The sequence below is a fragment of the Dermacentor albipictus genome, chromosome 8 (genome assembly GCF_038994185.2).
Source record: "Dermacentor albipictus isolate Rhodes 1998 colony chromosome 8, USDA_Dalb.pri_finalv2, whole genome shotgun sequence".
Lineage (NCBI taxonomy): Eukaryota > Metazoa > Arthropoda > Arachnida > Ixodida > Ixodidae > Dermacentor > Dermacentor albipictus.
In genome coordinates this window covers 81,269,006-81,325,590 of record NC_091828.1, presented here as the reverse complement: position 1 = coordinate 81,325,590, position 56,585 = coordinate 81,269,006, and the positions used below count along the sequence as shown (strand labels likewise).

At 47.2% G+C, this 56,585-nt stretch overlaps 2 protein-coding genes across 4 annotated transcripts in view; both read left to right on the top strand.

The window, feature by feature from the left end:
* Positions 1-6,881, top strand: part of LOC135898602 (uncharacterized) — a 14,551-nt gene extending 7,670 nt beyond the window's left edge. Inside the window, exons 2-3 of the mRNA XM_065427648.1 lie at positions 3,341-3,564; positions 6,364-6,881. Of these exons, the coding sequence (XP_065283720.1) occupies positions 3,341-3,564; positions 6,364-6,787 (648 nt within the window). The 3' untranslated portion in view covers positions 6,788-6,881. The remainder of the gene's footprint in view (positions 1-3,340; positions 3,565-6,363) is intronic.
* Positions 6,882-22,837: 15,956 nt separating this feature from the next.
* LOC135898653 (uncharacterized) lies at positions 22,838-56,026 on the top strand. 3 transcript variants are annotated; one of them, XM_065427725.2, is made up of 5 exons: positions 22,838-23,051; positions 27,314-27,517; positions 38,019-38,214; positions 47,768-47,991; positions 55,358-56,024. In XM_065427725.2, exons 1-5 carry the CDS (start codon positions 22,966-22,968, stop codon positions 55,578-55,580), a joined length of 933 nt encoding a protein of 310 aa, XP_065283797.1. In that variant the 5' UTR covers positions 22,838-22,965; the 3' UTR covers positions 55,581-56,024. The 3 variants fall into 3 exon arrangements, with proteins under 3 accessions (XP_065283797.1, XP_065283798.1, XP_070379742.1); XM_065427726.2 differs by lacking the exon at positions 55,358-56,024 and adding an exon at positions 48,823-49,278; XM_070523641.1 differs by lacking the exon at positions 22,838-23,051 and adding an exon at positions 24,145-24,230 and having other exon boundaries at positions 55,358-56,026.
* The last annotated feature ends 559 nt before the right edge of the window (positions 56,027-56,585 follow it).

Genomic DNA, 56,585 nt, shown 5'->3' with positions numbered 1-56,585 from the left:
AGACAGCCGCACAGCCACGATAGGGCTAGGATCCACCCGCTCAGATGTTCTACAGACCCCCAAAAGAGGAACGCCGCAAGGTTCAATTCTTTCACCGCTACTCCTTAATATAGGGATGAAAGGACTAGCGGTGAAACAACAACGGATCCCAAACTTAGGACATGCGATTTACGCGGATGACGTAACTCTCTGGACCGCAAAGAGATCTTTGGCGGAACGTCAGGAAACCCCCCAGAAGGCAATTAGCATTGTTGAGGATTATGTAACAAAAGCTGGCATGAATTGCGCCCTGGAGAAATCCGAACTAATCCGAGTCAGAGCGCCTTATACACGAAAGGACGATAGACTTCCGATAAAGCTTGCTCTGGAAGGTCAAACCATGCAAGAGGTATCTAAAGCTCGCATACTCGGACTATGGATACAGGAAAATGGAGCAGTAGGGCACACGATCGCAAATCTCCGGAAAACGGTTAACAGCGTGTCTAGGATGATAAACAGAGTAGCAAGAAACAGAAAAGGCTTCAAGGAGGAAGCGACGATAAAGCTCGTACAGGCATTTATCATAAGCCGTGTAACCTTTGGCCTTCCTCTCCAAAAAGTATCAAACTCAGAGGAAACTAAAATAAAAGCCCTTACACGCACAGCTTATAAGGCGGCGCTTGGTCTACCGATTTGCACTAGCACGACCCTTTTTAATACAATAGGCAAAAGCAACACATTTGAATAACTCGTGGCTGCAACACCGATTCCACAACGGGAAAGGCTCAATTCCACGGAGCATGGTCGAACATTTCTCCGTCGATTAGTGTATCCACTCAGACCGGTACATTGTAACGACCAATCAGAACTCCTCCCACCGAACATACGACCTCAGATCTCTGTGTCCCCAATCGCTAAAAACAAGAGCGAGAAATACCACAGACAACGGCGCCTTGCACGGGCCAGGACACTCGAACGCAGGTTTGGTAGAAATCCGGAGGTTTATTACGCGGACGCGTGAAAACAGGATAGCAAAACTTTCACTGTGGTAGCCACAAACGCACAAACTACTCTTTCCGCAACAGTCAGAACAGAGTCGGTGGCCACAGCAGAGACTACCGCGGTGGCTGTGGCTATACGTGTCGCTGAAAATAGAGCACGTTCTGCGTTAATACTAACTGACTTGCACTCGGCATGTCGCCTTTTCATGGCAGGCACCCTGCCCACACTCACCATCAAAATCCTAGGAAGACATCTCACGGAACACCACGCTATTACGTGGTGTCCGGCACACGCCGGAGTGAGAGGTAACGAGAGGGCAGACCGCCTCGCTCGAGAATATAGCATCCGAGTGACGGAACACATTCTCGTAGAATCTCCGATCACGGCAAAAGATATCTTGGAGGCACAGCGACGAGGAAGGCAACGGTATAGCTTTCCAGACACATGCTTGGACTCAGCGCAAAAGCGGTACTGGCGCCGACTACAAACCCGTACATAGCCACACCTACTCCTACTACACCACATACACCTCACCCGGTATCCCAAGACGTGCCCTTGGTGCGGAGGGCGGCCATCTCTTGACCATGTCACATGGTCGTGCCAGAGTCGGCCACAAGAAATCCAATCACCCCATTATGGGGCAAAACTCCAACAGTAGGCAGTGGGAGGTTTGGCTAGCCATCACGGTGCGGGAGGACCAACTGGCCCTTCTCGACCAAGCCCGGCGTGCCGCGATCGCCAGTGGGGCCCTGGACTGAGGGACCCACCCACTGGGCCTGAATGTGATTTTTAATGAAAGTTTTACACTACTACTACTACTGTCGAGTTCTTAGAATTATGTATATACATGCCTATTCAACAGTGAGCAAATAGCCTATATTGTCACGGGGTAGTGACGGTGAAGAAAGCAAGAATACGGTGGAACACAAAACTAGCTTTTATTGGGCGAACCTGTGCCCACAAAACAGGCTACACTTAAAGCACAACGATAGCGTCGAACACAGTCGGCGATCGTCGAAAATCTGATCAGCGGGTCAAGCGCGTCGGCTTTTATAGATCAGTCGTGGAATGTTCCAGATTAACCGATAGGACCCGCGTGCCTTCCACAAAGTTCTACACTATTCGCGTCGCGCATAGATGCAATCAGATTACACAAGTTGCGGTGAAAGACAGTGGAGGGAACCATCGATAACATTCCAGAAACGTCGGATGCGTCCCTCGCTGTGCGATTACAGTTGTTAAGCGGCGAAACGTGGTCGCCCGATAAAGATAAGTATACGTGTCAATATGTTAACGATTGTTGTGATGGTGATTCTCTTCCTTATTTATTTCCGTAGGCAGTTTTGTGTCATGTACTCAGTTACCTCGTAGGGGCGTATATAGGTGTAACGGAAGAAATGCTGGACTTCACGTCTACTTGCGTTCTTACGGCTGGACTTCTGTATTCGTATAGCGATTTCCTAGTACTGCAATTATATTTTCACGCAGTTGTGATGGTGAAAAAAGCAGCAAAACTGGGAATGATGTAACTAGCCTTTTATTAGGCTAATTTGTGCCTGCATGTAAACATGCAGGCTCAAGTTTGCCTAACATGCAGCCGCATCCAGCGAAGCGCGATACATTTTTTCAGACGGTGAAAAGAGCCCACCCATGAAAGATAAATAAGTTCACGTGTCAATATGGTGGGTGGAAAAGCGAAATGAACCTGTTGAGCTAAATGCGTCGCAGCCTGCGAGCAGATAAAAATGCGCCATTTAATAAAAAAAAAAGATTGCCTGTTGCTTCGCTGTGTGCCCGTCCAAGAGAAACCGAAAAATAGCTTCGACTCAATTGCCAGCCACAGAAAGCGAGAACTCGCGAGAACTCACCCTGAAATATGGGATAGATTAAAAGTGTCATTTCTGTTGTCGGTACATGCACCAGTGTCAATTGCAGAGACTGCGCAATGTAATTAACATTTAATGTAGGATAAATCGAAATGAAAGTGTCGCATTTTGAAATCGAGGAATCGAATAAATTGAGGAAGCGTATTGAAACCATGGTATCCAATATTGCAGAGACAGTCCAGTGCGTCTTTTTATAACCGAGGTATACTCACAAAATTATGGTTTAAAATTAACGTTTGTTTACAATTAGCTGACGAATGCGTTGATTTATAATTCTCTGTACGCGTCTGGCCAGGGTCCACAAACACTGCTGGGAGACTGCATTTGTCTTGATACATTCAGTTTTCCAAATGGGAACATGCAATTGACCGATGGATTGAAATTGAATATTGCGAACTGTGTGCGCATCTGGTAAAGAATATCGTGTGCGCGCATTCTGTTCATCACAACGCCGTTTTTTTTTTGTTTTCTAGCCAGAATGGTCCCACCACTCAACGGACATTGTGCGCATACGTGTCGTGATGCGTTACGGGGGCATCTACCTCGACGCGGACGTGTTCGTGGTGCAGTCTCTGCGACGATTTCTTCGTTACGAGGCCACCGTGGGTGGCGTAGAAGATGGAACTTTTGGCAATATGATAATGATCGCGCACAACAACTCCCGTGTCATGCGTCTGTTCATGGACACCTACCGCGAGTGAGTAGCGCGCAGATGCAGCAGTTGTGAAAACAAAGGTTTTGCGCGCTAGCGACAAAGTTCAGATCGCCAAATTACGAAAACCCGCAGAACCAACAAGTGACACTTTATAACAGGACAATTTTTACAGCTATCTGGTGCATAATGAAGTGTCCGGCCAGATTATTTTGATCTGGCGGGGCGTGAAATGTACTTTCTTTAGAATTTGTAGCGCCGGTTCGTGGGTTCTGCCTTTGGCAAAATTACGCACCGCCGTCTTGGAGTCGCAGAAAATTATTTTGGCTGCGGTATTTGTGATAGCTATTGCTATCGCGGTTTCTTCCGCTTCTTCCGCGTGCCTTCCAAAAATGGTAACCGCGGTGATTGGTTTGAGGCCGTTTCCTACTACCCTTGCGGAGAAAGCGTCGCGTTCTCCGAGTTCGGCTACGTCTACGTAGACCGCCTCCTCGTGGTTTGCGTAGTGTCTCTGGAGTGCTTTGGCTCGGGCCTGTCTCCGTTTGCTGTGATACTCCGGGTGCATGTTCTTTGGGATTAGGTCAACCCTGAGGCGATTGAAGATGTCAAGGCACTCTCGTTCCGTAATGGCATAGTTGCGCTCCGATGGTGCTAGGAGGCGGCTCGCATAGGCAATAACGCGATTCTTGCCACGCTGACGCTGGGCTAAGACGGCACCTATGTTAGGGGCCTCGAAGTGGGCGAGAATGGGTGATGAGGTTAGAAGAGTGACGAGACGAGAGAAGGTGGCTCCTTCTGCAGTGCACCACGAGAATTGTACGCCTTTCTTCAAAGGATTAGTTAGGGGCCTAGCAATTGTCGCAAAATCTGGAACAAATGACGAAAGTACGAGCACAGCCCAACAAAACTTCGAACGTCTGCGGCTGTCTTCAGAACCGGAAACTCTCGGACAGCGCGAGTTTTACCGGGATCAGGTTGTACTGATCAGATCGCCCAGAAGAGTAATTTGTCGGTGGCCGAAACGACATGAGGACGAGTTAAGTTGCAGTTTCATCTTTCGGAATACATCAAGTATAGTTGTGCGACGCTCAAGGTGAGTGTAGAACGTTGGCGAGAAGACGATGACGTCGTCAAGGTAGCACAGGCATATGGACCATTTGAAACCTTGGAGCAAGGAGTCCATCATACGCTCAAAGGTGACTGGGGCGTTGCATAATTCAAACAGCATTACTTTAAATTGGCATAAGCCATCAGGTGTGACGAACGCGGTTTTTTCTCTGTCCATATCGCCGACCACTTCGGAGTTCCGTGGTGAGGACGGGGATCACTGACCTCCACCACAGATGTTACGTGTGGAAAAACACAGACGACAGATGCTATTTATAGGCAATTTACAATGGAGCCAGGCAGCCAGGCTGATACTCGCTCGTGCCAAGGCCACCAACCGACTTCTTCGTCATTCTCGCGGCAGCTCGTCTCTTGAGCATCCCTCGATGATATCGGAATTATATTTATTCAAGAATGTTTTTACTAATGAAAACAACGTATCATTATTTCGCCTTATTGGTGGCGCCTCCAGGACACCAAAGCGATAACGGGGAGATCAAAGCTAGAAGCCGGACTGGCCCGTGGGTTGGCACTCGCAGAGGCCTGCGCGGGCCAGGGGAGTATAAGATCGGCTGTCTGCGACAGCGGACAGCCAATTTTTTATGCGAACACGCCCTGGCACTATACGGACTCCGCGAGCCTCTTCCACGGGCCGCCCTGCTTCCAGCTTTGATCTCCCCGCTAACGCTTGCGTGCCCCGCAGATCCTGCGCCACCTGGTTTAATACAACTTCAACTGCTCTCTTGAGGTTTCCATTTGCCGGTTACATGTGCCCTTCTGGAGCAGTGTTTGTAAAAAATCCAATCTATCATCGCGACGAAAAAAGCGACCCGCGAAATATACAACACCATTCAGAACATTGCCCCCTTCATCACCAAACGGCGTCCGCGCCCGCTGCCTGACCCCGCGGGCAGCCAGCGGCGGAGTCTAATCAAAGTCGACCGCACTCCGCAATGCCGGCATGTCCAAGGGACAAAGGAAAACAGCGCACGCTCAGAAGCCTCCTCGGTAGTGCTTAGGCTGAGTCATATATTCAAGGAGCAAATCCCCGACATTTTCTCTCTCGCGCCCACTCTTACTCGCGCCTGCGCAGAAATGTCGAGCGCCGTAAAAAGCGCCACCTCCGCTGTATGTACTAGCAATTGTAAAAACGCTTCAGGGGAAACGTCCAGAGTGCGCCGCACGTAAGGCAAAGTTGCGCGCAAGCATTTAAATTTCTCCCAGTGAGCTAAAATCTTCAAATGGACGCACAAGTGCGCTTTCTGTCACGTTCAAATTTATCGCCACGTAGAGCAGTATAAGTCCTCCTCACAGCGATACTCTCGTCTGCAGCAGCATGATTAATAAGGCACTTTGGACAAACGACCAGTTCGTTCAATTACCAGCTGCCTTCAGTGAAAATCACCATGGGAGATTGCATTATACGTATCAAGGGCTGAGGAAAAACACGGAAAGAAGGAATTTCAAGGCCCTTAAAGTCCCATGTACACACCAATTATTTCAGACGCATAGGCAATAAATTGGCACAATAATGACTTTAAAATGTAGGCATGTTGACTGACCTACTGTTTTCTAGTTATCAGATAACCAGTGGCCACAGTGCCACATATCCAGTCTTCGTAGGATAGCATGCCAAGGGGCACATACTCAGTGGTCGCAGTTGTGCGTAGTACCCTTGGTGAGCTTTCTCTTTGTTTTGTTTTGTTTCGGCACCTTCAATTACCGCTCTGCTCGCAGGTTCAATGCATCACTGTGGACCTACAATTCCGCAGACGTGCCCACCACACAATTCGTTGACAAGCGGCCTCACCTGTTCCACCGCATGACCCACGGCCTCGAGACATACATGCTTCCAGCTATCTACTTGCCCCACTTCATCCCCGACTGGCGGAACGCCTACGCCATGCACACTTTAATTAACCACCGCCATCTTGCGAAAGAAGACCCACTGATTGGTCAAGAGCTCAACGAGACAACCATCAGAAACTACGATACAGCCTTGGGACAGATGGTTCGCTCAGTTCTTTTCGGCACGTCAGATTTTGTCGCTCCCGATGCTCGCTTGCTGAATGTTACTGAACTGGCTGCCATGAAGGACCGCGGCGATGACCTCACTCGAATGGATACTGGAAGTTCGAGACCATTCTATTATCCAAATTAGTTCCCGGGAATGGTGCCTGCGTTATCGGCAGCGCTGTTGACATATGTTTCTTTCGCGTCTGTGTATCCAGGAATAAAAGTTGATGGTTGAGAGAGTGAAATCTGCCTTAGTCAACGCCTAACGATGGTGGAAAACAGCTCGCACATTTAGGCAACTCCTGAAGTTACCTATTCTTTATAAATATCTTCACTCACCAACCAAGTTGCGCCATATCTGACGACTTTGTCCCTCTGATCTGAAGACCGAAATACAGTGAAATGTTTTTGTGTGGCTTTGAGCTGCTCCTACAATTTGTTGTCATGCTAGCAAGAAATTTCCCCATTTATGTTTTCTACATGACACTTACACGCTCTTCTTTAGGTAGGGTATTATTTGTTGTACGTAGAACGTTGTAAAATACAGCTTTTGCTAGAAGAGATAAATATCGCGTTTCAAAAAAAATGTTGCTCTCAGTCAATTTTATTGCATTGTGTGCAGTGGACCTGCTTTATTAAGTCAGAAACTATTCAAAGGCAAGAGCTAATTAGAATCGAGCACCGGTTATGTGCCCTACGCAATACGTGGTATGCCCAGCTCCGTTTGCTTGTCTTAATGTCAACGAAAATATCGGCTACTCACGTTTCCTTTTGATCCACGCCTCTCTTCCTGTCTCTTAAGTTGAGCCTAACATTTTAGAGCGCAAGCCTTAAGGCTCCTTCACACGCTGCGACTGGAACGATGAAAGTCGGTGCAGTCGCACGTGTCGCCGTGCGATTTTGATTGGGCTAATTTTACATGCATGCAATTTCAGCACTGCGAGTGGCGCGATGGGTTGCTTACTGCAAGGTTTCGTGGCACGAGCTGCATAATTCTTTCATTGTAATGAATAAAACGTCTACATTTTATTATTGGTGACCTTTCTTTTTCATGACCAAATTATATGCGTGTTATGTAATTTAGAAACGTGTTAAAGTTACAGTTTGTTTTGGAGCGCACAACGGCGTTTTCTGAAGTTCTATGCCTTGAGACAAGGCGCACGTCAATGGTTCGGCACTGCGTATTTTCTCACCTGCCTTCCATGACCGTTTCGTTCTACCTGTGCTACAACAATACACAAGATGACGCATCAAGGAATTCATACAGCTTCCTTCCACGCATATGCAGTATTTGGAATTCCGCTGCCACAATGAAGTCGTGTCAGCCCAACAAGATCCTCGCGCTACCCGTGCTCAGCGTCAGCTTCTATAGAAATGAGCTGTGTATATTGCTCGTAATTGCGCATATGGGGTGCGTGCTCATAGCCACATTCTTGCTCCAGAGGCAACAACAAGGACCAACCGTATAGCCCGCGTCTGCCCCTGAACGAAGCCACGAATGATCGCTGGGATTACTGAACGTGGAAGGGAAATTGTGTTGTGAAATTCAACCTTAGCGCTAGTTAGCTTGGTTCGTCCATAGCGGTGCATGTGCTGTGAAAATTTTAACACACAGTTGAGCGACTGTACTTTATTCGCTTTACATTGGGCGAAATTGTGCCAGACAAATACCTAAGCGAGAGCCTCCCTACACCGTCCACAGTATTTTCGCAAGAGTCCCGCACTCCTTTTTCCCTCGTGTCCTGCGCTGATGACACGTTGCTCCCATTGCGCGTGTCTTGTGAGCCCGTGTTGCCCACTTCACTGCCGCTATCTTTCGCAGGTAGCAGTAAACAACTGGAGGGACGGAGGTGGCGGCTGGCATGCGTAATTTAAAATCAGCTTGTATCAATATATATTGAAACGGGCCGGAGATATAAGAACTAATGGGACCGTGTTAACTCTGCAGAAGATATGGCCGGTACAACCAGTATGGCCGACCCTAAGATTAGCCCCACTACGTCGTATCTGTCATCTTGTTAGTTATCGTCATCTTTGTTCCTCTCGTGGCACTGTGAGATAACACTCCGCGGCGAAATCACTGACCCGGAGCCTTCTATGTGGCGGCCACGTGATTTATTATTTATTTATTTATTTATTTTGCATACCCTAAAGTTCCCGAAAGGCATTAACATCGGGGGGAGGGGAGGAGGGATACAGTTCACGCATGATATGTCAACGCAATAAAAAACGAGTTAAGAGAACAATCAAGCACAGATTTCGGTAAGAGATATAGTTTGTAAAAAAAAGAATAATAAAAATAACGAGAAGAAATCGGGGTGAAAGTACAGGGTACAATTCACATTTGCTATACATGGCACTTTTAAACAAGGCGCACGTGGCAGGTCGGTGTAGAAAAAGTGCACATTGACAAAATACATTCATATATGTATAACACAGGCCAAGCAAGAAGTGGCAGCTAAATATTTTTATACATTTAAAAATGTGCGCAGGGCAGATTGGAAGGCAGACGAGTCAGTGATTGTAACAATACCTTGGGGTAGGGCATTCCAATCTTTCACTGGTAACACCAAAGGGGAATTTTTGAAATTTGTGGTCCTAGCAAATATGGGAGACGCTTTGCATACATGATCATTGCGGGTGGACCGACAATGCGCGGATAAGATGGGAGCAGATGAAAAGATGCACCGCAATAGTAAAGGGAGCGAAAAAAAGACAGACGGAAATATTTCGATCGTGTGCCGAGATCCGGAAGATTAAGGGTCTGCGTTAACGCCGACACCCTTTGGTACGGAGAGTAGGAGCTCAAAATAAAGGGGGCAGCCTTATTTCTTATTGATTCGATGCAATCAGAAAGGTTAGCTGTGTGAGGGTTTCAAATAATTGAGGCGTAATTGAGGGTTGCTCTGACAAGGGAAATGTATGCACGAAGTCTTGTGTAACTGTTTGCAAGGTACAGGCGGCGCTCCAAAATGCTAAGTTTTTGATTGCCTTGTTAGTTATATGCTCAACATGCATGGCCCAGCTTATATCAGATGTAAGAATAACGCCCAGGTATTTTAAAGAAGAGGTTCGTTTGAGTACGCAATTGCGTACAGTGTATTCGTTGGACGGAAAGCTTAGCTTAGAAGAAAATGACATGTCCGTAGTTTTATCTGCATTAATTTGCACACCACTCAGCTAATGTGGTTAAATATTTTTGTAATATGGCAGCGTCATCAGGGGCGGTCATCTGTCTATAACTTACAGAATCATCGGCAAACAGCCGTATTGTTGAAGTTATATTTGTAGCTCTGTCACTAATATATATTAGGAATAATAATGGGCCTAACACTGACGCTTGAGGCACCCCTGACCTAACGCGGCAGACAGTAGATTGGTCGTTATTAATAGTATAATGTGGCTTGAGACGATCCATGTGGACTATATTAGTGAAGTGAACGACGGGGAAGCATCGGCGGGAGCTACTTCATAAGTCCCATCATTGAGCTGTCCGACGACGCGGTAAAGGCCAGAGTACCACGAGAGCAGTTTTTCCGATAGGCCCACCCACCGCGAAGGAGTCCAAAGGAGGACGAGGTCGCCGGCAGCGAATCGGATATAATGATGACGGTTGTCATTAAGAGACTTCTATCTTGCCTGCGGCTCAGAAAGGCGACGGTGGGCAATCCGACGTGCCTGAGCGGCTGTAGCTATAGCGTTGTGAGCGTACTCAGAAGGGGACTCGAGAGAAGTTGGCAGGAGCGTGTGGAAAAGCGATATCGGGTACCGACCAAAGAGGAGACAGAAAGGGGAGTAGAGAGCGCTCTCGTGACATGACGAGTTGTACGCGAACGTCACAAATGGAAGCGCGGCGTCCCAGTCACGATGAGCTGAGGAGACATACATCGAGAGAATATCTGTAAGTGTTCCGTTAAAGCATTCAGTGAGGCCGTTCGTTTGAGGATGGTATACTGCCGTGAACTTGTGTTTCGTAGCACAAGAGAGAAATAGATCTTCAAAATCTCGGGATAAAAAGTAGCGGCCCCTGTCTGTGAGAAGCTGGCGAGGAGCTCCATGGTGTAAGATGAAGTCTTGGATTAGGAAGTCCGCCATGTCGGTAGCACAACTGGTCTGGATGGCCCGTGTGATGGCATAGCGGGTTGAATAATCTGTTCCAACAGCGATGTTCCAGTTCTGGAGATAGGTAAAGGGCCAAACAGGTTGAGACCAACACGATAAAGCGGTTCGGTGGGTATATCAATTGGCTGGAGGGTTCCAGCTGGAAGCAGATCAGGCTTCTTACGACGTTGGCATAGTTCGCAAGCAGTGACATAACGTCGCTCGGTACGGTAGAGTCCAGGCCAGAAAAATCGTTGCCCGGCACGGTCGTTGCCCGGCACACCCAGGTGCCAGCGGTAGGGACATCATGGTGTCGCAGGAGTACTGTTGCCCAGAGATGAAAAGGAACGACTATGAGCAGTTCATGTCCTTCTGTGCGCAGATTTCGGTGGTAGAAGATGCCCTCCAAAACGAGGAACAAGCTAAGCGGGTCAGAACGGCGGCGGCTTATTAGGCCGCACAACGATTTATCACGTGCTTGCTCCTCACCGATGCGGTGGAAGGCGGAGAGCGCGAATATTCTAGCAGTTGCATCACTGGAGGCAGGAGCGTCGATGGGGTGCCGAGAGAGAGAGTTGGCGTTCTGCTGTAGCCTATCGGATTTGTACACACATTTGTGTAGGTGAATTCTTGGAGAAGTAGTGCCCAGCGGCCTAGACGACCCGTTGGATCCTTGAAGGTTGAGAGCCAACACAGAGTGCGATGGTCCGTGGTAACAGTGAAAGGTCGACCATATAAGTACGGCCACAATTCGCTCCCTGCCCATACGAGTGTGAGGCACTCGCGCTCTCTAATGCGGTAATTGCGTTCAACGTGTGAAAGCAGGCGACTTGCGTACGCAATAACTTTGTCACGCCCATGTTGATACTGTGCTAAAACCGCACCAATTCTGTAGCCACTAGCATCTGTACGGGTCTCAGTTTGGGCAGATGGGACGAAGCGAATAAGAATTGGCGGAGTAATGAGCAGGGTCATCAGAAGTCGGAAGGCAGCGGCTTGGTTAGGACCCCATGAAAAGGGGGCGCCTTTCTTCAGAAGTTCAGTCAGAGGTCACTCACTTCGAAAAGTAATTAGCTTCCCTTTGAGTTATCATAAACTCTTTCTTTCCTGATTTTGTTTTTACCTCTTAAGTAGTTACTCATGGCTGGTCTATTTTCCATTGCCACCACCCATGAGATTCTTTTGGCGTGTCTGATTTTACGCTTGACGTTTTTTGTTGCTTTGTCGCCCACCCTACAGGCTGCATACTTGCTGGTAAGCTTCCTAGTTCTCTTCCCCCACTGTGAATCAATATTTTTCCTGTACAGATACCTCAACATTCTCCCAGCCCATTTACTTTCTTCCATATTCCTCAGTCCTTCTTCATACTCAATTTTACTACGAGCTTCCCTCACTTCAAGATTAGTCCAGCCCATATTACCCTTCATTTGTAGTCTTCCCGTGAGCGCCCAATGCGAGGCGTGCCACTGACCTTTGGTTCATATCGAGTCCTGATTGTACCCCTGACTTAAAGCAAACAACCGCATTTCAAAAAGTAAGTCCTGGAACCATTACACCTTTCCAGATACCTCAGAGCAACTCGTACCTATTGCATCCCTGTAGAGCTGTGTGCTTCATTGTAGCTGCATTTCTTTACCATCGAGATCTTGTCTCAGCGCCGCATCGCGGGCCTGCTGGACGGTCCAGAGTTGGTCGCGAGGTCGGCGCTGCGCAGAGCGGCTGCCCACTTCTACGATAGGCTCTCCGAATTTAACTAGTTGTTGCGTTGGGCGTTATTTTCCCATAGTATACCCTTGAGTTTAGCTGTGTCCTGCTTACATATGTGGCATGCGTCCCCCCTCTTCTTTTGTTTAATTTTTATATTTATTCCATTCCAGGAATTTTTTTTTTCACGAGCACAGTTTTCTGCCTCTTCTTTTATTATCTCTGTCAGACAGACGATAGCATATCGACCTCCAGCGAAGCACAAAATAAAGGGGTGCTGTAGACATGGCTGTTGAGACGCGCGCTGACGCATGGCCATGTCATTCACCAGCCGTGTGTATAGCACCCTTTTCTTCTCAGTTCTACATCCTCGCCGCTAACACACCTTCGGTCGTTGCCTTAGCCATCTGCCTTACCCCCTCTCTCCTTTAGAAAAACACCACCCATACAGATTGTGCCGAGCAATGCACCTGCCACTTTGATAAAGACAAATCCACTTGTCGAAACGTTCACCCCTCTTTTACCCTGTTCTTGTTTTGTTCATCGTCTTGAATATCCATTTAGCGCTTCCCGTGTTTTTATTTCTTTAGTTGTAATTCTTGATCATCAGGATGTCGTCAATACGACCTTCGGTGTTGCGCTCCAATACAAACGTTGCCTCGAGGGCAGCCACTTTAGCGATAAGTAAGTTGATCTGATTTTTAGCCGTTTCTTGCTCTTCACTTACTCGTTTCAGGTGAGCTAATGTCACCTCGATAAAGGTACGGAAGGAGCACCAACAGCAGGTTTCTCGGCTTCGCAGCCACTCCTTCCTTTTACTCGTGGTAACGCTGCCGAAGCGCCGCTGTTACCACGCACGACGCGCGAAAATCAATGGAATACACAAAAACAACACAAACAGCTTCATGCACGCGTCATTCTTCACCGCGCAAACGATGCTCGAGTGCGACGCTTAGCTCGAGGCGACAACGCGCCGATTGGCGCTCCTTTCGCTTCTGGAAACAACCCATATTCGGATCGGTCCAACTCAAAGAGTCAGCAGAGAACGGTGCCATGTTTCGGTTATCGCTTATTAAAATTGTACAGTACGTCTTCAACGGCAAACCGCCGCGCTAGATAAAGATGCTTACTGCGGTAGTTTTTGCGGTGATAGACGATAAGGTGAGCCCGTCGGCGGCTTTGTTCTTTGACCACGTCACCACACCTCTGTTCATTTGCGCTGTGTATCCATGTACAGTCACCACGCGGAAGCTGTGACTAATCGGTTGGCCGTTCTCCGAAAATCCCAGAGAGGCGAAATATATTTCGCGGTGCGCCGCATCATTAGACGCACCCTAAATCGAGGCGCGCTTAACCGCTATGGCACAAAAGGTGATCACACTAACCGTATGGTATACGATGAGCCACTACGGAAAAAAAAATTCTGATGTTCCACGTGCCAAACCAATGATCTGATTATGAGGCACGTCGTAGTTGGGGGCTCCGCATTAATTTTGACTTCCTGGAAATTTTTACGCGCATACAATGCACAATGCACGAGCGTTTTTGCATTCCGCTCCTTTGGAATGCGGCCGCTGCAGGCATCGTATCCACGACCTCGATCCCCAAATTGCCACGGAGGCCGCCATAGTTACGAAATGCGTAAGCGTGAAGTGCAACACTGCCTTCCGGTACGAGTGTGGTACATGCGTAGCAGAGCTGCGCACCTGCTGCACGATTATTTGTCGCGGTTCTCCTAAACTCGTAGTGCCTGCCTAAATACCTTGAAAGGCAGAGCGCCTCTCACGTATCGGAACGCGATAACAAGCGCTTAGACGGCATACGTGAGCCGCCATGAAAAATGACGTCGCCACTGTACAAAATTATCACTGCGCAGAGAAGCCAATCGTTATGTTCCAATTGTGTTCTCTCATACAAATGAAGGAAACGTTATTAGACATGTAAAAATGAAGCAATGCAATTTTATGTACATGGGGCGCCGCTGCCTCTTCGCCTACCATTGTTTCAAACAAAGTGACGGCGGCAGCGACAGTTAGTATCGCGCGCATTTGCTCCGGGGCATGCGTTTTGCTTCAAGAAAGTGAACGGTGTGCTTAACATGTCACGCTCGTCCATGTCAAAATAGAAAAGAAGGCTACGTGACCAAGAAAACGAGATTACTTACCTATCTTCAGAATTGCGGCTGCGACTGTTTCGGGGTGCCTTCTCTCCAACAGGCATCATGGCCTCTGCCGCGCAACTCATCAAAACCGTCAAGCTCACACATCAGTAGAAGACTAGTTGTTGGTTGAGCCAACCACTTCACCGGATAAACTTCCCACTTATCGTCGTTAAAGCATTCCACTAAAATGTGCGTCATGATGTCCGAAAAGAAAATACTTTCATCAAGAAGCACGAGGCGCGACCCACCGCATAACTGCAGCCGAATAACTGAGTCCGAAAGCCGTTCACAGCTTCACATGGTTTCACTATCGTATTCAGTTATAAAAACCTTTCAAACACAAAATAACGGCACTTAAGAACCGCTAATTATATAGCAATAATTTTTTATCAAGTAACCTTCATAAATTATTAAGAACTACCTAATTTATAGCGTAAACAATAAATACTACGACCCAAAAATGCGACTACGAAACTAGCGGTAACCATGTGTACCGTTGCAAAAGTGTGCGCAAAACGAAGCTCGGTTGCGCCCATTTGCGCGCACACATACACACCCGAACGCTCCCTTAACGTTTGTCGCGCGACCTAGAAATAAAATTACTACTAGTTTTGCTATTTTTACAAAAATAAAGCTTCTAAAATAGTTTGTAGCGTTTTTGGAGCTGACGAGGTGACAAGTAAGGTACAATAAGAGTCCGTTACCTGTATTTCTTTCATTTCCCTTTGGTGTTCTTAACTGAACATACGAGACCTGCAGGCTTGGGAGAGGACGACCGTTCGGCGAGGCTCAAATAAATCGCGTGCTGCTTGCAAGGCGAGGAACAGGAGCAGCCGCAGATACAGCGATTAGCTGTGATACTGTTGCGGCTGTTGCTGAATCTGAAGCTCTTTGAAGTCAATGGTTATAGCGGCTGCGCGCTGCGATCTCAAAGCGCGTTCGTTCTTTGATCTCTAGTACCACGGACATTGGACAAAAACTATATTTGCTTTACGGACAGAGGGTACGTCGCAGGAAATTCGAAGGCCTCACCCGTGTATGTTTGTACCGTGTGCGCGCTTGCATCCTACGGTTCCCACAGTGCGTCCGATGCTCGAAGGTAGCGTCGTCGCCTGTCGGCACCTGTCTTATCGCCGGCCGCGCTGCCGCCGTGTCTACTTTTGGGGAACTCCACATGCGCGTAGTCACCGTGTTGGCAAGTGAGTTTCGCATTCTTCTGCTCTCCAAAACGTGCTCATTTCGGATCGTACCAATGGTTATGTACGATGGCGTTTGTACACCGGCGAATAAATAAATCGTTATGAACTTGGGCGGTCATGAATCTAGTCTAACGTTGCAGTTTTTACGTAGCCAAAATGGCTACGAAAGTGGGGCGGTCCCGGAGATAGGCGCTTCAAAGCGCCAGCTGTAGCGAAAGCACCAGGAAGTGGCACGCGGCGCACACGCCAAGAATTTCAGAGCTCACTGGCTTTCGAATGAGAGGAGTATGCGCGCGCTCGTGGCCTATTGGTTAGAGTACCGGGCTCGACGGCCGACGTTCGATTCCACCCCATCGGTCACACATAATTTTCTATTAATGAAAGCGAGGCAAAAGAAGAACCTACCTGCCGCAAAGTGACAGGAATGAGATTGGAACGCATCGCAAAACATGTTTGAAATGTCTTCATATGCGAGTCCTAATTATTGTATACTGGACTCAACTGCTACACAACAAAAGAACTAGAAAAATCAACTCAAATTACCCAATAAATTGTTTATTGAGAACAATCAACGGTAATATTGTTGTGCAAGGATTGAGTGAACTCAATTGCTCTTGAAAATTTGTTGAAGTCAGTTGTTTCAACATTTCCCCAACAATATATCAATGGTTAATCAACACTCATTTTTGTACAGGATACAACTTCGAAAAGCGTAAACTGTGTTGTCTCCTGTACAGCCGTGTTATAAGCGAAAATTACACAGGGTAAAATCTCGTCCCACGTCTTGTGCGCTACGTCGACATACACGGAGAGCATATCAGCCAGCGTTCTGTTCAGACGTCCCGTTAATCCATTGGTTTGAGGGTGATACGCTGTGCTCTTGCGGTGAGAGCTATGCATCAGGTAGTGAACGTCCTGCATAAATTCCGCTGTAAATGCTGTACCGCGGTCGGTGATGACAACAGACGGTGCACCATGTTGTAGGACGATGTGGCGTACAACAAACTTGGCCACTTCATACGAGTTTGCTTGAGGGATTGCTGCAGTTTCGGCGTACCAGGTTAAGTAGTCGGTAGCGACGACTATCCATCTGTTGCGCGAAGAGGTCAGTGGGAATGGCCCAAGTAGATCCATTCCCATTCGTTGGAACGGTGCTTGAGGAGGGTCTGCAGAACAGTGATAGCCAACCGTTTTGACTGGTGGTATCTTGCGGCGCTGACAATCGCGGCAGGTCTTCACGTACCGTTGTACAGAAGTATAAAGCCGGGGCTTTATACACTTTTGTCGTATTCTTGCTAATGTATTAGCTAATCCCAGGCGTCCCGCGCAATGTTCATCATGGCGCGCTTGCAAAATGTCTTGGCGCAGCGCCAACGGCATGACAAGGAGGTACGTATTGGCACCACTTCCGCAGTTTTTCCTGTGAAGGACGTTGTTGCGCAAGTAGTATGATGGTAAGCCGCGCACGAGCGAGTGGGGTAAACCACCTGCAACTCCTTGAAAGTGCTCGATCAGCGGCAGCAGCGCAGGGTCTGCGCGCTGGTGCTCTGCCATTTTTATGGCTTCGATAACGCCGACAAATGGCAAGTCATGGTCAGGGTCCGATGACGTCGCAGGGAGTGGTGCGCGTGACAGTCAGCGTCACTGTGCTTCCTTCCAGATTCGTAGACAACTGTAATGTCTTAATCTTGAATGCGCAGGCTCCAACGTGCTACTCTGCCTGAAGAATCCTTGAGGTCGGCAAGCCAGCACAGCGCGTGCTGGTCACTGACTGCCTTAAAGGGTCTACCGTACAAGTAGGGTCGGAATTTACTAATTGCCCACACAACCGCTAAGCATTCTTTTTCAGTGGTTGTGTGGTTTCTCTCAGCCTTGGTGAGACTGCGGCTTGGATAAGCAATGGTGCGTTTCGCACCACCTTGCCACTGCACAAGAACTGCGCCGAGACAAGAATTACTGGCGTCACTATGAATTTCAATGTCAGCGTCTTCGTCGAAATGAGCAAGTATTGGGGCCTTGACACAAAGATGTGGGGCTCCCGCAAGGCGTCGGTATTGCCCAAGGGCATAGCGAGAGGGTCATGCGATAGGGTCGACACGTCGCGGTTGTATTGCCGTGTTCGTGCTGCAGTGCCTTTTCAATTTATGTGGCTTCGGTGAGAAACTCTGCAACGGTCTTTGATGGGTTGCGTATTAGGCCACCGAATAACTCTTGCTTGACACCGCGCATCAAGTTCCTGCGCATCTTTTCTTCCGGCATGGATGGATCCGCGTGTCGGAAAAGTCGGCACATAATTTCAACGAACATTGCGACGCTTTCGTTCGGCCGCTGAACGCTCGCCTGAATTGCAGATTCAGTTCGCTCCTTGCGATGGAGTCTGGCATATGTGCCGATCAGCTGCCGTCGGAATTCGTCCTATGTCTATACGGCCACCTCACGGTTCTCAAACGATGTCCGCGCACAGTCCTCGAGGGCAAAATAGGCGTTGCGTAGCTTGCGCTCTGGAGTCCTAGCCGTTGTATTCTGCGATACGCTCAAAGTGATCGAGCCAGTCCTCTACATCCTCGACGGTGTCCCCATGGAAGGACGTGGGGATTCGCGGCTGGTTGAGGAAGACCTCCGTCGGCGCGGTCGAGGTTGATGATGGAACCGACGTACTCATCCTTCTGTTTTGGTGGGGTAGAGGCTCGTGCTCAGGTGGCAGTCCTTGAAGTCGGCGGCTTGTCCGTACGTGCAGAGGAGTCAGCTCGACCGGACTCCGTACTGGGCTCGTAGACGGTGTATGATCTGGGAGTGGTAGCATGTAACCCGCACCTCCACCAGGAAAATGTAACGTAGATTCGAGACGAAGTGTTACAAAATAGATGTTTCTCTTTAACGGCGGGCCAGACGAAGAGCGTGCTGCTTACGCACGTCATCGTCTTTCATGCCGCCGACCTTTGCGCGCGCCGTTTTGCGGTGCGCGCAAAACGGCGCGCACCCACATCTTTGTTTTATTATCTTTGCTACAAATCTTCAGTGGCGTTCTTGATGACCGACGCTGGAATTCTGCGGCAAGCATCGCCACTGAAGATGCGATAAAGCGAACTCAGTGCTGCGTTGCTGCAGGAGGAGACCTATTCGAACATGCCATTTACGCAGCAGCTGGTGTTCAACGCCGCTTACGAAATCCCATGTTATAAAGCCACGCTGAAATCTGATGGTTTTTTTTGTTGTTGTTTCTTTTCTGCAGACGCCCCGATTAGAGAGATATGACAGCATCAGCATTTCTTTTCCTGGCTTGGCAGCTAGCATCCTTGACTATCCATCCTGGACTATTCAAAAGGACTGCGTTTTCTTCACTCCCTTCGCTTTCTTTCTCCAGTTCAGTAAAATCAACATGTACGTTTTCAAATGGCACATTTCATTGAGATGGGAAAATCTTGCTGCCTGCCTTCTGTTTATAATTTGCTTTGTTCTGTAGACATTGTTGACAAGAGCTAACGCAATCGCAAATATATTTCTTTATACCGGGCCATGCAAATCTTCTCCTCATTTTGTTGTATGTTCACCTGGAGCCGCCATGCCCTCTTGACTATGGACTGTCGAGATAGAGGTCGAGAACTTTTCTTTCAGTGTATCCGGTACGTGAAAATTTTTGTCTGAATGCATCAACTGTTCTGTGCCTTCCCACAATTTAAATGAGTTCACGCTTTCCTCGTTCCCCCAGTTACTAACAGTGGCAGGACGAGAAAGTGCATCAGCTACTGCGAAAGCTTGTCCGCTCCTTTGAGCCACCTGAGAATCAAACTGCTGAATTTCACTGATCCAGCGAGCAATCCATCCCTTTCGTTGACTACCGTTCAGCATGTGAGTAAGCGCCTGATGGTCAGTGAACAGTTTGAATTTCGTGCCTTCTAGGTACGATGGAAAATACCTAAGCGCTAGCACAACAACTAATGCCTCCTTTTCAGTTGTGCTGTATATTTACTCCAATTTTGTGAAAGTGTAAGAGTAACATCCAACCACTTGTCTTCCTCTTTCGCCGGCACTTGTGCTTCTTCGTTGGCAGAGTACACCTTGTGCTCCATAGTTCGATGCATCCGTTGTAAGTTTCAATGAAACAATGAAGTCCGGTATTGTGAGGACTGGGTCTGATGATAAGCCTAATAACAAATCTCTGCCCGCCTTCTCACATTCTTCAGTCGAAATGAAATCTGTGATTTTATGCAGTAGGTTGTTCAACGGTTTAGCTCGTGCTGCAAAATCCTTTGTGTAATTTCTAAAATGTCCTGCGAGGCCAAGGAAAACTCTTACTGCGTGTACATTGTCGGGCTTCTTCATGTGTCGTACACGTTCCATGGACTCCTCTTTCGTGCTCTGTGCAAATTCGTCCAAAATATGACCTAGAAATGCAGTTCTATGTTCAAAAAGTTCGCTTTTCTTAAAGTTCACTTTACGTTTGGCGTAACTTAATGCCATCAGAAAATATGTCAAGTGTTCGGCGTGTGATGTTTCATCCTTGGAGTGAACTATGATGTCGACCACATGCACCTCACAGAATAATCCGAAAAATTGCTTGAGAAAACTATTTATTACGTTTTAGAACCATGCTGCACTGTTGTTCCTCCCAAAAGGCAAGCGATTATATTCGTACACATAAAATGGAGTGACAATGGCTGTATACATTTTATATTCCTCTTCGAGCGGAATCTGCCAAAATCATTCGCAGAGGTCTATACGGGAAAATACTTTGTAGCCTCCGGTTTCTGGAATTATCTCGTCGATCCTTGGCATTGGAAAATGAAAAATGTCCGTTTCGCTATTCAAGATCCGGTAATCAGTACACAGTCGCAAAGATCCGTCCTCTTCCGAAGTCATATTATTGGGCGGGGCGAACTTCGACACGGATGGCCGTACTATTGCAGCATGTAAAATATTTTGGATCTCATTTTTCAACCAAACTTTCTTTTCGCGTGACATATACCGTAACACTTTCTTTATTACCCGCGTAACATCTGTCAGCTTAAAGGGAACAGTAACAGTAAAACAGTTAGAAAAACCATCTCAATTTTTGTCGTCAGGTGGGACTGGACACCCTCTATTATTAGTTTTGTTGGTTGCGCTTTCTCTGAATGAGCGGCTCCTGGTTCTGCGTCATTGCTGTTAGTAGACATTAGGTTGACGACTCGATTTCGCCTATGCAGATTTTCGAACTCGCGAGACCTGCATGGAGCACTTTCAAAAGTCGGATCTGTCCGACGCACATTTTGTGGTGTCAAATCGTGCAGATATTCTTGAGACATCGCAACAGTTCTTCGATAGTTTTAGGCGACTTTACTTGCACCTGGCTCTGAAGTTCCAGGGGTAAGCCATGAACAATCAGTCACACTATTGCGGACTCCGGTAGTTCCACATTTGCCTTGTGAAGTAGCCGTCCTTTCTCGTGAAAATATTCTAGGGGCATTCTTGAGCGATATTCATAAAAAATAGCTTGGTCGCGCTTTTCAACAGGGTTTTCGTCAAAAGCTGCAAAACAGCTCGTTTGCCACTCCTTCCATGCATCCGTCACATGTCCAGCGTAATGGATGTCATACAACTTCCTGGCAATTCCGCTGAGAAACTGACGCATGTTCCTTATCCGATCGCAGGGCTCGCCCCAGGAGCTCCCCCCACACGCTTGTTCGTAGAACTGTATCCAAGTCTCTGGGCTTGAATAACAGTCAGAAGATTTTCCATGAGTTGCTGCTGTCGCTCGGCGTGTTTCTGCTGCAGGCGAAGCATTTCTAGCAGGCAGGAGTCCATGGAAGAGTCGGTCTTGCTGGGTGCAGTTCTTGCTGTAAGCTGCACCAGCGGTGTCATGATATGTTCTTGAAATTCTTAGTTCTTCATTCTTATCTTCACTGATGGTTGAACATGAATCTCCTGCAGCGTCTTCCGAGTCTTTTGGGCAATGGACTGACGAAGCTTGGTAGTTGTGATGTTTTGGGGTAAATCATACTTGGCGTCTTCATGCACTTAACACGTTGAAGACTACAATGATGTTGCGCGCCTCTGGCTATACTCAGAGTTATCCACTTAATAGAGGCTTGTATCTGTCATAGACTTGGCCAATCTAACATTCCGTGACAAGCGCACACAGAACCTGAGCCCGATTTCTTTAATCTTCTTCCTCTTCTTCCCCGCGTTCCCACCAGACCTCTCATTTGTCACCTCGGTCCACTACAATTACAATACCAGATTTGCACGTAACTCCAATTTTCTACTGCCTATGGTTCATTCTAACTATTTAAAAATGACATCATCATTTGTTGCTATAAAACTACGGAATGGCTTACCCAACAGCTTTAACGCATCATCCTTTCATTCATTTAGTCGTGCCATTAGGCAGTACCGTAAGGTAATCGTGCCACTAAGTTTGCTTCATTATTTACACTACATTTGCCATTTGTTTGTATAGAAAGTTGTTTTTTATGCAGTATAGGCATGCCTAAACACAATTTGTTTTAGTTAATTTATTTAGGTTGTATTTTTGCGATTGTATTTGTTTCTTTTAGTTCGCTTGCCCATCTTTAACAGTTCTCTCCGTTGTGATTATTAACCGAGGGTCCCATCGCAGTCTTTTACTTTCGGACCCTCGCCTGTATATTGTCTCAAACCCATTCATTGTATTTAAAGAATAATAAACCTAAACTGAAACTGAGTGCGCACTGTGGCACATTTTGGCAGTTATGCGTTAAGCTCCAGGCACAGCAAGAGCGATGGCAGCGTTTGAAAAGCCCTTGGCCTCCCATGTCGATCTCGGAGACTACGAAAAACGATGAAGTATTGTTGGCCTTTTTATACGTAGACATTATAACTTGAAATGTAATACAACTGGTGCGTCCAACGTTTCTTTTAGCCTTACCAGACACTAAAGGCAGGACAAAATAATGCTTTCTTGCATTTACACTATTCGCTAAGCTCGAATAATTTCGTATCCACTGCAAAAATAGTTTTCTTTGGAAGGGCAGCGTCAGAAACATCATCTATAGCTTCGAAGGGAGGAAGAAGAAGAAGCATAGAGAGCGGTGAAGTGCTTTTCTTTGACAGCAAGAAGATACAGCGTTTCAGTTATTGAGCATCAATCATTTTTAGCGTTGTTGTCGAGGAACAGTACGTAACACTGTGCAGGACACCATGACAGAAGCGATCAAGGCAGGTAACAGACCGAGGAAATCATGTGCTACAACAGATAGGTGTCGTTTGCCGAAAGCAAGTTTGTGGTGAGTGAAAAATTATTTCTTCCTCCGGGTAAATTTTTAGGCATGGTCTCGCCTTTAAGTGCACGCAGTTCATCGACAATAATCATAATCTGGTGACAGCTTGTGAATGTGTAAAATGCCTTCAGTGCAGCTTGACTTTGGTGGAGCAGTCGCTGTGTTAAAGCAGCTCTGGTACTGCATATGCTAGAGCAATCCAGATTAGTAATAAATGCACTGAGAGAGAATATATGTGATCGCCATCGCAGTACTTTCCTAACCTAGGTTGGGTTATTTACGTCATTGTCGTAATATTATATTTCGAAATTGACACACACTGCATGCCCTATGCACAAAAGGTTACAAATGTAGGCTGTCCCGTGCGTATCACCCAGGATGATAAAGTAGCTCAAATTTGTTACCGTAAACTAATCTGCCAGAGAGATCAACACATTGTACAGAGGAAGAGTTGGTATTGACGTAAAACATCTTTAAAACTGGTCAGAAGGAAACGCTCGCTAAAACCACATGTAATGAAAATGCGTTATATCGTTATCGCATATATCTCCGCAGCCCTCTACGATTGAGGCGCCTTCAATATTTTGGCATCATTTAGGCTCTCGCTTGACATTCAGATATATAGCTCAGCAGTATTATTGTTGATCAAAGCGGGATCTGTTGAACACGAACCAGCACCCATCAGGAGATAACAGGCCTACAAGTGCGATTTTCTTGCTGAAATTTTCTGCTTTCTTGTTTATTGCCCCCCGCATTCCGGCAATTACGTGAGGAAACTCGGGCAGCAAGAAAGAGGGAAGCTGATTCATGCCTGCCACCTTTCACCATGGTGGGCGCATTACGAATCGGATGCGAGCACGATTGTAAGATTGTAAAAGGTGAAAGACGCAGACTCTGTCGTTTGTGAATCGGTGGGGCTCAGAGTAAATAAGCCTGCGATTCTGGAAGTGGTGTCGCGGCCAAGCGAAGCGGCTGCTAGCTGAAGATTATGAAGGGAGGCGGTTGCGTCCACTGTAGTCGTGCTGGATCCATGTTGCCAGATGAGCTGTGTGGCTGTATCCAAGCTTAGCGTCCCGCGCAACCATGGTGGCCGTGCTGGAAGCTACTCCTCTGCAGCAACATGGCACGAACCGAGCAGTCTGAAACACACGACCCAGGTGAACGTGACCTGAAAAGGCAATGGACGTAAGCCCGTAATTTTGGAAGCGGTGCCGTGCCTCTAAATGTCTTCTATTCTTACTGCATTTCTACTTCTTATTTTTAGTATTTTTGTAAATGCCTTATATTCTAAATTTTCCAAATAATTGTCTGTTTTTTAGGTTACTACTTCATTATTTGGTCTCACTGCTCAATCAAATAATTGTGTTTTAGCGCGATAGCCTTAACGGTACCGTGTCGCAAAAAATCCGGCGTCGGCGACCGCCGTTCCTCGTCCGGCATCGGACGTCGCTTCGGCGAAAGGAAGTTGGAACCAAATTTCGGACAACGCATACCCAACCACTCTTCTACCACCAAAGTTGCTCATACCTTGTGTTGCATTCTTTACTGACTTATTACATTAATAACGTTCTGTTATGGTGTAACAAGCGGTCTATGGAGCTTAACTTAAGCAAATGTAAATGCATGCGCGTATCACAGCGTACTAATACTAATCTGCATACCTATTCCCTCAACAATAGCCCTCTCTCAGTTGTCTCATCGTACAAATACTTCGGACTAAACATGACCAACAACCTTTCCTGGCACATGCATGTCGACATTATATGTAGCAATGCCAATCGCATGTTGGGCGATTTGCACCGAAACTTCTCATCTGCATCATCGTCACTGAAACTAACTCTTTACAAAACATTAGTTCGCTGCAAACTAGAATACGCATGCGCCATTTGGGGCCCGCCTAATATTACACTCATAAACAGCATAGAAGCCATTCAAATTATGCAGCGCGTTTCACATTATCACACTTCTCCTGACATGCTACCTCAATGAAAACAACACTTTACTTGCCAGAACTTTATTTTCGTCGTAGATGCTTTCGCCTTTCGCTATTCCATAAAATCTACTACCACAACTGATTGTTGAAAGAACAGCTTATCACCGAACCGTCATACATATCATCTCGCCCTGACCACAGTTTCAAAGTTGGTGGGCCGTCTTCACGTACTAAACTTTGTTATAATGCATTGATCTCTAGCACAAGCAAAGATTGGAACCACCTTCCCGCCACCATTGCAGCCATCCTGGATACCGACACCTTCAAAACCAGCATTCATGAAACGCCACGTTGAATATGTTTGTATTTTGCACAATTTTTTGGTATGTTCACCCACTCCTTTCTGTAATGCGCTCGGGCCTTGAAGGTATCTTGAATCACTCAACAAATAAATAAATAAATAAATAAATAAATTTCTCGAAATTTTGATAACGGCAACTGTAACGAAAACCTAATGTATTGCAAAGAAAAAAAACACCTACAGCGCATATCTTTTTATGTTAGTTCTTCTCAGACAAAAATATTAAAAGTGCGAAACAATAACAGGATATCGACCCACGCACGAGGCCGCGATTCTGCCAGGAAGCTTGCCTTCGTGCAACGCTTTCGTTGCCAGTGTCACCCGGTAAACGTTGCTTTTACATAGCTAAGCTTCAGTTTCCAGGAAGCACGAAAAGCAGTCAGGGGTCTTTGAATGCAATGTTGTTCTACTCTTAAAAGGTGAAGCTGAAGCGTGGTCCAAATTTTTATTCACAGGTACACCCTCCTATGTTCTATTCTGTCATAAATTATTGTAAAAACAGCCAATTCATAGCAGCATCGTGGGTGCTTGCTATGTTTTAGAAAAAGATAATTGACATTGTCATCATCGTTATCATCATAAAATGGGGCCAGAGCCAGCACTGAGCGAGAAATGTTGCGCAACATAGAAGTTAATATAGTATGGAAGTGAAGGAAGCTTCGCTTGCAACCGGTTTCCACAAATGCGTGGGATACAACATTTTCATTACTGTGATTTACTTAATTGGTATGTTACTTTATTACGTCCATGAAGTCTATTGAAGCTCACAACTCCGCAGCAACGAGAGAATACAAAGCGTAAAATTTGTGGAAGCGAGGATAACAATTTTCGCGAGCAGCTTTCGTAGAGCGTAGCAGCTATGAAGAGCATGAGCTGTTCATAGAGAGGTGTGTGCCTCAAAAGGCAATTTCAATCCTTTGTGGCACAGAACAACCTAAGAAGAAAGGAACGCCCTTTCTATTTAATCGATAACTGAATATTTTAGGTATGCTTGTTGCTCCTCATATATATATATGAATATGACGAACTAAATTTTAGCGTTTTATATTATAAGACGCACCACATAATCTGGATATACTTGTCAACTGAAATAGAGGGAGACGTGCCACCACAAGTTCAGCCTCCTGGATTTTTAATAATACGGTGTGATCGCTAACCACACGGAAGGTCAGCACCAGAGATCCAGGATTAGCGGCGAATACGGCAGTAGTACGGGGAAGGGTAAAATACACCGTCCAGTACGAGTGTCGTGGGCTACGGTGTTCACCGCAGAAGGGCACGCGCCCTGCTTTTGTCTGTGCGGCCGTGTTGTTGAACAGCGTGTTACACGACGCTCACACGGGTGTGCGCTTTTCGTTCTGATTCAAACAATCGCCAATCATCTCCACTTCCCACCGTTACAATGTGTTCCGTGTGGTCAAGGCTTGTGCGAAATTATTAAAGAACCCTGTGTTGTACCTGTTGACATCGGACACCTCGTGGAGCCTTGCAAAAGATGGGGCGTGCGTACTAAGTACGATGCGATGTGCACAATGAACGCAATGATGGAAATGTTTGGGTAGAAAAAAAAAAGAACTAAAGAGAGCGTTCCGTAAGTTACCTTGACGAACAGTGGCTTGTGTCCTATGTTCAATTTTGCATACTGCCTTACGCATGGCTAGATCAGTTCATGCAAATAGCCAGACTCTATAAAGCTCTGTAATTCAATACCAGCCTACTTCCTAATAGGCCGAAATCGCCTCATCATCGAGTCATGAACTTTCAAAGCTCCATACGTTGCGTGCACATTTCTATAAGTAAACTATAGAAACAACATACCGTGGCTTTTTTTGGGCCTACAATGTCTGCCCGCCGCACTTTACATATTGGGGCTAATGCATCATTTTATAGTATTTACCTCCGAGGAAGAACTTTCCTTACTTATGCAATCTCTCTGCGGTGTTCTTGAAAATGTAATACCTTGTTTTGCTGCAGGACGATATTTGGAGTGTTTGCTGTGATAAACATCCTTCTTGGCATCAAGTTGAGCATGCTTAACGGGGAATTCAAGACGCCACCCCAGCAGCGACCAACAGCACCCCCGACGGAAATCCACCAGAGTCCAAAAAGCTTCTACGACACGGACGGTGTGACGGGATACAGCTATGACGTCGTTCCTGACATCCTGCATCTCGTCAGGTATGTGCAGCCGCTAACTGCGAAAAACCGTGTGTGAAATTCATAAAGCCAATTTAGAAAGAATTTTCGCGAATTTTCCCCATTCTCGAAGCTAAAAACGTCCTTTGGATAAGCAAGTTTATGGTTCCCACCGCTCTAAAAACAAGCGTTGCATTCGACAACAGACGTGCGCGCAATGTCACGTGAACTACCGCATTAGGGCCAGATGTAAGCGATATCAAATCACAAACCCTAAAAAGCAGGCCCAGCCCCTCAAACATGCAGGGAGTTCTAATATAAGGGTGATAATATAGCTGCTTGAGGTGTTCCTTTGTCAGGCATTTTAAATAAATCCGAAGTGATTTGGCCAATTCTGATGCTCACCTCGCGGTTGGGAATAAACGTTCCTAAGTAATTGTATGTGTGCTCACCACAACCCGCGACTTCGAGTTCCTCTAATATTGCGGCGTGAGAGACGTTGTCGAAGGCTCCTATGAGGTCTAGTGCTAGGACTAGTCTCTCGTCGCCGTACGGTATATTAGTTAGAATTTCCTTTTTAAGTAGGAGGAACGGGTCCTGGCCAGAAAAACCGGTGCGAAATCCTATCATAGAGTCCGGGAACCAGCTCCGCTCTTCCAGGTATCGCTGCAATCTGCTACTGATAACCCTTTCAGAGAGCCTACCCATGGCGATGTGTCGCCTCGCGGGCGATCTGGATCGGATACCCGACCTAGGTTACACTCTCTACGTGGAGGACATTACGCTCTGGACGAGCAGAGGTTCACCCGCGGATACGGAATATACGCTCCAAAGCGCAGTAGTAGCAGTGGAGAAATTTTCTACATGGAGTGGCCTGAAGTGCGCACTCGAAAAATCTGAGGAGATCCGGATACACGCGAAAGGCTACAAATCCAGAGGATGGATTAACATCGTGGTTGAGGGCCAATCAGTCCGAGAGGTACCGACGATGCGAGTCCTAGGTTTGTGGCTTCAGACCGACGGGAGAGCACTACAGACACTCAAGACCCTCAAATCCACAGCCCACAACATAGCCCAAATTATACGTCACGTGACGTATCGAAAAGTGGGAATGCGAGAAGACGATACCCTAAGGCTCGTACAGGCCTTACTGGTTAGTCGAATCACGTATGGCTTACAGTACCAAATCCTGAAAAGGGAGGAGGAAATGCAGGCTAACACAATAATCCGAACTGCTTTCAAAGCTGCTCTGGGCCTGCCTAAGGGTTCTTCAATGGAGCGCATGTTAGCTTTGGGAGTGCACAATACTTTCGACGAACTGAGGCAGGCCACCCTGATGCGACAGAGGGAGCGCCTCAGCTTCACAAAAACTGGTAGGGCAGTATTGGCTAGACTCAATATCCCAGCATACCCCATTTATCTCACACAGCAGGCCGTACCTCTGCCTCTTCCGATGAGATTTAAAATTACAGTAGCCCCAATTCCAAATAATATGCATCCCAAATACAACAAAGAAAGGCGCAAACCACGCGCACAACACATTCAATCAGCGTACTCTAATAGCCATAGGTACAACACGTACTACACGGACGCAGCTGTGTATGCAGAAGCGACCGGGCGGCGCTACCAAATGAGGTACGCCCTGGCAGTCGTGAATGCGATCAACCAACAGCAAATTACCGCGTCGGCCACGGCGGGATCCCCCACCTCGGCTAAAATATTAACAGTGGCGATCGCACTCGCTCACGCCGAGCCTTCACAAAGGCACTCGTTCGTGGTCACGGACTCCCAGGAGACACGCCGCATGTTTCTCAAGGGGAACGTGACTGCGGCTAGCCTCGCGATAATCCCCACATCCTTCAACTGCCTTTCAACCGCGCGTTTTCCGCGAGCAAAAAACGTAAGGCGTGGCGAACGCCCGCGTTGCCTCTCGACGCGCGAGCACCCACATGAAAAAAGGGAGCGACGTTTTTGCGTCGCGTTTTCCGGGTTGCCAGACAACATAACTCGCAACGACATGAATCGTCTCTGCTACCGCATATACAATGTGCCCTTAAACACACAGAACACTGAAATAAAAATAATTTTAGTGTAATTAGACAGCGATATTTTTCTCCAAAGTCTATTTATCAAGCTTAATTTCAAGCAGGAAGTTTGTATGCGAAACTGCGACTATGTACCTTCCGCGCGCTGAGAGGTCGCTGCTTGCTTACAACTTCACATAGAAAACAGAGTGGGCTTCTTCGATTTTCCACTTCTGGCTACCCGCGGGCTGCCAGAACCAGCAAGAGCGTCTTCGTTTTTCTCGGGTTGCTCCGCCTACCGCGCTATGCACTTCCGCCGGGCGTTCGTTTTGCTCGCGCTGGACGGTTCTGGCTACCCGCGGGCTGCCAGAACCTGCCAGGACGATTTTGGTCTGGCTGCTCTCTGGAAGTTCTCTGGCTAGCAGATGACTAAAAGAGGCGATGGGCGCTCGCCGCCATCTTTACGGGGACTTCACGGATTTCAACGCGGGCGCTTGAGGACTTAAATTTATCTCGCTCAGCCAACTGTATACGGTCATCTCCGGATTTCCTTACTTCTAGCGTTATCTTTTTAGGTGCTAACGCTCCGTTCCGCATCACGAAGAGGTGTGATGATACGAGCCGTGGTGAACCGTTTGAAGCTTGTGTGTGTGTGTGTGTCCCCTGATTGCTTCTTCGCGGCGGTGAACAGCGCGCCGCGCTCTCATGCGTGCATGTTATCTGCATCGTGTTCCACGCAAGTTGTAGACGCTCATTCACAAATTGCGGTCCATCTTGGTTTCGTCTTTCTCTGGTGGCGTTCCTTTTCACATATTTCGCGTATGTATATCTCTCCTTTCTCTGCAGTTAGCGAAGGCTTTGCAGTTGCCCGTGTTCGCTCCGTCTCTCCGTCATATGCTTAGGTGGCAGCTCGAAACCGATATGTGTTCGAACTGCAGGCCGTTGATCTAAGAATACACTGATTGCACTCGGTACATTTAGACACACGTACATTGGCTTATTGCTCTCATGATTGCGACCAATGTTTTTTTTCCTGTGAAACGCTTCGCTGGTCACAGGCGACGTGCATTTTCACGCGCCAGCCGCGTCCAGCTCCTGAAATGGGAAGCACCATCAGCCACAACAAACTTTCTAAAATCGAAGCCCAAGCAGGTCGGCGCGAAATTTTACGCGTATGAGACGTACCCGATAACCTGCTTTCTCATGTCTTGTGATGATACAGCGCCAACTCATTATTGTCGCCGGTGGGCGACGTGATCGCTGCGAACAGGGATCTTCCAGATATCGCTTTCGAGTATACAATCACGATTTCGCGTCTTGTCATCTGCCGCGTCGGAGGCCATCTGTTGCGCTGCGCAAGGCGAGGTTGGCCCAGTACGCGTCCTGCGACGAGTCGCGCGAAATCGCGCGAAAGCGATCGTATTCCTGAATGCAACTATACATTTTCAAGGTGGCGACGCATAAATGGGCCGACTACGCCGAGCGCGCGTCGGCCTCGACGGGTGCTGCCATGCTGGTAGCATGTTTACATTTGGCCAGCTGTACCGGCGTTCGATTTTGCCATAGGATTTTGCAAACTTCGGGCAGGTTCGTGTTGTCTTGGGATCCCAGCCCACGTGACTTCCTGTCAGAACCGGAACTAGCTGGCTGCCGTCTGGCTACCAGCGGGCTGCCAGAACTGCGAAAATCGAAGAGGCCCAGTGTCGGCCGCTTACTACCGATCAGAAGAGGCAATCGGTACATTTGAGGGGGATGCTGAGGCCATCTGCTATACCGTCTACGCTGCGGGTATCTGCTAAAGCTCAACAAGCCTGGTCACGTTTGATGTTGTTCTTGCAATTGCGGTCGCGTACGTCCCACAGGACGCGACGCTTCTCCACTTCAGTTATTAGGGCCTCGTTGAAGGTTTCTTTGTCCATTTTGGTGAACACGATGCGCGAACCAACACGATGCGTGAGCGAAATCACGTGAGCACGTGCTTTCTTTGAGGCACGCGCCAGGTTTGCCGAGAAAAAATAAATGCGCCAGAGAGGTTCCGTCGAGATGCGCAGAGAGCAGGGCCATCGGGTAACAAAACCAAAAACCACGGAGGAAGGAAACTAAGGAGAGGCCCTACCCCCTTCGCGCGCTAGGAGAAAAGTGTGGCGGAAATGACGTAGTAGGTTCGCATTTTTTGCTGGTTTTTAATTTTTTTTGCTGTATGGTCACGCCTTTTGGGACACAATGGTGGCGTTGTTCTGATTTTGAGCGCTCACACGTGTTGCTCTGGTAGGTTTCGTGCCGTGGCAAAGGCGCTGTGTGGGCGGGTTTGCGTTAGTCACCGTGTCTTGTTGCGCTGTGTTACCTGCACCGTGCTCTGCCGGATGTTGCACGAGCGCGCGCGCTCCGCGCGCGATACCACGCGCAGCGCGGCGTGGTTTCGCGAAAGATGTAAACAAGAGAGGAGGGTGGCACAAAAGGCGGAGCATCGCCATGAGCAACGCCAACTTCCGGCTTCACTTTTGCTTCACAAAAAGTGACGTGGGGGCCTCTCCTTAGTTTCCTTCCTCCGTGCCAAAAACCAAATGCCGCGTGACCAAATGTCACGTGACTTACTTAAACTCTGATTGGCGGACGCGCCACGCGACGTGTTTTTTTTTTAACTCCGAGCAGCAGCTCGCGGCGGCGCGATATCGTGACAGATCATGCTGGGCACCCGTAAACATGATGCGCACGTCCCACCATCCGCGCGTCAATCGCGCCTGAAATCACGCCATGCGGTTCCACCTTAACACAGTGAAATGCAACCAGTTGCCGTGTACCACAGTGATCCCAAGGCAATAATTACAATGGTCGCGCAACAAATGATGACAGCCGCGCTCTTTCAGTAAATGTCTCTTCGTTCGCCCAATACTAAACTCATATTATTCAAATTCAACATCGCAAATCGCCTCCAGCATAGCAAAACCCGAACATTGCAAAACCAACCACAACGCCAGCTTCAATGGACTTCTCTTTTCACAGGGTGGAAGGGCTCTGAACAGTTTTTCGCGGAAGGAGCCTGGACTACGGGGGAGGGAAAGCGATAATCGGCTCCACTGACCTGCAGCGGGACAGATAATCCCCCCATCGTCGTGCAGGCTCCTATCAAAACAAACGGCCGGCTGACCTATGACCATGTCACCGGCCGTGTCAACCGTCTGACACCAGGCGCTTTCTCACATTCCTCCACCGAGTTGTAGGGGACACTTTTCTTCTCAGTTCTATACCCTCGCTGCTAACATACCCTCAGTCGTTGCCTCGTACGCCCGCCTTACCTCCTCTCCCTTTAGAAGAACTCTGCTTATATATACTGTGCTGAGGAAAGATTATCTCTCCTTAAATAAGAGAATTCAACTTGCCGAAATGTTGACTCCTGCCTCTAACTTGTTTTGCTTTTGCTCACAGTCTTCAATTTCCATCCCCCGCCTTCCCCGTGTTTTCCCTATTTATCGTGGAGTCAGGCATCCTACGTTTCTTCATAAAACTTATTGAATCACCGGCACAAATTAAATGCATATGTTATTGTTTGCTGCAGGAATTGACAGAAAGGAAAAAATAAACTTATTTTCCGAAGGGTGCTGAAACATCCCACGAGATACGCGTCCCGTCAAAAACGTTTGTGCCTTCATCAGAGCGGTCGTCCTTATACTGACCTGAGCCGCAATCAGACTGCCTTGCATGCGCTGACGACACGTGCGTTTATCCTTTGATGTCTTTCCCTTGCTCTCCCTTTCTCCGTTCCCCCTCTGTTTCTTATATATATACGCTCCGAGACGGAAGCAATAAAGATTCATGTCCCAACCTTCGAACGGCATGCTGTCGTATACAGTAAGACACGCCACGTGTGTCGTAACTATGTAACAATTTCACTCAGAAGTAAAATGGAGGTACTTTAGTAAACAGACTGTTCAATTTACCCTAATCTATTCCTTGCTGCTACTGTACAGAAACGACAAAAATAAGCCTCGCACACATATCTGTGTGCCATGACGGAAGGAGGTGGTCTTAAGGGTCCTATGTAAAACCCAATGACGACGTGTAGACGATGCGCAGGAGAAGACCAGTAAGCCCGCTGAGGAGCAAAGATCCTACTTTTACAAGAGAACAAAAGTCATCAATGGCAGCCAAACAATAGACTGCCTAGCATGCTTTTAGGTCATGGGTAGAAAGGCCGGAAAGCACGCGTTAGTTGAGAACCACTGGCAGAAGGACCAGGCAGGTAACCGGCTGCCGATGATCAATCGGTGGGAGAACGATGGTAACGAGCTCGCCAAAGAAGTGTTGAGGCTGTATATTGACGCTGTTGTTATCCAGGTGGAAGTTTATTGTAGGAAGTCGCGGAAAATTCGGAGGAGGTAACGACTTGCAGGCCACCGCTGCAAAGGTGATGTGAGTATTGTCGCAGACATGGTAGGACAGCTAGATCGCTGCGCCAGATGCTGCGGCCAGCACCGTGACGATGCTTTGCGAAAGGCTTTGCAGAAATAACTTCCAATAGGATGCTGCTCCCTTAATATGGTCGCTGAGGGATTGTCGCATGCTCCGCCGGAGCCGCGATGCCGTCTAGCACTTATCTATTCAGCAGTAACCAGCCCCTGCCACCTGCTGCACACGGGCTCAGCTTTGCAGTTACTGGCTCCCTTCTTCAAGTGGACTACGGGGGCCATAGGCGTCTCTCTTCCTTTGTTTCTTTCATTTAGAGAGGAGACAATATATTGGGAACAGGTTTCTCGACGACGGTTTGTCGGCCCACTGAGATTAATTGAAGGCACCGCCTCCCTGTTTGTGTAGGCCATTGATACCGTTGTGGTGGTGCTGAATTGCAGGTAATGTGAATTTCAAACTAGCTTGTAGAGCGGTTCTAAGGTCATTAATATTTAGGAAAGGAATCTAGCGTAAGAATTCACGAGTCTCAAGAAAGCCTTCAGTTCGGAAACGCCAGTGGGGGTTGGAGCCCTCGATGTGACTTCCACTTTATCCTTCGTGAGATAAATGCAGACTGCGTCGATTTCGTGGCCTAGGTAGTGCACACGGAGTTTTAAAAATTTACATTAATCGGCGTTGGCCCATATGCCATGCTTGCGTAATCTCTGTAGCACCTGTTTGGTGCATCTCATGCACTCGTGATTGGTCTTTCCTGCTGTGAGGACATCGTCGACATAACACGCTGTGTCCTCCAAGCCGGTCAAGGCCTGATCCATTACCGACGGCGAAATGGCACGGGCGCTCCCAACACCAAAAGGTAAACGCGTGGAACCAAAAAAAGCCGAGGTGCTGCTGATGATGATGACGATGTGACACGGAAGATCACTTTCGTTTTTTGCATTTCCGTTTTGACTGGGTAGATAGCTATATTCTTGAATAAAATTACGGAAACGTCGAAAACGCCTTCTTTGTAGTATTTTCTGCACAGCCGATGACTGCGAGTTGTCGCTGTTGTCGAAGTGTTGTGGAGTCGACACGAAACCGAGAAGTCCTTCAGACAAGTTCGAACGTACTCCAGGAAGCTTGCCGGTGGTTGAAATTATTACACCGATGACAAAGCTGAGGCTATTTGTGCGATTCCACTTCCCATTGATTCTATAAAATATTAGACTAAAGGTTCTGAGGCTCAAATACAAACATTTTAGCAATCACGAGCTACCCGCGCCGAGATCGGTCCCTTCCAGCGAAGCTTATGCCTAGCGTCTACACGCCATCGGCCCGACTGGGCTCAGGAATCAACAAGTCTAACAAGGATAAATCCCTCTATATTTCATGTTTCGCGTCGATTTTCTTAAATAAACATTTTTTTCATGTCTACAATATCAGCACAAAAAGCCATGAGCGCCGATGTGGCGTGTTATAAAGATAGGTATATGGCCTGTCGCTGGAGGCTGCCAGCACAAGCATACGCTTCTCTGACGAAAATATGGGACTAGACAGACGTGCCGATTGAAACAAATCGTTAAACTAAGGAAATGTTGCATATACCTTGCTCGAAGAACAAGAAACGTCTATCAAAATCGGCACTAACAGCCCATACAGCGTCCCGGATTGACGGCTCATTTAGGACATTTTTCTAAGTTAAAGTACCGATCGCAAAACAAATCAGTGTTGTGGCACTTCCGTGCATACCATTGGATGCGGACAACCTTTTCTTTCTCATAAAGGCGTAAGGATTTAGTAGCGGGGTGATAGCGTATCCACCATGTCTCTTCGAGACATATCTGGGATGTCTATTGCGGCTGCATCTGTATGACAAATTACGCATAAGTTGCCATGGCTTAGAGGTAACGTACTGAGCTCGTGATGTTCAGGTTAGATGATCGAATCCAGGTAATGGAATGTTTAGTTTCTCTCGGAATTTTTATTGCTCTCAAACGCTCTCTAGCGTGTTCTGCGTTCAAAAATATATACGGTAGCCAGGCGCCGCCTTTATCTTGCTCTGGAGCTGCTTTTAGCACCGATACCCAGTGCCTCCCAGTGGACACTGGACCCTTAATCCAGAAGCACAGGGTTTTGCGAGTAGGATATAAGTACTGTTATTGAGAAAATGTTATAAACCCAAGGAAGTCACAATTTTATGTGCAATTAGCGACGATGGTGAAAAATGGCATGGATTGTTCACAGAATTGCTATTGTGATAGAAGCCGCCAAGCGCCTTGCCACGCTCTGGCTTGCCTTCGGGAAATGGCTAAGGATGTTCTGTTTCGCTTGCTGGGGCATGTATATCCGTGATCTAAGGACTAGAGCATTGGGATGATATGCTGGGTGTCCTCTGTTCCAATCTTTTGTCGGAAAATCTTAACGCGAAAGCGTTAAGCGCTCCGCGTCGCATAAATTACGGCGCCGGTGGGCTTGTCCGGGAACGGAGAACTTCGTATATATTTAGTAATATGTATATGATATACCTTGCTATACGACATGCGGCATATGCGCATTATGATGTCGCACCGTTCTGTCTCTAATGGTGCTCATACCTTGTCGTTCATTCCTGATGAAGTCATTCCTCGGAATTTTGAAAACGACAGCCCACGAATAAGTGTCATGAAACAAAACACTGTCAGCGCGTGCCTTTTACTTTATATATTATCCGACCTAATTATTAAATGTGCGAAACAATAATAGAAAGCTGGAAATGTGTTAATTTGTGTGGCGCTACCGTGCATTACCTCCGGGATCGGCCCACGCAAGAGGCCGCGTTTTTACCAGAGCAGTTGCTTTCGTGCATAGCGTTCGCCGCCAGCCTTTCCCGGTAAATGTCAGGTTACATTAGCATGAGTTGCTGGGAAACATGAGAAGCAGTCAGTGATCTTTGGGTGCTGTCGTGTTCCACTCTTGAAGGCGAAGTTTAAGCGCCCTCCAATTTTTACTTACGTTTGTTTAAGTGCTATTAAACACATATCCGTTAGCAACGACGCGGTGGCCAGTGGTCCTAGTAGCACATACCTGGCCACATATCTATGGCTGCACTATCTCAGGGACAAGGCCACGATTAAGGACGTGAAACATGATTGATACGGAAAAGTGGTGGTACATCGCTAAGAAAGTGATTGCTCTTAAAAATAAGCGTCACCATGTTGTCGTATTCTGTACTTTTTCTCTTGTTTGTTGAATGCTTGCTAGCCTTCAGTTTTTCATCCTGTGCATCATCAAATGCTTACACGAAGTCATAAATCAGCCTTTTGCGTCTACTAGAAATTCAAAATGACAACCTGGTGGGATAGTTGGTGGTATGGCAATATTTACAGAGTAGAGCAGAAGCACATGGAAGACGAAAAAAGAATGACAGAAAAAGAGAGGAAACAAAGCCATGTCCCATCTTTCTATTTCGTCGTCCATGTGCTTCTGCGCTACTGTGCAAGTAATAGTAGACATTATGCGAATGTTATATGTTAATATTGACTAGAATAAATGCTTTGCCTACCATGCTTTAAAGTGTAAAAGTGCAATCGTAGTCTTTCTGTATATTTGTTGCTTGCAACCACTTCTGCAGCATTGCTATAGACGCGTCTTTATAGTGTGCTTAGAATCTGTTTAAATAAGCGAAGTTAAAAATAAACTAGCAGAGATGGCTTCACCTAGTGATAATAAATGAAGGTATTTTTACCATCACCGCCAGTACGGTCAGGAGGAGCTGAAATAAGCGGCACGATATTGTCGTTTTCTCTAGTATTGTTCTTAATTGTTTATTGCATACAAACTCCTAATTTATCCTCCTATGTATAATGACGTGCTTAATAGAAATTATAAACCAGCCTTTCGCGGTAGCCATTATGAGGATATACAATTTTACTAATTAACAAAAATAAATATTCCGCATACCATCCTTTAAAGCGTAGCGCTGCAATCGTCTTTTTTTGTAGTTGTTGCTTGCAAACACTTCTGAAGCATTGCTATGGACGTCTCCTTATAGTACGCTTACAATCTCTTCACATAAACGAAGTAAATGACGAACTGTCGAGTGTGGCATGCTCTAGTGCCAATAAATGAAGATATCGTTGCCTTCATCCCAGGTACAATCAGGCGGAGCTCAGCTTTCCTGACGCTGTGTTCTACCGCTCTATGTACCTCAACCACAGACCGCGGAAGATAATGGTCCACTGTAGTCCGTGTGGATTCACTGGGCCCTACGCTCGCTTGGTTGAAGGCATTCCGTTCACTTATGTGCCGACAGTATTCCCCAAGGACGTCTTCGGCACACCTATAGATGTAAGTGAATGTCTTAGCCTCGGAGACGGACACCCTACGCAACTCATCACAGTGAATTATGCTTGGTTCTCTTCCTAGGTGCTACCTTTAAATGATAACTGTAGGGATGTCCTCTATCTGACACCTAAGGATGACTCGAGAAAGCGTAAACAATTAACGTGATGTGCCTAAACTGAACCTTGGCACTGTTGTGTACTGACGACGCGTTGCACACAACAAGACGTCTAATTGTTGGTTTCTTGTTTGATTTTTCTTTTTACTTACTTACTGTTGAATATTACTTACTTACTGTTACTTACTGTTTTACTCAATACTGTTGAATAAGCGTTCTTGCAGAATGTTTTATTTTGGCAGCTAAAAAATTTCATTCCACGTTTATGGGCCGTCCTTGCACTGTAACAAAGCGGTCGCTATAATTAAAGTAGAATAGTTACGAGGCAATTAAAAGAAAGTTTTTGCAAAGAAAAATATTTTTTGAAGTAATAGTGATACTTCTAATATTGCGTACATCGTGCAAATGCTTATTTCCATGAAAATCATTTGGATCAGTTAAAACATTAAGGTACCGTCGTAAACCACTTCTGTACGTAAATAGTAGTACAGTGTAAATTGAATTTTGATAAGTTGTTAGGATGTTCCTTTTAAATATAACAGGATATTCAGAGTGGTATATATTTAAAGGTAAAGCTCCGAAGCTCCTGGCACCGGCTGACAGTTGGTCAAGATAATGAGATGTTGCTCAAAGCTTTATGCAGAGTTAGATGGAGGTGTACTAGGGCTGTCTAGGACGGTTCAGTTCTTTGTGTGCCACATGTTCAAAGCTTGCAAATGAACCATTAGGGTAGGGTCTTCAAAGGCTAGGATACTTGAGCAATGCTAGGCTGCAGATGCCGAATAGACCAAATTTAATTTTGACTAATAATATTTCTGAGTATCGGGCAGGTTTTCTTCGCACAAATTTTGTTTGGAGAATCACACATCTGGGGTACTAGGAACAATTTACAAGAATTCTCCCGACTTTTCGGATCAACCAAAAAGTAGATTTTCAATACATGGGCTATTATGACATTGAACGATACCGAGCTCATCATAATGACACGTGAACTCGTTTATCTTTTACGGCGGAGCGCTTTTAACGTCAAAAAATTGTTATCGCTCAGCGCAGGACGCGTCTACATGTATCGGAAGTTTCTGGAATGTTATCGATACTTCTGTCTGCTGTCTGTTGTCACCGAACCTTGTGTAATCTGAGTGCATGTATGCGCGGAGCGAATGGTGTCGAGCATTGTGGAAGGGAGGCGGGTCCCAGGCTTTACTCTGGAACATTCGACGACTGATCTATAAAAGCCGACGCGTTTTACCCGCTAATCAGATTTTGACGATCGCCGACTGTCTTCGCCGTTGTCGCCGTTTTGAAGGGCAGCCTGTTTTTGTGGGCACAGGTTCGCCCAATAAAAGTTAAGTTTGTCTTTCGCAGTATTGCTACTGTGTTCTTCATAAGTCACTCCACGTGATATCTGGTAGAGGTGCTGGGTATACGTCCTTCTTCGTGATCTTGTTCAGTTGACGATAATCGACGCAGAAACGTAGGGTTCCGCCCCGCCCTTTTTCTTCACTAAGACAACAGAAGACGCCCATGGGCTTTTCCACGGTCGGGTGATGTCTTCGTCCAGCATTTTGTCGACTTGTTGTCTTACAGCTTCGCGTTCTCCCGTCGAAATTGTGTAAGGACTCTGGCGGAGTGGTGGAGCGCACTCTTCGTTTATGATGCGATGCTTTGCAACTGGTGTTTCTCAAATTTTCAATGACGTCGAAAAGTATCTTTGTATCGTCGAAGCTGACTTCTGAGCTGCTGCTGCTCATTCACGGGGAGACTTGGACTTACATCAATGTCCGGCTCGGGAACTACGGTCGTCGGTGTAGATGCGGCAGAATCCGAGAGGACAAACGTATTGCTGGTCTCCAGAATTTCCTGGGTATATGCGATCGTCGTGGCCTTGTTGATGTGCTTGAACTCCTGGTTGCAGTTTGTCAGCAACAAATTCGTGTTTCCTCCGCGCAATCGAGCGATCCCTCTTGCGACACAAATTTCATGGTCGAGCAGTAGACGTTCGTCGCCTTCGATGACGCCTTCTACGTCAGCAAGTGTTTCGGTGCCGACTGAAATAACAATGCTGGAGCTAGGCGGGTTGCTCACTTGAACTTCGAGCACATTCAAGGCATGGTGACTGCGATGGCTCTCCGGCGGTATAGCTTGATCTTCCGACAGCATTATTGACTTCGACTTCAGGTCGATGATTCCGCCGTGTTGGTTCAGGAAGGCCATTTCGAGAATGACGTCTCGTGAACATTGTTGGAGGATAACGAAAGTTGAAGGGTAAGACCGGTCATCAATGCTAATTCTTGCCGTGCAGATTCTAGTAGGCGTTATGATGTGTCCTCTAGCGGTCCGACTTCACGGGCCTTCTCATGCAGTCTTAACATTCTTCAACTGGGCGGCCATGGATCCACTCATGACGGAGTAATCGGCTCCTGTGTCTTCTAAGGCGGTGACTGCGTGGCCGTCGATAAGCACGTCGAGGTCAGTGGTTCTTTGTCTTGCGTTACAGTTAGGTCTCGGCGTCGGATCATGGCTGTGTCGCGTTTACCTGTTGCTTGTACATGGCGTCGTCAGGTGGTCTTTCGTCTGCGCATTCATTGCTTCGACTTCGTTGGGACGCCAGCGTGTCCTTATGTCGTTGAGGTAGTCTTTTCGAAGTCTTCGTAGGCAGGCGGAGGATCTTCGGCAGCTCGACGAACAGCAACCGCACCTTCATCGGTTGCTGCTTCTAGTTTCCCGGATAGGGGCTCACGGACCGGCGCCGGGCTGGGCTATTGTATGGACGGCACTGCGGCGACAGGTAGCGGCCTGGTAATGGCGAACGGGACGGTCGTCGAGGGCTCCACTGAGTCGTGGCGAGGTAGTTGGCGATGTCACGAGGTCATTCACCTTCCCTCGGGCGCGCTGCGTTGACGACGAAGCTTCGCAATCCCAGGTCGTGCTATGGGGATGGGTGTACACATGGCCCGCTTCGCCGCAGTGGTAGCAGAGTGGGCGGTAGTAGGGGGCGCGCCAAATGTCCGTCTTTCTCGCGTAGGTGTACTGGGCGACGGGTGGGCGTGCTGACGGCGGCGGTTGCGGCGACGGTTGCGGCGGCGGTGGCGGACGACGGAATTGGGGCGTTACAGGGCCCTTGTGCGGTCGTGAAGGGGGACCTTGACGGCATGCGACAGCGGCGTGGGTCATCGCTTCTGACTGGGGCTGCGGTAACTGAGGTTACGCCTCAGGATCTCCAAGCAATCGCTGATTCTTATCCTTCACGATGTCAGCGATTGAGGCCACTTGAGTCTGCGACGAAGGCAAGACCTTGCGAAGTTCTCCGGGCACAATGGCCCTGATGGTCTCTTGCAGATCACCGGAACCCAGCGCTTGGATGGCGCCCTGATGTGTGAGCGCTTGACGGTTATATTGCCTAGTGCGCATTTCTGAAATTTTCTCAATCGTCTTTGCCTCTATCAAGAATTCGGCTATGGTCTGCGGTGTGTTTCTGGTGAGTCCGGCGAAAAGTTCTTGCTTTACGCCTCGCATCAAGAAACTCACTTCTTTCTCTTCGACATTTCCGGGTCAGCGTGCCGCAAAAGACGGGTCATCTCTTCCCTGAAGATGGCGATGGTCTCTTTGGGTAGTTGGGCTCGGGTTTCCAGCAGAACTTCGGCCCTCTCTTCGTTGACAACGCTCGCGAACGTCTTCAGCAAGTTACTGCGGAACAGGTCCCATGTTTTAAGGGTGGACTCCTGGTTCTCGAACCAAGTCCTCGCGACATCTTCCAAGGAAAAGTGCACATGTCGTAGCTTATCCTCAGAAGTCTAGTTGTTGAAGGTCGAGATTCTTTCGAAGGTTTCAAGCCAGCTTTCCTAATCCTCCGGCGTAGCTACACGGAAGCTAGGGGGCTCTCTGGGCTGTTGAAATACGATTGGTGACACTGGGGCTGCCATTATGGTTGCCTTGGCCACAATGTTCTTGGCCTTCTCAGGTAGACGTCCGTGCTCCGGGGGCAGCTGTTAAAGACGGCGGCTTGCTCGATGGTCCGGGACTACGTTGGTGTTCCGTTTGCGGTCCGGGCGTGGATCACGGCTTGTCGGGGGTGTACGGTGCATGAAAGAAAAGAACCTCCACCAGATGTTACATAGAATGACGTATGAAGAACACAGTAGCAATCACCGTACACATTACCATGACTGCCGCTAAGACCCTTTGTCAAATAACACACATCGTTCATTGGCGTTGCTTTATAGGATTAACTTTTTTTGATCTCGAAACAGCATTTGATGCTCTAAATACAATGTATCCAAAAATCAATTAATAAATTACGGTTTTCATGGAAATGTCATTGAGATACGTTCCCATTACCACAAAAATACTATATGAACAGTGCTAATGAATACTATCACGTCTTCTATGCGAGAGTAGCGCACCAGTGGCCTACAAGGATCGTACCTCGATCACTAATTTTCATCTCTTTATGTCAACGATTTGGCATATATAGTGAACTCTTTTAACGTAGTGATGCACGCTGACGATACGTGATATATCATGACATCTAATAATCCGGATTAACATTAAGTGAAAGCAAACGTTGAGAGGAAATAAGGTACCTGATGAATATCAAGTAACAGACGATGTACTAAATATATAATAATAAGTGCGGTACGTCCCTCCCGAGTTAATAATCGATGAACACTAATGAAAGAGAGATAATCAGAGAGAGAGTCTCAAAAAATAATTTCAAATAAATACCGCTCAACAATGGTAGACCAACGCTTAAACTGGCCACAGCAGATGCAAAGAAGACGCCACACATTTTTTGCGCCAACACAGGTTCGTATGAATGCAACGATGCAGGTGACAATGATTGAAAGCAAGATATGTTTTATTCATTGTCACCTCTCATATTGCAGTGTGACTTGGACTGAGCCCATACCTGTGCTCGTAACGCTGGATTCGCACGGCGGGTGCGATTGCGGGCAAATCGGTCACGTGGCGTGAGACGTCAATCGGATGACGTTGCATGTGGAGTGAGCATTCACGCGACAGAAGGTGACAGTGCGGCTGGAGCAGCCCTCGCCTTGGCAACGACGACTTCGCCCTCCGTGGTATCGCCAAGCGCCTTCTCGCGTGGACGGAGCGAGCGCCACGTGAAGCCGAGTTCGCAGGCGCCTCTTCCACTAATCGCTGTGTGCAAAATGCGCACCTGTAAGGAGGAGCAGAACGGGCAACCAGGAAGGAGGGGAGAAGGGAGCCTCAACATGCAGTCGTGGGGAGAGGGCGGGGTGCCCCAGGGAGACAAAGAAAATGGCGGAGAGCTTTGCCTCACCCCCAAGTCAAATTCGGGCATAAAGCGCACGCCAACTTCGCTGTCGAATTTTTTTATACATATCGAGCCAAAATCCGTCGCTCCTTAGGGAGGGCTTGCATTACAGACTGGACTGTATATCGAGATAAACAAGAGCAGCTCATTTTCACAGAAGATATTGAAACCTGGGTGGAGCAAATATGCGAAACACATGAAAGAGCAACGAGGGAGATTGCTACGGAATCGGATATAACAGCGGTAGACAGCCGCCCCATACATTTATGGGAAGCACGCAGAAGCCTGGCGAGACGATGGAAAAGAGAAAGATTAAATAGGAAGCTCAATATACGTATAGCTCAACTAACACAGGAGGCTAATGCTTATGCACAAACTCTAGAAAACAATAATTGGCACCAATTCTGTGAATCTCTACAAGGAACCTTATACACAAAAAATACATGGGCCATTTTGAGAAGCATGATAGATCCTGCAAGTAGAAAAACAGCGACGAACCGAGATCTGCGATTACTTGAATGCGAATTTCAAGACGCTGACACCCATCTCCTAGACACACAAGAAGACATGTATATAGGAGCAAATTCCACGCAAAGCCATGATACTCCCACATATTTAGGAGGGAATAATGAGGAGCTAGACGCCTCTACATCGGTGGCAGATGTTTTCGCTGCAGCGCAAACTTTGAAGAGAAATACGGCGCCTGGACCCGACAAAATAACAAACGCCATGATTTAACAGTGCTAACAATGCTCAATGCTTTAACAGGGCTAACAGATCTTTTTAACAAACATGTATGGACTGAAGGAGGTCAAATCCCACAGGCATGGAAGCATGCAGAGATAATTCGAATACTGAAACCAGGGAAACCGAGGGACATAAAGAACCTCCGACCCATATCCCTTACCTCATGTCTGGGTAAGCTTTTTGAAAAGGTTATACAGATGAGACTCACTAGGTACATAGAAAGCAGCAGCTTTTCCCGGAAACTATGTTCGGCTTTAGACAGCATATGTCGGTAAAGGACGTGTTTCTCCTACTGAAAGAAGAAGTATTAAACACAGAGAGAGGAAAGGCAGACAGACTCATAGTGGCATTAGATATCAAAAAACTTTCGATACCATCTCGCACGAAAGCATTCTAACGGAACTATTGAACATGCACTGCGGACAGCGCACTTATGAATACATAAAATCTTTTCTAGACAGCCGCACAGCCACGATAGCGCTAGGATCCACCCGCTCAAACGTTCTACAGACCCCCAAAAGAGGAACGCCGCAAGGTTCAATTCTTTCACCGCTACTCCTTAATGTAGGGATGAAAGGACTAGCGGTGAAACAACAACGGATCCCAAACTTAGGACATGCGATTTACGCGGACGACGTAACTCTCTGGACCGCAAAGAGATCTTTGGGGGAACGTCAAGAAACCCCCCAGAAGGCAATTAGCATTGTTGAGGATCATGTAACAAAAGCTGGCATGAATCGCGCCCCGGAGAAATCCGAACTAATCCGAGTCAGAGCGCCTTATACACGAAAGGACGATAGACTTCCGATAAAGCTTGCTCTGGGAGGTCAAACCATGCAGGAGGTATCTAAAGCTCGCATACTCGGACTATGGATACAGGAAAATGGAGCAGTCGGGCACACGATCGCAAATCTCCGGAAAACGGTTAACAGCGTGTCTAGGATGATAAACCGAGTAGCAAGAAACAGAAAAGGCTTCAAGGGGGACGAGACGATAAAGCTCGTGCAGGCATTTATCATAAGCCGTGTAACCTTTGGCCTTCCTTTCCAAAAAGTATCAAACTCAGAGGAAACTAAAATAAACGCCCTTACACGCACAGTTTATAAGGCGGCGCTTGGTCTACCGATTTGCACTAGCAGGACGCTTTTTAATGCAATAGGCAAAAGCAACACATTTGAATAACTCGTGGCTGCAACACCGATTCCACAACGAGAAAGGCTTAATTCCACGGAGCATGGTCGAACACTTCTCCGTCGATTAGTGTATCCACTCAGAACGGCACATTGTAACGACCAAACAGAACTCCTCCCACCGAACATACGACCTCAGATCTCTGCGTCCCCAATCGCTAAAAACATGAGCGAGAAATACCACAGACAACGGCGCCTTGCGCGGGCCAGGACACTCGAACGCAGGTTTGGTAGAAATCCGGAGGTTTATTACAGGGACGCGTGAAAACAGGATAGCAAAACTTTCACTGTGGTAGCCATAAACGCACAAACTACTACTTCCGCAACAGTCAGAAAAGAGTCGGTGGCCACGGCAGAGACTACTGCGGTGGCTCTGGCTATACGTGACGCTGAAAATAGAGCACGTTCTGCGTTAATACTAACTGACTTGCCCTCGGCATGTCGCCTTTTCACGGCAGGCACCCTGCCCAAACTCACCATCGAAATCCTTCGAAGAAATCTCACGGAACACCACGCTATTACGTGGTGTCCGGCACATGCCGGAGTGAGGGGTAACGAGAGGGCGGGCCGCCTCGCTCGAGAATATAGCATCCGAGCGACGGAACGCACTCTCGTAGAATCTCCGATCACGGCAAAAGATATCATGGAGGCACAGAGACGAGGAAGGCAACGGTATAGCTTTCCAGCCACATCCTTGGACTCAGCGCAAAAGCGGGACTGGCGCCGACTACAAACCCGTACATAGCCACACTTACTCCTACTAAACCACATACACCCCACCCGGTATCCCAAGACGTGCCCTTGGTGCGGAGGGCGGCCATCTCTTGACGATGTCACATGGTCGTGCCAGAGTCGGCCACAAGAAATCCAATCACCCCATTATGGGGCAAAACTCCAACAGTAGGCAGTGGGAGGTGTGGCTAGCCAGCACGGTGCGGGAGGGCCAATTGGCCCTTCTCGACCAAGCCCGGCGTGCCGCGATCGCCAGTGGGGCCCTGGACTGAGGGACTCACCCACTGGACCTGAATGTGATTTCTTTAATAAATGTTTTGTACTACTACTACTACTGTCGAGTTTTTAAAATTTTGTATATACATGGCTATTAAACAGTCAGCAAATAGCCTATATGTTAACGATTGTTGTGATGGTGATTCTCTTCCTTATTTATTTCCGTAGGCAGTTTTGTGTCATGTACTCAGTTACCTCGTAGGGGCGTATATAGGTGTAACGGAAGAAATGCTGGACTTCACGTCTACTTGCGTTCTTACGGTTGGACTTCTGTATTCGTATAGCGATTTCCTAGTACTGCAATTATATTTTCACGCAGTTGTGATGGTGAAAAAAGCAGCAAAACTGGGAATGATGTAAGTAACCTTTTATTGGGCTAACTTGTGCCTGCATGTATACATGCAGGCTCAAGTTTGCCTAACATGCAGCCGCATCCAGCGCAGCGCGATACATTTTTTCAGACGGTGAAAAGAGCCCACCCATAAAAGGTAAATAAGTTCACGTGTCAATATGGGGGGTGGAAAAGCGAAATGAACCTGTTGAGCTAAATGCCTCGCAGCCTGCAAGCAGATAAAAATGCGCCATTTAATGAAAAAAAAAAGATTGCCAGTTGCTTCGCTGTGTTCCCGTCCAAGAGAAACCGAAAAATAGCTTCGACTCAATTGCCAGCCACAGAAAGCGAGAACTCGCGAGAACTCACCCTGAAATATGAGATAGATTAAAAGTGTCATTTCTGTTGTCGGTGGCCAGCGTACATGCACCAGTGTTATTTGCAGAGACTGCGCAATGTAATTAACATTTAATGTAGGTTAAATCGAAATGAAAGTGTCTCATTTTGAAATCGAGGAATCGAATAATTTGAGGAAGCGTATTGAAACCATGGTATCCAATATTGCAGAGACAGTCCAGTGCGTCTTCTTCTAACCGAGGTATATTCTCAAAATTATGGTTTAAAATCTACGTTTGTTTACAATTAGCTGACGAATGCATTGATTTATAATTCTCTGTACGCGTCTGGCCAGGGTCCACAAACACTGATGGGAGACTGCATTTGTCTTGATACATTCAGTTTTCCAAATGGGATCATGCAATTGACCGATGGATTGAAATTGAATATTGCGAACTGTGTGTGCATCTGGTAAAGAATATCGTGTGCGCGCATTCTGTTCATCACAACGCCGTTTTTTTTTTGTTTTCTAGCCAGAATGGTCCCACCACTCAACGGACATTGTGCGCATACGTGTCCTGATGCGTTACGGGGGCATCTACCTCGACGCGGACGTGTTCGTGGTGCAGTCTCTGCGACGGTTTCTTCGTTACGAGGCCACCGTGGGTGGCGTAGAAGATGGAACTTTTGGCAACATGATAATGATCGCGCACAACAACTCCCGTGTCATGCGTCTGTTCATGGACACCTACCGCGAGTGAGTAGCGCGCAGATGCAGCAGTTGCGAAAACAAATGTTTTGCGCGCTAGCGACAATGTTCAGATCGCCAAATTACGAGAACCCGCAGAACCAAAGAGTGACACTTTATAACAGAACAATTTTTACAGCTATCTGGTGCATAATGAAGTGTCCGGCCAGATGATTTTGATCTGGCGGGGCGTGAAATGTACTTTCTTTAGAATTTGTAGCGCTGGTTCGTGGGTTCTGCCTTTGGAAAAATTACGCACTGCCGTATTGGTGTCACAGAAAATTATTTTGGCTGCGGTATTTGTGATAGCTATTGCTATCGCGGTTTCTTCCGCTTCTTCCGCGTGCCTTCCAAAAATGGTAACCGCGATGATTGGTTTGAGGTCGTTTCCTACCCGTGCGGAGAAAGCGTCGCGTTCTCCGAGTTGGTTTGCGTAGTGTCTCTGGAGTACTTTGGCCCGGGCCTGTCTCCGTTTGCTGTGATACTCCGGGTGCATGTTCTTTGGGATTGGGTCATCCCTGAGGCGATTGAAGATGTCAAGGCACTCTCGTTCCGTAATGGAATAGTTGCGCTCCGATGGTGCTAGGAGGCGGCTCGCATAAGCAATAACGCGATCCTTGCCACGCTGACGCTGGGCTAAGACGAAACCTATGGTAGGGGCCTCGAAGTGGGCGAGAATGGGTGGTGAGGTTAGAAGATTGACGAGACGAGAGAAGGTGGCTGCTTCTGCAGTGCCCTGCGTGAATTCTGCAGTGCCCTGCGCCCTGCGCCGTGCCCAGTGGGCACGGCGGAGGCACCGAGACCATGCGTCTCACGAATCCCTTCTTGTTTATTGTGCAGGCCGTCCTTTTCACTTTTTCACCTGTACCGGCCGAGGAACTGAACACCGACAATCAACCAAATGCCACTACGACTGCGCATCAAGTTGCCGGGTTTGACACATCGATTCATGGTGCCGACGATTGTCTATGGAGCTTGCGCGGTTGGAGAGCTACGCCAGACGTTCACGTGACACCAACGTCATCTACGTCTCCTACATGGGTGTACTTAAAGGACTGCAGTGCACGGATCACGACCAGTGGGCACGGCGGAGGCACCGAGACCATGCGTCTCACGAATCCCTTCTTGTTTATTGTGCAGGCCGTCCTTTTCACTTTTTCACCTGTACCGGCCGAGGAACTGAACACCGACAATCAACCAAATGCCACTACGACTGCGCATCAAGTTGCCGGGTTTGACACATCGATTCATGGTGCCGACGATTGTCTATGGAGCCTGCGCGGTTGGAGAGCTACGCCAGACGTTCACGTGACACCAACGTCATCTACGTCTCCTACATGGGTGTACTTAAAGGACTGCAGTGCACGGATCACGACCAGTGGGCACGGCGGAGGCACCGAGACCATGCGTCTCACGAATCCCTTCTTGTTTATTGTGCAGGTGAGGCAGGACCATTTGGTTCATTCTTACCGTAGCAACAACGTATGCCTCTTGCTTCTGCCGTGCCCACGGTCCATTTTTGATCTTACATTGATGATGTATCACTGTTTTGTTAATCTGTTACCATGTTGTGGGGACATTGAATCTAATCCGGGTCCTTCTACTGATGACATTCTTAAAATCATACTCGACGACATACGAGACCTCAAGCAAACAACGAACAGTAAACTTAAAGAGTCTACCGACAAATTGAACGCCATTGACATGAAATTGGATAACTTAGCTTCAACGGTCACCAAATATACGAGTAAAGTTGATGCCTTGCAAGAGACAGTCGACAGCTTACTTTTGAAGATTGACGACCTCGAGAACCGAAGCAGACGCGGTAACCTCATCATTTTTGGAGTAAAGGAAGCAAAAGGGGAGGATATTGCCTCTCTTGAGCGGACAGTATCGAAAAATATCCTTGACGACCTGTTGAAGCTGCCCAACGTGGGCATTGAACGAATCCATAGAATCGGTAAGCCAACAAAGAATAAGTGTCGTCCAGTTATTCTCAAGCTTGTTGATGGGAGAGACAAACTTAGGATTTTGAAAAGCTGTGCTAAATTGCGAGATACAGAATTCAGTATTTCGGAAGACTTTTCGCCTAGGGTACAGTCTATCCGCAAGAAGCTATGGGCAAGTACCAAAGTAAACAGGTCCAAAGGGGATAAAGTCATCCTTGTTTTCGACAAGGTTAGAATTAATGGGACCCTTTACTTTTGGAATGAGGCGCGGAACGCACTTGTTCAGTCTACTAGGCAATGACCACGCTCTTGGGATGATTGCACCCAACAATGCAATCCAAACAACCCCCCTCCTCAGCCGACAGTTCCTCACAAACGAAGAGCTTTATCCTTAATGAATGTCAACGCTAGAAGCATTGTAAATAAAAGCGACGATCTAGAAGGTTTACTCATTGCTTACGATCCTGACATCACCGTGGTAACAGAGACTTGGCTTCACGATAGCATAGATGATGCAGATGTTGTACCTGTCACGCATGAAATCATCCGTTATGATCGCTGTTCAAGAGGGGGAGGTGTGGCACTTCTGATAAAGAAAGGCACTCAGTATACGCTGGTCCCACACCATAAGCAGATTGAAATGGTGTGGATAGCTGCCAAACTTTCCGGCCAAAACGCACTTATCGGAGCTGTCTATAGGCCACCCAATGCTGATATTTCTATGCTGGAGGCACTACACGACTTTCTATACGACAACAAAAAGCGCTACAGTTGCGTTATAATGAGTGGCGACTTCAACATGCCTAATATAGACTGGGACTTGATGTGTGCTACTTCAACATGCCATCACGCGGATCTGTTGCTAGACATCGCATATGCGTTCGATCTACACCAGGTAGTGCATACCCCAACGCGCCAGACTGCCGTATCAAGTTCGATTCTCGACCTCGTCTTCATATCCGAAAATGTCAGTCAACTAGGTTATACTGTTGATATAGTGCCCGGTATATCGGACCATTTCTCTGTCCTTTTTAAAAGCCAACTGTGGCGTAAAGCTGAGCGCAACAAGCCAAGGACCTACTATGATTTTAATAATGCAGACGATGTCAGCATATTAGATTTCTTAGAACTAGACTATGATTTCTTTTTACAGTGCCACAGAAACTTTACAACTGTTAATAGTTTGTGGCAGCACTTCAAATGTTCGGTGCGTCATTGCATGAACAAATATATCCCGAAAAAACATAGTAGCAAACGTCGAAGCCCCTGGATAACGCGCGAAATCATTCATATAAAGCGGCGCGTAAAACGATTATCGTCTAAAAACCAGAGAGATAGCGGCACCTTGGCTGAGCTGCGATCGGACTTGCGTTCGAAAATAAAATCGTCCAGATTCACTTTTTTTAACGTCAAAATGCACAACTTTCTTTCCAGCGATCCGAGAAAGTTTTGGCTTCACTTGACGCAAAAGAAGGAACCAGTTAACAAATTGAAAATACACGATAAGGACGTCATTGACCCAACTTGTATAGCAACGGCATACAACGACTATTTTTCGTCCGTTTTTCTGCGCAGTGCCGATAACAATATAGATTTCAGCCACGCAACTATGTATGAACTTCCAGAGCTAATAATCACAGAAGAAGGTATTTTTTCAGCATTGCTTAGCTTAGACATTAGGAAATCTTCGGGACCCGACGAAATCCCCAATGCATTTTTGTTTAGATACGCGGAGTGGTGTGCCAAGTATCTTTATGTTATTTTTAGCAAAAGTTTGGAGAAAGGAGAAGTTCCTTCCGACTGGAAAATAGGCAAAATTGTACCAATACACAAGACTGGCGATAAGCTCACAGTAACTAACTATCGCCCGGTGTCGTTGTTGTGCACAGCTAGCAAAGTACTAGAACATTTCCTTTTCAAACATTTAAGCAGCTTCCTAGAAGGCAACAATTTCTTCATGAACAGTCAACACGGATTCAGGCGTGGCCTTTCAACAGTGACACAGTTACTCCATATTACTAATGATTTGTTTGCAGTTCTTGATAACAGTGGCCAGGTCGACATAATCTTTCTAGACTTTGAAAAAGCCTTTGACCGCGTGTCGCATTCCAAAATGATATTAAAACTAAAGCATCTCTTTAGAAATGAGCGCATTCTGAGGTGGCTCGACTCTTACCTAACGCATCGCCAACAATATGTTCAAATAGGTGACTCTAAATCATCAATGCTTCCAGTACTTTCAGGCGTACCTCAAGGGTCCGTCCTTGGACCATTACTTTTTCTTATTTATCTGAATGATCTCTCACTTGACACTGCTGTACAATGCCGATTTTTTGCGGATGACTGTGTTGTTTATCATGCCATTCAAACTAAAGATGATCAATTACTCTTAAGTAATTCTCTAACCTCAATTGCTAATTGGTGCCAGACCTGGAAAATGAGCCTAAATATCCCTAAGTGCTCCCAAATGACCGTAACAAAAAAGAAGAGTCCACTATCGCATGCATACAAAATTAACGACGTTGGCGTTACTCTTGTTGATACGTTTAAATATCTGGGCATTGAAATATCTCGCGATTTAAGATGGAGTGCGCACATTAAAAAGATAGTTTCGACAGCCTCAAAAAGACTATGGTTACTGCGGCAACGTTTGAAGCACTGTACAAGCAAGACGAAATTAGTTGGTTATACTTCACTGGTGCGTCCTCTACTTGAATATGGTGATGTCGTTTGGGACCCACACACTAAAACTGATACAGCTAGGCTGGAAAAAGTACAAAAAAAGGCACTCAGGTTTATTTTTAATGCCTACGGAAGACAAGTATCACTATCTGATCTCCGTTCAAGGTCTGGCCTTCCAACACTGGAAGAACGCCGTAAGCTACACCGTCTGAAGATGCTTTACACGATAGTGAACGGCCAAACTAAAATGAATTTTGAGGAATACTTACAATTTAACACGTGTAGAAGTACCCGCGGAAAGCACGAACTTACCCTTATTGTACCCCAGGCTAGAACTATCGCTTATCAATTTTCATTTTTTCCTAGAACGATAAGAGAATGGAACAGGCTTCCACAAGAGGTAACGCACAAACGTACTGTTGACTCTTTCTTATCGGCTATTTCTCAGTTGTGAGCGAAGCACGCAATTCCTTTCGTACCGAATTTTTATTCAACTCATGTCATTAGTTTCAGAGATATTGTTCTGCGCAGTAGCGTACAAGTATGATCTGTGAAGCACTGTGTGTGTGTGAGCTTGCTGTGTTCGAATTTTATTTTGACTTTTTTGCTTGTACAGTATCCCTTTGTATTTTCTATGTACCACTCCTGCTTTGGCTGCTAAAAAGCAGCTGGCAGTATTTTCAAATAAAATAAATAAAAATAAAATAAAATAGAATTGTACGCCTTTCTTCAAAGGATTAGTTAGGGGCCTAGCAATTGTCGCAAAATCTGGAACAAATGACGAAAGTACGAGCAACCCCCAACAAAACTTCGAACGTCTGCGGCTGTCTTCGGAACCGGAAACTCTCGGACAGCGCGAGTTTTACCGGGATCAGGTTGTACTGATCAGATGGCCCAGAAGAGTAATTTGTCGGTGGCCGAAACGACATGAGGACGAGTTAAGTTGCAGCTTCGCCTTTCGAAATGCATCAAGTACATTTATGAGACGCTCAAGGTGAGTGTCGAACGTTGGCGAGAAGACGATGACGTCGTCGAGGTAGCACAGGCATATGGACCATTTAAAACCTTGGAGCAAGGAGTCCATCATACGTTCAAAGGTGACTGGGGCGTTGCATAATTCAAACAGCATTACTTTAAATTGGTATAAGCCATCAGGTCTGATGAACGCGGTTTTTTCTCTGTCCATATCGCCGACCACTTCGGAGTTCCGTGGTGAGGACGGGGATCACTGACCTCCACCACAGATGTTACGTGTCGAAAAACACAGACGACAGATGCTATTTACAGGCAATTTACACTGGAGCCAGGCAGCCAGGCTGATACTCGCTCGTACCAAGGCCACCAACCGACTTCGTCGTCGTTCTCGCGGCAGCTCGTCTCTTGAGCATCCCTCGATGATATCGTAATTATATTTATTCAAGAATGTTTTTACTAATGAAAACAACGTATCATTATTTCGCATTATTGGTGGCGCCTCCAGGACACCAAAGCGATAACGGGGAGATCAAAGCTAGAAGCCGGACTGGCCCGTGGGTTGGCGCTCGCAGAGGCCTGCGTGGGCCAGGGGAGTATAAGATCGGCTGTCTGCGACAGCGGGCAGCCAATTTTTTATGCGAACACCCCCTGGCACTATTCGAACTCCGCGGGCCCCTTCCACGGGCCGCCCTGCTTCCAGCTTTGATCCCTCCGCTAACGCTTGCGTGCCCCGCAGATCCTGCGCCACCTTGTTTAATACAACTTCAGCTGCTCTCTTCAGGTTTCCATTTGCCGGTTACATGTGCCCTTCTGGAGCAGTGTTTGTAAAAAATCCGATCTATCATCGCGACGAAAAATGCGACCCGCGAATTATACAACACCATTCAGAACATTGCCCCCTTCATCACCAAACGGCGTCCGCGCCCGCTGGCTCACCCCGCGGGCAGCCAGCGGCGGAGCCTAAACAAACTCGATCGCTCTCCGCAATGCCGGCATGTCCAAGGGACAAAGGAACACAGCGCGCGCTCAGAAGCCTCCTCGGTAGTGCTTAGGCTGAGTCATATATTCAAGGAGCAAATCCCCGACATTTTCTCTCTCGCGCCCGCTCTTACTCGCGCCTGCGCAGAAATGTCGAGCGCCGTAAAAAGCGCCACCTCCGCTGTACATACTAGCAATTGTAGAAACGCTTCCGGGGAGACGACAAGAGTGAGCCGCACGTAAGGCAAAGTTGCGTGCAAGCATTTAAATTTTTTCCAGTGAGCTAAAATCTTCAAATGAACGCACAAGTGCGCTTTCTGTCACGTTCAAATTTATCGCCACGTAGAGCAGTATAAGTCCTCCTCACAGCGATACTCTCGTCTGCAGCAGCGTGATTTATAAGGCACTTTAGACAAATGAGCAGTTCGTTCAATTATCAGCTGCCTTCAGTGAAGTTCGCCATGGGAGATAGGATTATACGTATCAAGGGCTGAGGAAAAACACGGAAAGAAGGACTTTCAAGGCCCTTAAAGTCGAATGTACACACCAATATTTTGGACGCATAGGCAATAAATTGGCAGAATAATGACTTTAAAATGTGGGCATGTTGCCTGACCTGCTGTTTTCTAGTGATCAGATAACCAGTGGCCACAGTGCCACATATCCAGTCTTCGTACGATAGCATGCCAAGGGGCACATACTCAGTGGTCCCAGTTGTGCATAGTACTCTTGGTGAGGTTTCTCTTTGTTTTGTTTTGTTGCGGCACCTTCAATTACCGCTCTGCTCGCAGGTTCAATGCATCACTGTGGACCTACAATTCCGCAGACGTGCCCACCAGAGAACTGGGTGACAAGCGGCCTCACCTGTTCCACCGCATGTACCACGGCCTCGAGACATACATGCTTCCAGCTATCTACTTGCCCCACTTCATCCCCGACTGGCGCAACGCGTACGCCATGCACACCTTAATCAACCACCGCCATCTTGTGAAAGAAGACCCACTCTTTGGATAGGAGCTCAACGAGACAACCATCAGAAACTACGATACAGCCTTGGGACAGATGGTTCGCTCAGTTCTTTTCGGCACGTCAGATTTTGTCGCTCCCGATGCTCGCTTGCTGAATGTAACTGAACTGGCTACCATGAAGGACCGCGGCGATGACCTCACTCGAATGGATACTGGAAGTTCAAGACCATTCTATTATCCAAATTAGTTCCCGGGAATGGTGCCTGCGTTATCGGCAGCGCTGTTGACATAAGTTTCTTTCACGTCTGTGTACCAAGGAATAAAAGTTGATGGTTGAGAGAGTGAAATCTGCCTTAGTCAACGCCTAACGATGGTGCAAAACAGCTCGCACATTTAGGCAACTCCTGCAGTTACCTATCTTGTTTATAAATATCTTCACCCACCAACCAAGTTGCGCCATATCTGACGACTTTGTCCGTCTGATCTGAAGACCGAAATACTGAAGACGAAATACCGAAATGTTTTTGTGTGGCTTTGAGCTGCTCCTACAATTTGTTGTCATGCTAGTAAGAAATTTCCCCATTTATGTTTTCTACATGACACTTGCACGCTCTTCTTTAGGTAGGGTATTATTTGTTGTACGTAGAACGTTGTAAAATACAGCTTTTGCTAGAAGAGATAAATATCGCTTTTCAAAAAAAAAATGTTGCTCTGAGTCAATTTTATTGCATTGTGTGCAGTGGACCTGTTTATTAAGTCAAAAACTATTCAAAGGCAAGAGGTAATTAGAATCGACAACCGTTTATGGGCCCTACGCATTACATGGCATGCCCAGCTCAGTTTGATTGTCTTATTGTCGAAGAAAATATCGGCTACTCACGTTTCCTTTTGATCCACGCCTCTCTTCCTGTCTCTTAAGTTGCGCCTACCATTTTAGAGCGCAAGCCTAAAGGCTCCTTCACACGCTGCGACTGGAACGATGAAAATCGGTGCGGTCGCACGCGTCGCAGTGCGATTTTAATTGGGCCAATTTCACATGATTGCAATTTCA

Coding starts and splice junctions, on each gene's coding strand:
- LOC135898653 (XM_065427725.2), top strand. CDS start 22,966: ATGACAGAAGCGATCAAGGCAGGTAACAGACCGAGGAAATCATGTGCT. Junction 27,518..38,018: donor GACATCCTGCATCTCGTCAG/GTATGTGCAGCC, acceptor CCTTCATCCCAG/GTACAATCAGGCGGAGCTCA. Junction 38,215..47,767: donor TCTTCGGCACACCTATAGAT/GTAAGTGAATGT, acceptor TTTGTTTTCTAG/CCAGAATGGTCCCACCACTC.